Here is a 72089-nt window from a genome sequence, read left to right on the forward strand (position 1 = left end):
TCAAGGTGAAGTTGAGACGATGATGCGGTGCTTTGACGTTACCCAAGTGCACACAAATGGAGTAGCTTATTTAATTAATAGTTTTTTTAACACTCATGAGATATTTCAAATTTCCACCAGTACTAAAATATATTTTTAATAAAACAGTAGAATCATCCCAACATAAATATTTCCCTAAGTAGATAAAGGAAAGTCAGTGTGTTTTCTTTTTTCCTCAGATAAGGTAGCATCATCCTCATGTAAGAAATACTTGCAGAAAAGCCATCTCTCTCTCTCTCTCTCTCTCTCTCTGTGCAAAAACTGAACCTTGAATGCGAAACCTTGAAGGAAGAATCAATGGCGAGATGCATGCGGCATATCCTAATGCGAAATCTCTGGTATGAATGTAGTAATATCTATTTGCAGCATGTGAGCCATGCACTGCACAATGAGCAGTCCAAAGTGAAGTCCTCTCCTCCTCTCTGCCCTATCCTAGTTACAGCTCATGATCCATGCACGTCTCCAGTCGAGTCAAGATGAACGATAAACCCTAGTTCACAGCCTGTGATCAACTATAGTCACCTAACACATGCAATCATCTCGTGTTGTAGGGCAATCGATGTTCTTAGTTTTCCGGTTGAAGAGCTTGCCAGAAGGGTGATGTTCTTAGTTGGGTCCCACGGTTTCTGAAATTAATTTCGGTTGCAGGTGGGAATGAAGCTGGCTCAAGCTATTTCGCGAGATTGACTCATGCTTGACAGGTTGATTATGCGAGATTCGCTTGTTTAAATTTGATTTTAGGTCGAGCTCGCTGATTTTCAGCTAAAACGCTAGTGAACTTAGTTGAGCTTACTATATTTTTCAAAGAATATATGTTACTGATAAACTTCACCTAAACATTCTAGGAAATTTTCCAGAGACCCCCAGATTGTACATATTTTCAAAAGACCCTTAAGGAGTGGGACTTTCTAAAGAAAAAGAAAATTCCTCAAAATGTACCACCATATTCTAAAATGACCCACACCTCATCGCTGGCTGTAAAAGCAGCTTCCAATGACCCTTGGCAGTCACGTGCGTATTTTTTACAATCGGGTGAGGGCATTTTTGTCCCAAAAAATCAAAGCAATGCAAAGCAAAGAATATATTGGGGAAGAAGAAGAGAGCTAGGGTTCGAAAAAATTTACAGCAAATTCCAATCGAGAAAGGAGGTCGGGAATTGCAGATGCAAACAGGAGTCCGATCATTCCACCGCATGCGCGCTCGCTGTCAATTCCATTGGAACCTAGGGCCAGAACTTCCTCTAAGTTTAAATCGCATCGACGTTCAATTGCTCCTACCAGATTAACGATCTTTCTTGCGCCAATTTTGATAGGCTTCAAGATAACGGCGATGTTGAGGCGAGCCACCTCCTTCAAGATCACAACGATCTAGGGTTTCCATCACCTCTTGCTGATCCAGGAGATATTGAATCTCTCGGAGTCAGATGCCATAGTCCTCGCCATCCAGTTTTTTCATCCTTGTTCAAATCAACAACAATTTTTCTTTGCAGCCATTTTCAACTACATTCAAGAAATGCGCATGAGATATTAATAATTAGCACATATCACTATTTTTTTGGCATTAATCTAAATCGCCTAATAAAAATTGTATACAAGTCTCAGGATCGAAAATTTGTTGTGCTCTTTATCATCTCTTGCCCCAAGTACTCAATCATTATATGTAATTTAATATGCGTAAAAATAAATTGTAGCAGGAAACTTTAAGTCTTACCTTAACTAAAAATGTACTCCCACTTAACTAATGTTAAGCATTAAATCACAATGACCAAACTCTATATTATATGTTAAGCATTAAATCAATAACATATGTAAACACAAAGTATTATATGCTACTGACCAAACTCTAAAGTAGTGATTCTAACATTCACAATGAAAATAGCTGATAACTCGCTCAAAATGCCAATGTTGAAGAATGGGCAGCGGAGACGTAGCACAATTATTTAGCTACATATCTCTTGCAGTCTCAATATCAATTCCTCAAGAACAAGCGGACTATTTTATATTGCTAGTCAATCCACTGTCTTTATGTAATATGTCATCGGACTCACAAATAGCTCATCGGCAAACTCGTGCTACTCCAGCAAGAGTTGGGTTCCACAGCACAAGAGCTCTTGGGATCAATATAGAAAAGATAATTCTGACAGCTAATCATAATTTTTCAGTGTTTTGTATGTCCTATGTTATTAGCTTGTGAGAAGCCTTGCCTATTCATAGAAGGTGAGAGAAGCTCTCTCACTCGCACTCTGTGTCAACCCTTCCTTCTTTTTCTCACAGTCCTCTCTTCTCACAAATCAAGAGATGCCTAATGTGACAGCCTAAATTTTCAAATTTCGTTTTCGATTAAATAAATCGGGCCTTTCATCGACACGCCAATAGTGCTATTCTCTGAATTGATCACTCACGAGATAACTGGTCTATATGGGGAATCAATTAAGGAATCTAAATGCAATAGACTTGAGAATTCGATCAGGAATCGACTGCTCGACCGTGTTGATCTGCAAGGGTCATTATGGCATCAACAAAAATCGATCCGAGATCAGAAATAGGTCGATTCAATTGAGATATGTGTGGATGATTCCACCTAATTGCAAAATTCTCGTCGATCGGCATTAGACCAATTTTATGTCATTTCTGTACCTAGTGTCTGTATTTGAAACCTTGAGATTTTTACGACAACCGAAAGTCGTCAATGTGTCGAAGATATACATTGTGACTCGAGATAAATCGATCACGGGTCAATTGCACTAAAACAATTGTACTAAAAATTCCTAAAAGCTACCTAGTAGACTAGGTCACACTGAAATCGCGTCAGATGGAAATTAACCGAAAAATTGAACCCGATTTCATAAATCAAAAGTTTTGTCAAATCACGATTTATTTTAGGAACATCAACTCATCCTCCGAAGAATTTTTGGAGATTCCGAGATTTTTGCGGAAAATCGTTTAAGATGTTTTGGAAATTTATGGAAATTCGATTGGGCCGATTTGAAGGAAGATTTTGACTTCTATATTGAGCTATTTGACAAGGGGCATTTGTAGAAATTCTACAGGCTTTTTTCCACAATGAAATTGGACGTTGATTTGAGAAATTTCATGAAGAAATTGGAAGTTCAAATGTGAAATTCGGAACCAAGGGAGGGCAGCATTTTTTGTGGCTTCAAATTGGATAATTTGGTGGATATTACAAACTAGAAAGAATGGGAGACATATAGGATAAGTTGAAGGCTTTAGGGGACCAAGCATTCAAATTAGTAGATATGGTTTATTGACTTTTTCTCCCCTCTCTCTCTCTATCTTCCTCTGCTGCCGCCCTCTCCCTTCTTCTACGAACCCTCTCTCTCTGCCGGTTCACCCATCTCCTCTCTACCTCTCCACTTTCATTTTTCCTTTGATCCCTGCATTCTCTCATCCCTTCTGCCGAAGCACCACTCATCCAAAATTTCTTCTCTTCTTCAATCCCGCGCCCCTTGTCTGCTTCCCCCTCACGCTCGGTCAACTTGACCGAAGAGGCACCATCCCAACGTCTTCGATTTCTGTCCACGGAAGCCCGTCTGCTCAGCTTCTTCGGTCCACTGCAGCGCCCCACCCAGCAAGGACGTCTGCTGCTTTCCACCTTCGTCAGTCAACCCTTAGCTGCCCATCTTCGACCGACCGAGCTGCCACGTCCACGATCTCTCCATCCAGCTGCCCCAACTTCGTTGGTCTTCTTCAAACGAATTCTTCGTTGACTCCTCCAGCTGCCAGCATCCACCGAGCTCCCATCTTCACGCTCGAGCATCATCAGCCCAGCGTCTGGCCCAAGCTGCTGCCCATTCGTCCGGTCCATCTTCTTTGCAGCGAGCAGCCCAGCGTCTTCAGTCTTTCGGGCCCAGCAAAGCCCGGTTCAGCAGCCCACGGATCCAGCAGTCTTCAAGCCCAGTGAATTTCAGCCCATCTTCAATTGTTGTCCAGCTCACTTGAAGCCCATTTTCAGCAATCCAGCCGCGAAGAAGGCCCAACTGCAGCCAAGTCCAAGCCCAATAATTCTCTGTGGGCTTGCGAGGCCTTTTGGCCCACTGAGTGTCCACCGACATTCGCCGAAAATTTGAATTTTGGCGCGTCACATCTTGTTGTCGCGGTGAACCGGTTTCCTTGTAATTAAGGTGAGTTTATGCACTAAACTCTTCTTAGTAAGCTAATGACGTCTAAGGGTGTTTAGATTTATTTAAGTGCAATTAGTTTAATTATTAGTTTAGTTAGTTAAATTAGGTTAGTTAGATTATTTAATTAGGTGGTTAGAAATTATAATTAATTAAGTTAGTATGTTGTTATATAGCTAGGATGTTTAGAATAATTTATCTAGCTTAATAGGTGGTTAGATTAGAAGTATTTAGCCTAAGTTAGTATTTTTAGTATTTTAGTATTTATTTAATTAATTTCAGTAATTATTTAATTATTAAATATTTTATGGAAATTAGACCGGATAGTCGGTGACCGAATTTCGTGTTGATTGCAATGGTGTGGTTAATTTATGCAATTGAGTGTTAAATTGTGAAAATTGAGTGCGATTCGGATTTTTGGACATTTATTCCAAAATTTATAAAATTTGTTATTTATTCAGAAAATCTCGGGTGTCGGGTTTGACACCGAAAATAGATTTTAAGTAATATATCAAATAATGAGGTTTGAAAAAGATAGGTATCGGTCTTCTGATTCAAATTGACCGTGTACCCACACATGACTATTTTCGTGATGTTTTTAATACGAAGAAAATAGGCGAGGATCACCATTTTAATGGAGGCATTTGAATGCAATACACAGTGCCCTAGGCTGAAATTGAATGGTCGTGTGCTGATTAAGAGAACCCATCCCCGAATTGTATCGGATGGACGTTACCCTATATGGGAAACCCACTTAGTGGGATTTGGGTCACAATAGATTCTGGACCTATACTCCTTCGAGAATGTCGTCTAAGAGATGTAACCGTGCTCAATGGGGTGAGACGATGCCTAGCTACGCCAATAGACCGCCAAACTTCTAGTATGCTGTACCCTAGAGCGGGCGAAATTATCAATTGGAACGCATGTTGAGTGGAATAGATGCACCGGATTATGGTACAAAATTGTGTGACATAATATGGGATGCGTCATAATGATTTGACCATATAATCTGGACCCCTGTGATTTATTAAGTTGAGTAATGCGTTTAAATTGTTGTGTATATCGATTTTATACTTAATGTGTATGAATGTGCTGACCTGCAGGGTGGAATTGACGGAGGTAAGTCCTTTATGCTAATTGTGTGATTGCATAGTTGGAACGCTTATGGGTGTATTTCCCCCCTAATCGAGGTTTAAAGCATGGACTTGCTGAAACATGGTTTCATTGGTTATTGTATAACTATTTTCAAATCCTTAGAAGGTGGTCGAGTGGAGGACCCTAAGCCGAGAGGAGGCAATCTGAAGTGTAGGTCAGTTAGGACCGCTTCTTTTTGAAAAGCCAATCTATGTAGTCTTTTGGTCATAGACCTTGTATATGACTCTATGTAAATATAAAAGCATGTTTGTTTGTGAATATATTGTCCTGTTTTTTTATCTCGAAATGGTTACTGTTAGGGGATTTATTTTAGCTTCCGCATGTGCAATAAAACGAAAAGGATTGGCGACTCGTCCTGGGAAGTCACAAAATTTTATTGACTAGAGAGGGATGGGCACGCGCTCGGGATTTAGGGCGTGACACCCAAGAAGAGGAGAGGAGGGATTCTTCATCTTCTTTGCGAGACTAAGGTTTTCATCGCTCTACAATCGACAGAAGCAATCTAAAAATGGCAATAGCGGTGTTGAAGAGGCTGGACTCCAACACCCTCACTGTAACATTCATGAGTACTAGGTTCCTCCCTCTCTCTCCCCTCGCGTGATCTATATTGGGAGTGATGTAGTTCATGAAGGGATTCAACTCCAAAAAAGTTCAATCTTAGGCTTAGATTGCATTTGCGATATATGATTTTCAATTAACAGGGTACAAGCCCAAAGTATCTGATGTTTTTTTATTGAGACACATGGCAATGGGTGCTTCTCTTTTCTTCTTAGTATCAATCAATGTTTCTTCTTTCCATCTTCATTTTCTATCACACCCAAAATGCTAACAGAAAATGGAGATGACACCACCACCTTTTCACTGGTAGGATGAGCCTCAAACTAAATCCAAAAGTCCAACTTTGAAAAGTCTTCATTAATGACGCTCTTACAATAGAGTACTAACCGAGAACCTGAAAAGATTGGGAATCACAGTTTAATGAGTAGTACATATCTATCTTATGTAGATTGAACAATCACGATGTATGTATGTATGTATGTAATGTATGTATGTATGTAATGTATGTATGTATAAAGCAATGCCAGAAACTCATAATCCAACACTTCAATATACATATCAAATCATGTTTGCGTCATTTCATTTCAATAAGCTTTATACAATTAAGAAAATACTCATTTAAATCATCATAAAAATAAATGGTCAAGTCCACTAATCAATTTTATCAAAATCACACAACAATGATATGTTGCATTGATTTATTTCTATCAAAGCATAAGTTAATGGTCCATCCATCAACCAATCTTTTACCTAACATCAAATCATGGCCATGACACAATGTTTTGTCACGACCCGAACCCCGGGCACATGCACATCCCTCAATGGTCGATTTTAAATTTGCAACATCCCAGGAATTGTTGCCGACCCATTCATTTATTTTGCACATGCAGAAACGTAAAACAATCTCCATACAACAAAAACAGTGGGATAGAAACGAGGATATTATTTTTCACAAACCACAACATTATCGTATCTATGTAAATAGACCAGTTTAACACCCCAAGGTTTGATACAAAAGTGAAGCTATTCGATTAACCACTAACTAAGGTTCTATTTATAAACCTGGGTTTACTATTACAATACCATACTTCTCAATATCTCGGGGGTGAGCTGTCACCCCACATCCAGTCTTGACGGAAACCCGTCATCACTTGGAAAAGGAGATATGAGAATCTATTCCTCCTTTACTGCGACTTGAAAAATGTTAGCCACTAAGGGGTGAGATCACATCTCAGCGAGTAAATCTCCTAATTCAGATTAGGTGAAGGGTACATCCAGCATGCAATCTAATCACATTTCTTACCACTCTTTTAACACCAGCAAGTTCCTGCATATTAGCATCAAATAAAATATTCCTAACAGTGTCAAGTTCACACATCACAAGAATACTTTAACATAAGCATATGCCTAATATCCATGTAAGCATACCCATAGTCAAATGCAATGGATAACAGTCTTCCGGCAAACCCGGCATCTTATATGTCACAAATAATGTCAATGCTCAGATAACAGTCTTCTGCATAACCGGGCACGCTCACACCGTTGGAGCGCGGCAACGTCTACTGTCCCAAACGGCATTCAATTATGAGCATCGGTCCAGCCTCCACCGTGACCGGCATCCGTTGACATGAGGCATTCCCGAAGGAGCACGTTCCGGCCTCAAAGGCTCGTGGGCGAAATCTCATGTTGTGAATGCATATGACCAATGTCACATTTCAATAATCAATTATATACAGCATCCACAGCATCAATTGAGCACTTTCATAGCAAGAATTCTTCAAAACAAGTATATATTCTTATTCATCCAAATTGACAGAGAACTGCCCAATAACGCTCTCCCAATTTCGAGTCAGAAAGTCATCCATACGATCTCGAAAATTCTTAAATTCGGATACATGCTAGAAAACATATAAACAAACATTTTTCATGAAGACACCGAGATCCAGATCTCTGGATTCGGCCCAGAAATTGTTTCTATCCAGCATAAAAAATCGGGTCCAGTTCCAGAGAGCCAAACCTATCGAAATCAGTTCATTTTTGGGTCAAAATCTGCTTCGTTTGACTTGAAATTTAATTATGTTAAACTGAAAGTTATAACGAGAAACTTTCATGAAGGAACCAATTGGAAATTCGACCTCTAAATGTCATTAACAGCCCTCGGAATCATAATAGGTTATGGGTTACAATACTGTCCGATTACTGTTCCGAGGATGACGTCATTAAAATCGTCATATTTTTAATTTCTAAAAATGAAGAGAAAAATATATGTTATTATTTAAGATTTTCACAACGTTTATTCAGAATAAAATCCTTTCAAAATCGCAACACAAAGATTCACAAATTAGCAAAACATACACGTTCTAGAAACTGTTTCAATAATCATTTCTAGAATCTTCCACCACGACTTTGTTTTGCTCTCTAAACCTTATCTAAGCTTTTCTAAAATGTCTATCATAACGTCCCTAACCAACATCTATCCATTATAACATCATCTACATATTTTTAACTTGTACAAATTCCTAGTAGAGGTACTCAACCCCTAGTCCAGATTTAGAAGACAACTCACCCTAAACACAGCTAACGGCGGCTCGTTGGTGCTTGAACAGAAACACAGAGATCAGCCTGATCCTCTTGGTGATGGTGTTGAGCGAAACCCAGAAGATTGTGAAGAGTGGTATGATGGGCAACGGCAACACACAAACTTATAAATTTTTGGTAGAGGAAACTAAGTATGGAGTTTGGTCGGTTGTGCGGTTCTTGTGCGGGTGAGGGGGGGTTTTTCCTCACTGAAACTATACGACTTATATTTAAAAACCATGGTGGTAGGCGGTTGTCGTTTATATGGGTCCAAGAATTTTTGGTAATGTCACGTTCACGTCTTGGTTTGTTTTGTTTCTTAGTCTCCAGTTTGTCGTTCAAGAGGAAGCAAAAATGGAAGTAGCACGTTCAAGGGAAAAGAAAACAACGGCTTGTACGTTTAGAAAAAGACAAGGAAGAAGAATAAACTAGAGGAAGAAAGGGAAAGATGGAAGCTACCGTGTAAAAATACAGCAGACAGACTTACAGCAAACAGACTTCTATGCGTAAGAAAAGGATGGGGAAGGAGAGTGGAAATTGATGGGAAGTTTCATTGAAGTTTCCTTCAGCCTTTTGCCCTAATTTTCCATGGAAACTTTGCACAATAAATAAAAGGGTAGTAAATGCTCGATTCAATTTTATGCATCCAAAATGCCCTAAGCACAACTTTTATTTATTTTCAAAGGATTATCAAAATAATGCAATGTTTCTTTAACTCATAATATATGTCATCCTATCATTTTCAAGACATGAATAAGGAAGAGATAACACCACTCAGCTAGGAACACCGACGACCAAATAATAAATATTACTCGAATTATTGAACTTGTGATCCTATCAAATAAGTGAGAAACGAGTTAAAATTGAGGAAAACATTACCACCACTATGATTAAGCTGAACTAAGTTTAAATGTTAACAAAAAAATTAAAACACGCCCACAAATCACTTGTCCAAAGTGATTATTCAAAGCCGTTTGCAACATAGAGCTTGAAACTTACGCTACAATTCTCTCCATCGAAAGTCACTGGACGTACACTGTTCATCATACGCGGAAAGCGTCAAAATTTTGTTTTGAGAAAACTACAAACTTAAATCAAGTTATGTAAAATCCTACGGCTCTTAATCAAACTTTGAAACTTAAAATCAACTTAACCTTGAATTTATGCCCTGAGTTCAAATGTTACTTCAATTAGATGAACGAAGAGCATGATCACTCATGAATGTTGCGAATCGGAGCTAAATTTGTTTGGCGGGGGCGTGGCCTTCCTTTTTTCGTTTCCTTTTCTCTCTTTTTCTCCCTTTTCTTTCCTATTCGTGCGTCTAGGTCCCTTTTTATTAAGCTGAGCGTCGTTTTCATCACCTTTGGAAAAGCAGAATTTCTCCATCTCGTCATCATTTTTACTTTTTTCTGTGAAATCAATGCGCCAAAGCGATGGGCAGCAAAGTGAAAGCGAGACAGTCGTGGATTCTGAAGCCGCGTAAAACTATTTCGACCAAAAAAGAGAAAAAAAAAACGACATAAAACTATGAAAAAACAGAAGGACAGTTGTTTCTCTTTTTTCTTTTTCTTTCCTTTTATCAGAAAACCTACAATTGACTCTGAAATCAAAACATCCCAACATGGTGTGATTCTCCAATCGGGACGTAAAACTACAAAAATACATAGCAATCACATCTCACTTAGATTCATTTATTCAGGGAATATCCATGATTTATTGATTTAAGATTGGACTGCCCATCATCTGAATATGCTGCTAACAAGGATAATTCGACTTATGCCTTGATGTGACTAAAATCTACACCACCAGTCGTTTGCAAAGTGTTCTCTATCAGTCGTTGGCAAGTGTTCGTATTCGTTGGAAGAAGAAGAAGAAGAAGAAAGGTCCCAATCCTAAAATGTCAACGCAACAAAGCTGTAAGATGGCTTCTTGTCAAGTTGGAAGAGACCTCAGATGCCATGAGCTGGTTGAACAGTCATGTGTGCATGTAGAGCTTCTGCTGCTGGATTTGTCAAACAGCACACTAACGTTTGTGGAACGGGGTTTGTTCGATTGGGGGATTACACAGTCTTTGTCATGGAGCATCTCGACGACTCTAGACATGGGCGATCACAATTCTATGGAGGCTTGAGTGCACAGAAGGCTGATTTAGAGCACATTTGACGCCTCCAGGACAGGGAATTTACCTTGTGATGGTTTTAATTGGTGATGGGCTTAAGGCCCGTCCGCCCATGCTAGGCCCAAAAGGCCCAGCCCACGGGAATAGGGCCCATGGATGGGGGAAGGTATAAAAGGGAGGAGAGAGAGAGAGATGACACGGTTGGAAACAAAAAACGAACGTACGTCTTCTCCCGCGCGCTCTCTCTCTCTCCAAAAAGAAAAAGAAGAAACAGTAAGTATAAGGCACGTTCTTCTTCCCTTCAAGGTGTCATCGGATCGAACAGGGCCAGTTTCTCTTCCTCTATCGGCGTCGGTGTCTAATCTGTGGCTAACAAGGTACGCTCGAATCCGTGGTGTGCTTTAGGATCGGTGATACGTGTTATTCCCGAGCTTCGTCTTCCGCATTGCTTTAGGGGTTCGATTTAGTGTCGAATCCGATTTTTCGGGGATCCGTTATTCCCAACACCTTGTAAGGCCGCATCAATGCACGTAGCTAAATTATTCAAATTGTAGTGCTTCCACACACAAAAGTAGCTCAACTACTCCTTAATCGAACCTCCAAGCTTAAAATCTATTTAACCTCGAATTTGTGGCCTAACTTCAAATGTTACTTCAACTAAACGAATGAAGGGCATGATCACTTACGGACGTTGCGAATCGGAGTTAAACTGGCTTAGCAAGGGCCGTGGCGTAAAACCATCCTCTTTTCCCTTTCCTTCTCTCTCTCTCTCTCTTTTTGCTTCTCTATTTTGTGCGTCTCAGTCCCTTTTTTTTAAGCTGAGCATCTACTGTTCACTGTTCACCTTTTCTTTTTCTTTTTCTTTTTCTTTTTCTTTTTCTTTTTCTTTTTCTTTTTCTTTTTCTTTTTCTTTTTCTTTTTCTTTTTTCCTTTTTATCTCATTGACTTTTGACCTTTGACTTGTTCAAAAATTCAAATATTACATTTTCACTCTCCGGAGTTATTCTTCATCTATTTCTTCTTCTTCTTCTGAGGTTTCCGGTTCCGGGCCATCTCACCTTCATCGTCGTAGGAGAAGCTTTCTTCAAGGTCTGTGTCCCTCTCAATCATCACCTTTGGAAATGCAGATCTGCTCCTTCTCGTCATCGTTTTTTTCGTGAAATCAATGTAGAAGAGGACGTGTGACAACTCACCGAGCGATGGCCAGCAAGTGTAAGCAAGACAGTTGCGGATTTTGAAGTGAAATAATATATTTGTACCAAGAAAAAAGAAGAAAAAACAACAAAAACTATGAAAAAAAAAGAATGACATTTGTTTCTTTTTTTCTTTTTCTTTCCGTTTATCACATAGCCCACGACTGACTCCGGAATCGAAACATCCCAATCGAGATGTAAAACTGCTAAAAAAACAGAGCATTTTTATCTCACTTAGATTCAGATATTCGACGGATATCCATGATTTATCGATTTAAGATTGGACTCCTCCTCATCTGAACATGCTGCTAACCAAGTAAGGATAATTTGACTCATGCCCTGATGTCACTAAAATCTGCACTGCTAGTCATTTGCAAAGTGTTCTTTGTCACTCATTGGCAAGTGTTCGCATTCATTGGAAGAAGAAGAAGAAGAATAAAAAGGTGGCAATCCTAAAAGGTCAACGAAGCAAAGCTTCTTGTCAAGCTGGAAGATGGCTTCCTGTCTAAAAGGTCAACACAGCAAAGTTGGAAGAGACCTTGGAGGCCGTGAGCTTGTTCAATAGCCATGTGTGCATGAGGAGCTTATGCTACTGGATTTGTCGAACAGCAGGCTAGCGTTGAGGAATGGAGGTTGGTTCGGTTGGGGTACTACACAGTCTTTGTCAAGGAGCATCTCGACGACTCCAGACATGGGCGGTCGCAATTCCATGGAGGCTTGAGTGCATAGAAGGCTGATTTGGAGCACATTTGATGCCTCTAGGATAGGGAATTTACCTCGTAAGGCCGGATCAATGCACGCAGCTAAATTATTCGACTTGCAGTGCTTCCATACCTGCAAAGCAATCATGGAATTTCCATGACTCCCTTATATCTGAAGATAAATCTGCTAACAACAATGAAGAATTGTTGGGAAAATCAAAAGATTAGATAATCCTAGTGTGTCGTGGCCAGGAAAGTAAGCGTTGGTCTCAGTTCTTCCTAATCGTAGGGACGAGCAATTTTACCGACTGTAATACCGTGCTTGACCCCCGTGTGTATATGCTATTCTTCCTACCACTCAAGACTTCAAGAACCAGCACCCCAAAAGCATAAACATCAGCTTTCTCCGTTAGCTGTCCCCTCACAAGATATTCAGACGCCATGTAACCACTGCATGGTTTACCATCTATTAGATATAAACCATTCTTAGCCCAGAGAAGATGTGAAGTGAAGAGAAGGATGATACGCAAAAGCACTTTGACAGGCCAAACTTGTCAGATTGAGGAAATAGAAAGTGCCGACTATGGTTTCAAGCAGGCTACTAATGAAAATGCATTCTTACAGTGTGCCGGCAATTCCTGTGCTAAGATGAGACTTATCCACAGCAATGCGTCGGGCAAGCCTGAAATCTGAGATTTTTGCCGTGAGATTTTTGTCGAGGAGGATGTTGCTAGTTTTTATGTCCCGGTGGATGATTTTCACTCCACAGCCTCCATGAAGATATGCGAGGCCCTCAGCTGTTCCTGTGATGATGTGCAGCCTCTCCTCCCAAGTTAGGACAGGGGTCGCATTGTTAACTGCAACAATAGATTCTATTCACTTATTTTGAAAGACAAGCAGAGTGGAGTGCGACAGACATAACCAAAGAAGGCAAGAGATTTTTGAAACCTACGACTTAAAAATCATAAGATGGAAGCATTGCTTGCAATGAAAGAAGCTAGTTGCTAAGAATGCAAATTGAACCGACGCTTGTCGTAAAGGGTAGATCTCTTCTTGGCATTGAACGATGACTATAAGTGTGTTGTGTAGTTATACGAAGAACCAGCTACTTACCAAAAAGAACTTGATCAAGACTTCCATTAGGAAGATATTCATAGACGAGGAGACTCTCTGGGCCTTCGATGCTGCATCCCAAAAGCCTAAGGAGGTTCTTGTGTTGGATCCCACTAATCAGGTTCACCTCATTGAAGAAGTCATCCACCCATTGTCGCGTGTTGAACACCGACCTCTTAACTGCGACGACCTTCCCGTCAGGTAAATTCCCTTTGTACACGGAACCGCCACCCCCTTGCCCTAGCTTCCTCAAGTCATCAAAGAAGTTGGTGGCCTTCTCCAGCGTCTCGTACTTGAAATATAAGCTAAACTTGCTCTTGCTTGCCCATAATTGCATGATGTTATTTTGCACCGAACAAGGATGAATGCAAAATTCATGTCATCAAGCTTGTGTTCAAGAATTACCAAGAGATCATTTTACGCATTTGAAACGAATTGTTTACCTTGTTTCTTCTTGGAGTACTTCTTGTATCCAATGTATGCACCAATGAGAACAAGCGCAGTCGTTGCAGCAACCGATGAGGTTATTGCTATGGGTATGTGGACCCTAGATGACCCTGCAAAATGATAGACAACATCGGGTTGAGATGAGCGAGTTCATTAATCATTCCAAAAATCTGGCAAACATCGAATCATATGATCATTCAAATTAAACTTAGGGTGCATTCGTTTGGGGGAAAATTTCATAAAAAATGAAAATATTTTTTGATGATTTTCAAGAAAATGATTAATTTTCTTTTGTTTGGTGATATATGATTGAAAATTTTTTTGGTGCTTAAATTTCATTTGGAAAATGATTTCAATTTCATAAACAAAAAAAATCTTTTTTTAAATAATTTTTATCTAATTTTCTTTCTCTTTCCTTCTTCCTCCTCCACCAATCGACACCAAGCCTTGATAGGACACCACCACCATCGTCAAGGCCTAGTGAGGGCCAACATGACCAGCCTCGGGCAAGGTCGAGCTTGCTAGATTTTGGCGTTTGTTGCAACGAGGTTGGCAAGCCTTGAGCTTGCCATAAGTCGGCTTGCCCGAGGACCATTGAAGGAGGAAGAAGGAAAAGAAAAAAGAAAAGGAAAGGAAAAATATTTAAAAATTGATCTTTCAAATAAAATATTTAAAAATTCCATATGGGCAATTTTTGAAAGTGTTTTTACCTTCTTAGATTTAGGAATTCACTTTTCTAATTTTATGAATGAATATCTTCCTTGATCGGAAGGTGTTTTTGATCAATTAATCTTTTTTGGTGAACTAAACGGGCGAAAGTTTATAATCTAAATTCGAGAAAACACCTTTTGTCAAACAAACACACTATTGGGTTATGCTCATTTCGCGGATAATATTTTCCTAGAAAACACCTTTCTCATTTTTCAGCATTCGGTTCGCTTAGGAAAATGAATTAATGGAAAATATTTTTCTGGTCAATGGAAAACTATGCTTATATTCAAGAAAATGATTTCCTCTTTGAAAAAGTTGGAAAATATTGTCTAAAATATTATTAGGTATTGATGTTTGGATCTGAAACTCTACATTTGACCACAAAAACCCCAACGCCGATTCCGCTGGTTCCTAAGTCTTTAACGCTTAGTATGGGTCCATCACAGTTGGTTTCGGATCCATTGAGGTTGGGACCAAGTCTCTTGGACATGAGTCCATCAAGACGAGATATGGGTGAATTGAGGTCAAGCTCTCAACGCCTATGCCCGAATCCATCATGGCTGGGCTTGAACCCTTGGTGCTTCTGCCCTAATGCCTCAACATTTGAGCTAGCATCCATAAAGGCAAGGCCTAGGCCTCGACACTCGAGCTCTAGTCCCCTACACTCAACCTTAGGTCCTGAATTAATGAAACTTTGTTCTTATAAGAATATATCTTTTTAAATAAAAATTCAATTATTTTAAAAAATTCAAAATTTTAATTACTTTAAAAATTGAATTTTTAATTAAATTTTATTTTTTTTTTTTTTTTCTTTCTTTTTGCTTTTGCCTCGGCTGATCACTGGCCTCCGAGACAGCTAGCAATTGACCATAGGCAAGGGAAGAGCTCATTGTTCTAGTGATTCCAAGATCTTATTCACCTTTGACGAGACTCAAGTCGCTGTTCTAACTAGACTCAAGCCGAGCGACTCGAGCTCGACCTCACATGAGGTCTCGCCAATTGTCACCATGGCCAGCAATCAGCTAAAAAGGAAAAAGAATAGAAAATAACAATAATAAAAAAAAAAATCGATATTTTTAAAAATGAAAAGAAAAGAAAGTTTAAAAAAATATCATTAAAAGAAGTGCCTTAATTGACCAACATGAGGAAACCACAATTGGAAAAATCGAAATCTGACAGTAGACACAGAAGAGCGTCGGTTTTTCTTTAATGGCGAGGAAGCCATCTTTTAAGTCGATAAACCAGAGAACAGGACCCTAGTTGTTACCTCCGCTATCGGGGACGTTGTAGAACTTTGTGGTCGAGTAACGGAGGAAGCATCCCGCGTTCATGGCCCGCGCTTCTTCTCCAGGTGCGCAGCTTCTCGCCATCGAAGTTGCATTCTCCAAACAGAATCTGCAACCGCCGGCATCAAGCGCGCTCCAACACTGTGCCAAAGCATATACCCCGGCGACTCCTCCAACTTCGTCCTCCCCAGCCACCGTGAAGCCCTTGTTCTGCACTGCGCTTGCCAAGACATTCCTCAGGACACGGTCCACCCTATCCGAGAGCTCAGCCACTCTCTCCGCCGGGACTGTCAAATTGGAGCTACACTTGAGCATGCCATACGTCGGATCGACGGTCTCGTTGTAGAAGTCGTAACTCCCGTAACGGAGGAAGCAGCCATCGAGGTAGAGCCGACCGAAGTTGGGGAGGCAGGTCCAGCTCTTGATAAAGCAGAGGAGACAGTCAGACTCAGTCAAGTCGCCGTGGCACTGGGCGAGGCCGTACACTGCCGGCGGCGGCGAGGTGAGGGAGTAGTTGCCCCAGCGCTGGTTGGCGACGCTCTTAGAGATCTCCCTCATGACTGCCACAAAGTTGGGGACGATGTTTTGGGCGACGATCCCAGTGCAGTTCTCGCAGTAGAGGCCCGCTTCGGTGGGTCTAGGGTCGGAGACGGTGAGAGAGAAGAAGAACGAGGAGAGCTCGAGAAGAGCAAGGGCGATTGATGGGCTCGCTCCGTTCGACTTCATGGGCTCTGTTTGAGATATGCTCGTTTATTCCTTCTCTCTGTTATCTTCAAAGAGAGAAGAAGAAGAAGAAGAAAAGGGACAGATTGACCAAGAGCGTGAGGGGAGATCCGATTCAACCTGTTGATCTCATAAACCTTCAACCTGGCTACACGACGCGAAATCGAAGCGGCTAACTGGGGCTTAACTTTCGGGTCTCATTTCTCACGTCCCTCCTTGCTGTCTTTATGCTACATTAGAGTTTTTGGAAAGTGCCACGGTAATGACATGTCTCTCTCCACACTCTCCCCCTCTCTCTAGAAAGAGGGTGGAATGCAATGTTTGACACGGCGGGCATGATGGGTTCTGAGAGCTTTCGAGTCAGAAAAGATTTTGGGTTGAGAGCGGTCGAGACGCCAGAGAGAGACCTGCAGCAACTGATCGAGACGCCAGGGTGATGATTGGACGATATTATTTAATCTATTATGAAAATAACAATAAATTTTGGACAACCAAAAAATTATTAAAAAGTTCATTTATTCAAAAATATGTGCTTTACAACAAACTGTTATTCTTATAGTAACCTAAAAATTATCATGTTAGCAAAGTTCGAACCTAAAACCAAATAACCAGACCGGTTTTAGGTCCCAAGATATACAGAGTAGGTCTCTGATTCCAAAAATTGAGGAACCTATTTTAACAGGTATTACCCAAGTTCTAGGTAAATGAAACTTGGAACAAGTTTTATATTTTTTTTGTATTTATATCTTCATACGATTTTGTAATATTCCATGGCATTTGATGATGAATGTCTAATCTAGAATCACTAGTCTAAGCTTTTATTTTATAATTGAGACTTTTAATTTATTAATGTTTCATATTCTTCATATGTCTAAATATAAGTTATGGCCGGTGAATTATTGTGGTAATTAAAAAATGATAATTCACTATAATCATTCAATCAATAAATATATATGGAACTTGAGACAACGTAGGTTCCAAGTTTAAAAGTATGTATGGTAGGTTCTAAATTCCAAAAATGAAAAACCTATTATAACGTGTAGGTACTATGAATCCAATATTTGCATGGATGTGGTTGGGGCTAGTAAATAAGGTCCATCATTGGAAATTCATGTACGTAATTACACAAAATTCATCGACCTTAATTTGACTTTAGATGATCAAATTTGGCCTCGAGTGTTTCAGATGAGATTCCCCTTTCATTTTTCATACATGTAAATTTGACTTTTAGGAGGTGTCCAAGCTAGTATATATGCACGTGCCTACTCAAATGAGTCACCAAATGAACGATTGGGCACCATCTTTTTTTCTAGCCTGAATTTAGAAATAAGTGCATTGAAAATCTTAACATTTATCACGAAAATCTAAATTGAGTTTTAAAACTTTCAAAAAGTGTAATTAAGTCCTAAAACAATTCTCTTAAAATTTTCAAAAATTGTAATCACTAGAAGGACATAGATTGGACCAATTTGATAAGTTTTAGAACTTGATTGTGCCTTTATGATAAATTTTAGAACTTTCAATGCACTTATTTCTTAGATTTATGTATGACCTCTTCTACCTTGATTATCAACCGCTACACAGAGTTCCACCAATCAAAGACACCTAGGAACGTGGTAGTTCATACAAGACCGTCTCAATTCACATCTAAAATAGGAGGAAATCTTAGGAAAACTAAGCAAGTTCTCATATCAATAAGTTGCAAGCGTGAAGCGATTCAACAACTCTTCTGTGCTTTCCAAAGCACATGAAATAAAAGAATGACAAGCATAAAATCATTTTTAAGTCTCGTGTGATTCAACAGATCATATGCACTGAGTCCCTAAGTGCTTGAGAAGCACACGACGCAATATAAGTTCGGGGTTTGGCCGTTACCGCGCCTGAGTCGACCGCGAAATTATTTCAGTCGCCAAGATTCGACCTCCACGCATACACAGCACCAATTATAGAAAAAGGTAGATGCCCCAATTTTCATAGCCTATGCCCACACCACATAAACAATAGTGGAGGAGGAAGAAGGCCTAAAACTATGATTCCAGATTTAATATTTAAAAAATAAAGCATACATTTCTTTTTTAAAGATTTTATTTCAAGAAATATTGTATTTTACCAAATTCTAATTCACTTGCTTAGCTGGTAAACTACACGCACCAAAAGAAAATGTTAATAAACTTCCAATGAATTGATATAACACCAAAAGTTATTATATTTCAAGGTAAAAGCAATAAAGTTTATCGATAAAGTCAAATGTCAAAAAACTGGTAAAACGAAAAGAGTGCAATTAAAGTTGTGACCACGGAAAAATGAACATGAAGATCAAGTAATTCTATCATCAAGGAGAAAATGAATTATTATGGCACCAAACTTAGGTTAAAATTCCCAGCGCACCACCTAGTTTAACCTTCATAGCAAAAGGAGCTTAAACCCTTCATCCCTAGACTCGAGTTTGTCACACATCACCTCAAATTTACTAGCTTTGATCATGTGATTTATCAAACTTTTCTCCAAATGAGTAATCAACTAGTTTTGGATTCCTAACTATTATTTGAGTTAGTCACAAAGTTAATACCAAAAAATATCTCAAGTCAATAAACTAGTGTCGGTGTTACATTTATCCTAAATTAAGTTTCGTAATTTTCTTGTCATAAAAAATTATAAACTCATCTCTAATGTGATCAATCTTTCCTTTGTCAGCTTTTGTCCAATATTCTAGAGAATTATGAACATGGAAACACACTTGGAAAACAATTTGGATGATCGCTGATATGACTTAGCTCCTTGTGAAAATTCACCATAGATGGGTCTCCCAAATGACATTGTTTCTGTGAAATCACTAGTGAGAATGCAGAAATATCTATTTGTAGCATGTGAGCCATGCACTACACAATGAGCGGTCCAAGTGAAGTCCTCTCCTTTCTAAGGTTGCCCCTATCGTAGTTACAGCTCATGATCCATGCACATCTTAGGTCGAGCCGAGATGAACGATAAACCCTAGTTCATAGCTTGTGATCAACTCAGTTACCTAACACATGCTTCATCTCGTGTTGCAGGTAATTAATGTTTTCGTGGGGACTCCGCATTGACATTAAACTCCTGACCTAACTTGTTGGGTATATGCATGTTTTTTATCACGAATAAGTGAATAACCCATTTACAAATGATTGTTGATAGTGTTGGGGCATACAATAAGAGGTCATTGGCCTAATGTGATAGCTTCGATTCAAGTCATACCTAGTTAAGCAATTCTTCACTAACTTATTGTTATCATCATATGTTATATGTCTACTCAATATTCTCAAGGCCCTAATAACTAGATGGAATGGCCCTAATAATTCAAGGCCCTTTTGCCATTTATCCCAAAATGAAACTAAGAAAGAACATGAAGATTTGAGAAGAAACATTTTGGAGCGAGGGGCCAGAAAAGCTAGTGGAGAATCAGCATCGTATGGGCTTAAGTATGAGTGGACCAGGCCCGGTTGTGTTTTCTTTCTCTCTTTCATTAAAGCCAAGCCAAAATGCAAGGGTAAGAAGTATCAAAACATGATACATCTCGATGCCTTTATAACCTAGTCTACTTATCTATTTGCTTCTTGAGTATAGTGAGTCAATACAGTATTCGTTAAAAAGAATTAAGATGTCTTTACATTCTATGATGACTGGCTCACTATTTTTCAAGAGCAAAGATGAATCTTGTAGATAGCTTATCAAAATGAAATTGTTTAACTTTCGAACTAACTCCAATTCTAAACAACCTACAAAGTGATGGAGAGCATGGCGACAAGCTAGGTTTCAAGTTGAAGAGTGCTGCTAGAGTTGTGTTTTTAGTCGGATCCTACAATTTATGAAGTTAGTTTCAGTTGTAGATGGAAATGAAGTCGACTCAAGCTATTTTTTTAGATTGAGTCAGGCTAGATAGGATGATTATGCAAGATTCACTCATTTAAATTTGATTTGAGGTCAAGCTCATCAATCTTCAGCTAGATTGCTCACAAGCTTAATTGAACTTCTATCATCATCATCATATATATAAAGAAATTAATAGTTATCAATAAAATTCATGTAAACATTTGAAGAAATTTGGAAGGTTCAGATGCTCGCTTCCAAAAGCATGTTTCATCTTTCGCAAATCAAGAGACGCCCAGGAAGAGAAGAGAAGGGATTATTCATCTTCTCCACAAGACTAGGGTTTCATGGCTCTGCCAATCAACAGAAGCAATCGAAAAATGGCGAGAACATTGCTGAAGAGTCGACAAGTCCCAACACCACAAGCTTTGCCACTTGAACATTCGCAAGTTCCAAGTTACTCCCTCTCCCTCCCCTCACATGATCTATACTAGGAGTGATGTTCTTCATGAAGGGATTCGACTTCAAAAAAGTTGGATCTTAGGCTCATATTGCATTTGCAATATATGATTATGAATTAACGGCGTACATGCCCAAAGTATATGATGTTTTTGCATTTCTTGAGACTAATGGTGATGGGGGCTTTGCTTTTCTTCTTAGCATCCACCATAGTCTCTTCCTCCTCTTTGTCTCCATTTTCTGTCACACCCCAAAAGCTAACAGAAAATGGGGATGACACATTGTCTTTTGTTAATACCTAAATTTTGACTAAGTATTTAGGATTAAATTGTATAAAAGAATTAGAGATCAATCTAGCCCTAACAAAAATGATTTTCGTATCAATTAGGTCTTAATTTTTATTTGCATCTATTAAGCTTTATTTCCTTTTTTTTCTTCCTTTATTTTTCACTTTTTTTCAGATAATTTATTTAATAAAAAATAAAAAAAAAAAAAGGGTTCTTATGGGGCTGGGCGTGAAAGCCCAGCCCCGTCTTCTTGTTCTTTCCCGCACGGGCCCCAAGCCCACTCCCTTTTTTCTTCTTCTTGGCCCGGTCCCCTCCTTCTTGTCTTCTTCCTCCTTTTGCCTCTGCAACTCACGCACAGAGGAGGCCGGACGCGCGCCATGCCGGATGGAGGAGGAGACGGCTACGCACGTGGAGCGGCGCAGACGGAGGGGATGCCTCTTCAATGCGGTAGAGGAGGCGGCTTAGCTAGAGACACCTCGACAGGTGGGACGCCGGTTCGACCGGGGGAGGCCGCTCGGAGCGCGAAGGACCGGTGGTCCGAGCACCTCCGTCGACCGGCCTCCTTGCCTATAAATAGGGCGTCAGGGGGGAAGGCAACAGACACACAGAGAGAGATCGGAGGCCGCGAGCTCAGGACTTCCCCTGAGAGACTTCAGGGGAGGCCCGAGAGCAAGCAAGCCGAGATCTGAGAGAGAGAGCTCGTGGGCGGAGGGGGTTCAGATTTGGAGAGAGATCTGCGAGCGAGTTCGAGAGAGAAATCAAGGCTGAGACTCATCCCGACCACCCGTCGCCGCTGCGGCGTCACTTGCTGTTGCCCCGACGACCAGCCGCGAGCCCCGCCGTACTAAGCTCGCTGGCCCGATGCTCACTGCCCACCTCGTCGTCGCATCTTCCGATCTCTCGACGCCATCCCTATGCTGAGCCGATCCCTACCGTGCTTGCGTCGCCGCCATACCAGGTGGGGGCCATCGCTGGCTACCGCTTCCTTCCTCCCCTTTCACAATTTACTTGGCTTCTCTTTTTCTTGTTCTAGGTGTCCGGTTGCCGCCGTCGCCGTAACTCATGCGGTCAGAAACGCCGAAGGTGAGGACAGTCTCTGGAATGACAGCTCGGCCAAGGATCAAGCCTGCAACTGAGGCTAGCCAAGGCGGCGCTTGAGTGGGTGGATAGCCCGGCCGAGGCAAGCTACGCTGCCGTCTCAGCCGACCAGGTTGCGAAAATAGAGAGAGAGAGAGAGAGAGCTGGTCGAGCTGCGTTTCGGCTGACGGCGGTGGCGGGCGGGCGACGTCGTTCGTCGCGGCTGCTGAACCACGAAGAGGCAGTAGCGGCTGCAAAATCGGGTCGGGCGTGGGTCGCAATTCGGGCTAGGGTTGGGTTCTCGCGCCAAGTTCAAATAAAACCATGGGTCGGGTTTGCCCTTTTAGGATTTGGGTCTAACTTCTCTGGGTTGTGGGTTGGGCTTCATTTCCTTTTCCTTTTCCCCATTTTTTGGTCATAGACTGGGCTCACCAGAAGGGCCCAACTAGGCCGCAGCTTCAACGACCCTGGTCGGACCCAACTCGGAAATCCGACCCAGGTCGTTGATATTATATTATTATAATATAAAAATATGTTAATAAAAAAAAATTTAAAAATTTTTTTTTTTTTTACATTTTCCCAAAAAATCAGAAAAAGTCAAAAAATAATTTATATTTCAAAAAAAAGATCCAAAAGATCCAACAATACTTTTTATGTTCAAAAAGTAGTAAAAGACCAAAAATATATTTTTCTCCACAAATGCATGGAAAAATCCTTGAAAATCCAAAAAAACCTTAGGGTTTAAACAAGATTAGGTATTAGAATGGCATTAGTAATTAACTAGTCTAATCAAGTCCCTAATCCTAGTTTCTCTGATTGCACAGGAGTGAAATAATTCTCTTAGTATTTCGCTTGGGTTTCTAATCGATTCACTCCAAATTGATTAGTGGCACTCTTATTTAAAATTAAATTGCATGTTCAAAACTCATATGATAAGTCGTGAATTAGTAGGCTTGGGAGAGCTCTGACTAAGCCTAATAGACTTAGCCAGCCATTAGCCTCCGCACGCGCCCGCGCAATAGAGCGCTGAAAATGAGGTCGCAACACCTTTCACTTAGAAGATGTAGCTCCAAACTAAACCCAAAAACCCCATTTTGAAAGTGTTAGTTCATAACGCTCTCACACTAGATCATTAATAAGAATCAAAAAAAGATTGAAAAAAAAAAGAGATGTGAGCAATCACAGCTCAATAAGTAGTATATATCTCTTCTAAGTAGATCGAAAAACCACCATGCATATACTATATATAACAATACCAAAAACTCATAATTCAATACTTTAATATAAATATCAAATCATCTGTGTCATTTTATTTCAACAAGCTTTACATAATTCAGAAAATACTCATTAAAATCATCACAAATATCAATGGTCAAATCCATTGATCAATCTTATCAAAATCACATGCCAATGGTCTATTTAATTGATTCATCTCATATTAAAACACACGTCGATGATCCATCCATCGACCAATATTTTGCTTAATATCAAATTATAGTCACAATACAACGTTTGGTGACAAGGTGATCAACATTCCTCCCTGGCAAGGTCTCCACCTACAAAATCAGAAGCTTGGCCTAGAGGAATAACCTAAACCCAATATGCATACCTACAAGCCCCCCAATGGGCTCATGGTGATATTGAGCACCAAACCTACATCCTCCAATATCGACAATCAAATCTACGATCAATACTAATAATTGATTTCACAAAACAAAATGAATAATCTTTCTAAACTTTGTTCATCAAAATGAACACATTTCACAAGACATTTCTCATATCATTCCACAATTCTTCATAAATCAATTCACAAATTGATATGTAAAACCTTTCGAAACATCATTCATAAAAATTTTCTCAAAACATAGTTTTGCAAACCATTCATAACAATCAACTCAAGTTATGTTCAAAACATACTTGGCCATTTCCAATAGACAAAAGGGTAGTAAATGCTCAATTTAATTTTTACACATTCACTATGCCCTATGCACCACTTTTTTTAATGTTCAAAGGAGTATCAAATCATATAATGCTTCTTTAACTTATAATATAGATCATCCTATCATTTGTAAGACTTGGGTAAATAAGGGATAGTACTACTCACCTAGGAACATCTACGACCAAATAAGAAATGTTACTTGAATCGTCAAACTCGCGGTCCCATCAAATAAGCGAGAAACAAGTTAAAATCAAGTAAAACATTACCTCAATTATGAATCGATTAAACTAAGCTTAAACACTAACAAAATAATTCAAATGCACCCACAAATCACTTGTTTGAAGCGATTGTTCAAAGCTATTTGCAATGCAGAGCTTAAGCGCAAAATTTACTCACGCTTTAACTCTCTCCACTGAACTTCATTTCAATTGTACTTATAGTCAATAAAAAGCTCTTTCAACGTACTATAAGAACCCTAAGTTGGGCGATCCAAAATCAAGCCGAAAGCCATCAAAATATGGACCCAAAATCACTGGATGCTCACTATGCATCATGCGTGGAAAACCTAAAATTTTTACCACCATGACACCCCCACACACACACGCACGCACACAAACACAAAAGCAGCTTAATGATTCCTTAAAGCTTAAAATTTACTTAACCTTGAATTTGTGCCCTAACTTTGAATATTACTTCAATTAAACGAACGAAGGGCACGATCAATTACGAACGTGCGAATCGAAGTTAATGGCTTAGCAAGGGCCGTGGTGCAAGCGCATCTCAATCCCTTTTTATTAATCAGAGCATTCACTGTTCACCATTCACCTTTTCTTTTTCCTTTTTTATCTCATTGACTTTTGACCTTTGACTTGGTCAAAAATTCAAATATTACATTTTCACTCTCCGGGAGTTCTCCTTCTTCTTTTGAGGTTTTTGGTTCAGGGCCATCTTCACCTTGATCGATGTGGGAAGAGCTTTCTTCAGAGGCTATTTCCCTCTCAATCATCACCTTTGGAAATGCAGATGTACTCCTCATCATCATTTTTTTCGTGAAATCAGTGCAGAAAAGGGCATGCGACGATGTGCCAAAGTAATGGGCAGCAGGTGTAGGCGAGACAGTCGCGTATCTTGAAGCGACATAAAACTATTTGGACCAAAAAACAGAAGAAAAAATGACATAAAAATATGAAAAAACAGAATGACATTTGTTTCTTTTTTCTTTTTCTTTCCTTTTATCACATAACCTACAACTAATGAAATCAAAACATCTCAACATGGTGTGATTCTCCAATTGGGACGTAAAACTACGAAAAAAACAGAGCAATCGCATCTCACTTGGATTCATATATTTGGGGGATATCCATGATTTATCGAATTAAGATTGGACTCCTCGTCATCTAAACATGCTGCTAACCAAGTAACAATAATTTGACTCATGCCCTGACGTCACTAAAAGATGCACTGCCAGTTGTTTGCAAAGTGTTTTCTATCACTCGTTGGCAAGTGTTTGTATTAGTTGAAAGAAGAAGAAGAAAGGTCCCAATCCTAAAAGGTCAATGCAACTAAGCTGGAAGAGGGCTTCTTGTCAAGCTGGAAGAGACCTCGGAGGCCGTGAGCTGGTTCAACAGCTATGTGTGCATGAAGAACTTCTGCTACTAGATTTGTCGAATAGCACGCTAGCGTTGAGGAATGGGGGCTGGTTCGGTTGGGGGACTATACGGTCTTTGTCATGAAGCATCTCGACGACTCCAGGCATGGGCGGTCGCAATTCCATGGAGGCTTGAGTGCATAGAAGACAGATTTGGAGCACATTCGATGCCTCTAGGATAGGGAATTTACCTTGTAAGGCCGGATCAATACACGCAGCTAAATTATTTGACTTGTAGTGCTTCCATACCTGCAAAACAATCATGAAATTTCCATGGCTCCCTTATATCTGAAGATAAATTGCTAACACTAATGCAAAAAGCAACGATAGGGCTGTTGGGAAAATCAAAAGAAAAGTTAGATCCTAGTGTGGCGTGGCCAGGAAAGTCAATGTCGGTCTAAGTTCATCCTGATGGTAGGGACAATCAATCTTACCAACTGTAATACCGAGCTTGACCCTTGTGTGTATGCGCTGTTCTTCCTACCAGTCAAGATTTCAAGAACCAGCACCCCAAAAGCATAAACATCGGCTTTCTCTGTTAGTTGTCCTCTCACAAGATATTCAAGCGCCATGTAACCGCTACATAGTTAACCATCTTTTAGATATAAACTATACTTAGCCCAGAGAAGATGTGAAGTGAAGAGAAGGATGATATGCAAAACCACTTTGACATGCCAAACTTGTTAGATTAAGGAGGTAGAAGGTGCTGACTATGGTTTCAAGCAAGCTAGTAATGAAAATGCATTCTTACAATGTGCCGGCGATTCTTGTGCTAAGATGAGACTTATCCAAAGCAATGCATCGGACAAGCCCAAAATCTGATATTTTCGGCTTGAGATTTTCATCAAGGAGGATGTTGCTGGTTTTTATGTCTCGGTGGATGATTTTCACTCCACAACCTCCATGAAGATATGCGAGGCCCTCAGCTGTTCCTATGATGATGTGCAACCTCTCCTCCCAAGTTAGGACGGGGGTCGCATTGTTGACTGCAACAACGGATTCTATTAGCTTATCTAGAAAGACAAGCAGAGTGGAGTGGGATAGACATAATAGAAGAAGGCAAGACACCAATGGAGCAAATTTATGAAACCTACGACTTGAAAATCATAAGATCAAAGCATTGCTCGCAATACAAGAAGCCAGTTATGGAGAATGCAAACCGAACCGATGCTTGTCATAAGGGTAGATCCCTTCTTGGCATTGAACGATGACTGTGTAAGCGTGTTATGCAATTATGCGACAACCAGCTACTTACCAAAAAGAACTTTATCAAGACTTCCATTAGGAAGATATTCGTAGACGAGGAGACTCTCTGGACCTTCAATGCTGCATCCCAAAAGCCTAATGAGGTTCTTGTGTTGGATCCCACTGATCAGGTTCACCTCGTTGAAGAAGTCGTCCACCCATTGTAGCGTGTTGAACACCAACCGCTTAACTGCGATGACCTTCCCGTTGGGTAAATTCCCCTTGTACACGGAACAACCCCCACCTTGCCCCAGCTTCCTCGAGTCATCAAAGAAGTTGGTGGCCTTCTCCAGTGTCTCGTACTTGAAATATAAGCTAAACTTGCTCTTGCTCGCCCCTAATTGCATGAGGCTATTTTGCACTGAAAATGGATGAATGCAAAATTCGATCATCAAGCTTGTGTTTAAGAATTACCAAGATGATCATTATACGTATTTGAACTAGATTGATTACCTCGTTTCTCCTTGGAGTACTTTTTGCATCCAATGTATGCACCCATGAGAACAAGCGACGTCGTTGCGGCAGCCAATGAGGCTATTGCTATGGTGATGCGGATCCTAGATGACCCTACAAAATAATAAAGACAACATCAGGTTGAGATGAGCAAGTTCATTAGAAATTCTAAAATCTAGTAGCATTGAATCATTAGATCAATCAAATCATACTTAGGATGTGTTTATATGGGAAAAAATTTCATGAAAAAACAATATATTTCCTGGAAAATTATTTTTCAAGAAAATGGTAAATTTTCCTTTGTTTTGTGATATGTGACTAAAAATGTTTTATAGTATTTAAATCTCATTTGAAAAATGATTTTAATCTCATAAAAAATCATTTTTTTAAAATAATTTTATCTTTTTTTTTTTTTCTTTTAATTTCTTCCAATGGCCTTAAGTCGTTGGGCCTTGACAATGGCCATTAGTGCCATGGTGCCATCAGTTTGGCGAGGGCCAACTTGACTAGCCTTAGGCAAGGTTGAGCTTGCTAGATCCTAGGTTGTCGTAGCGAGGCTAGCAAGGCTTGAGCTTGCTTGAGGTCGGCCTACGCACTAGCTCACACTTGTGGCCAATTTTTGAAGCTCGACAACCGATGAAGGAGGAAGAAGGAAAAAAAAAGAAAAAAAAAAAATTGAAAAATTGATTTTTTAAATAAAATATTAAAAAACCCTAGATGAAAGATTTTTGAAAGTGTTTTCACCTTCTTAAATTTAAGAATTCACTTTCCTAATTTTATGTATGAATATTTTCCTGATCGGAAAGTATTTTCTGATTGATTAATTATTTTGTTGAATCAAATGGGTGAAAGTTCGGAAATTAATTTCAAGAAAACACTTTTCCTCAAACAAACGCATTCTTAGGTTCTATTTGTTTTGTGGAAAATAATTTTTAAGAAAAAATTTTCCACATTTTTTGACGTTAAGCTCATTTAGGAAAATGAGTCAATGAATTTTTTTTTCTAGTCAACAAAAAACTATGCTTATATTCAAGAAAATGATTTTCTCTTTGAAAAAGTCAAAAAATGTTTTCCAAAATAATATTAAGTATTGGCGCTTGGACCCGAAATTGTACATTTGAATACAGGAACCCCAATGCTAGTTCCTGAGTCTCCAATGCTCAAGTTGGGTCCATCAAGGTTGGGCTAGATCCATAGAGGCTAGGACCAGGTCTTTAATGCATTGGCAAAAGTCCATCGAGATCAGAACCTAGGTCAATTGAGACTAGGCTTGGGACCTTGTTCCCAACCTAGGCTTTGAGGCCAAGCTCAAACCCTTGGTGCTTGTGCCTTATGCCTCAAGCACTTGAGGCAACATCCATAAAAGACGGGCTTGGGCCTCAACACTTGAGCTCTAGTCCTCAACACAATCCTTGATTAATGAAACTTTGTTCTTATAAAAAATAATTTTTTTTAAAAATTGAATTCTCAATTATTTTTACTTTTTTTTAAAATTGAATTTTAAATTATTTTAAAAAATTTTAATTAATTAATTTTTTCTTTCCTTTGGGGGGTTCCTCAACACTTGATCACTCTAGACCAACAATCAACCATAGGGCAAGGGACAAGCTTGCTGTTCTAGCAATGCCAAGGTCTTGTCAACCTTGACAAGGCTTGAGACTCACCAATCTAGCAAAAGTCGAGCTTGACCCTACTTGAGGTTAGTTGTTGGTCATCATCATAGCTAACCGGCGATTGGCTAAAAAAGAAGAAAAAGAAAATACAATAAAATAAAAATAATTAAAAAGTCAATATTTTATGATAAAAAAAAAAAAAGAGAAAATTTGAATAAAGGCTCTAAATGGACCTTATTTTAAATAAAGGGTAAAGTGGTTATGGTTATTTTAAATAAGAGCCTAGCCTCTGGCCAATTAGGGATATTTTCGTCCCTAATCTCTGACCAATCAAGGATATTTTCATCTAAACACAAGTTAAATTTAAATTAAATTAGATTAAAGAAATTTTTAAAAAATAAAACTTATAAAAAGAAAAAGAAAAACATAGGTAGGAGGGCTCTCTCCCACTTATGGTTGTTGCCCCATTGAGTGGTGGGGCAGGCAAAGGCCAATAGTGTATTGGAACCTAGGTGAGGGCCAACAACCCTTGCCGAAGCGGAGAGGGTGGCAACCCTTTCCCGAGTGAAGGTCACTCACCCTCATCCAGCCTTCGAACCTTGCTTCAAGTTTGAGGCCTTTATCAAAAATAATATTCACTTCATATCTTTATTTAAAAAAATAATGATATTTAGTCTTTATTTGGAATTTTCCCTTTGAAAAAATGAAAAGATATCATTCAAAGAAGTGCTCAAAGGTGTAGGAGTATATTTTCTATCCCATTTTCTAGTTTCAACTGAACATAAAAAAATATTATCATTTTCTAATAAAGTGGCTTTTCAAAAAGCGTTTTTCAGAATTTTCTACGAAAGAAACGAAGCCTTAATTGACCAACATGGAGGAAACCACAATTGGAAAAATCAATATACGACGGTAGATATAGAAAGCCTTCTTGGTTTTTCTTTAATGGCGAGGAAGCCATCTCTTAAGTCGGTAAACCAGTGATCGGGAGACTAGTTGTTACCTCTGCTAACGGGGACGTTGTAGAACTTTGTGGTTGAGTAACGGAGGAAGCATCCCGCGTTCATGGCCCGCGCTTCTTCTCCAGGTGCGCAGCTTCTCGCCATCGAAGTTGCACTCTCCAAACAGACTCTGCAACCGCCGGCATCAAGCGTGCTCCAACACTGTGCCAAAGCATATGCCCCAGCGACTCCTCCGGCTCCGTCCTCCCCAGCCACTGCGAAGCCCTTGCTCAGCACCGCGCTTGCCAAGACATTCCTCAGCACCCGGTCCACCCTATCCGAGAACTCGGCCACTCTCTCTGCCGGGACCGTAGAATTGGAGCTACACTTGAGCATGTCATGCGTTGGATCAACGGTCTCGTTGTAGAAGTTGTAATTGTCGTAACGGAGGAAGCAGCCGTCGAGGTAGAGCCGGCCGACGTTGGGGAGGCAGCGGGGGATCCGGTTCCCGCTCTTGGCAAAGCAGAGAACGCAGTCGGTGTCGGTCAAGTCGCCGAGGCACTGGGCGAGGCCGTACACTGGCGGCGGCGGTGAGGGGATGGAGCATTTGCCCCAGCGCCGGTCAACGATGCTGTCGGAGATCTCCTTCATGACGGTGATGAAGTTGAAGTCCACGGTCGCAGTGGAGTTCCCGCAGAGGAGGCCCGCTTCGGCGATTCGAGGGTCGGAGGCGGCCAAAGAGAAGAAGAGCGAGGAGAGCGCGAGCAGAGGAAGAGCGATTGATGGCCTCGCTCCGTTGGACTTCATGGGCTCTGGTTGAGAAATGCTCGGTTATCAATATTCCTTCTCAGTTCTCTTCGAAGACAGAAGAAGAAGAAGAAAAGGGAAAGATTTGAGCAAGAGCGCGATGGGAGCTCCGATTCGACCTGATGATCTCATAAAGCTTCAAAGCAGCTACACGACGCGTAATGGAAGCGACAGACCGATGCTTGACTTTTCGGGTCTCGTTTCTCACATCACCCCTGCTTTCTTTACGTTACAGTAGAGCTTTCAGGAAAGTGCCATGGTGATGTGATGCCTGGTCCCAGGAACTGCCATGCTTGATGGCATGTTTAATGACATCTCTCTCTCTCCACTCTCCCCGACATCTCTTCCCCACTTCCCAACCCCAACACCCCCTGCCCCACTTTTCCTTTCCAGGTGGAGAGAGAGAGAGAGAGAGAGAGAGAGAGAAGACTTTGGGTTGACGGAGGTTGGAGAAAATGGAGTAATGTCGGAGAGAGGAAGAGGGACAGAGAGATCTGCAAGACCGACCAAGACGAGGATGGGCGTCGGATGTCGCTGTTTTGTTGTTTAGCGATATTTCTGTCGCATTGCGTTCAGGGAAGGTGCCATGAGTATCGTGGTTGGGTCGGTAGATAGAGGTCAGTTGCATGGGAAGATCCTTTTTTTTTTTTTCAAGATTTTATTTCACGAATTTTGGATTTTACCAAGTTGTAATATACGCACCAAAAGAAAAAAGTTAATAAACTTCCAATTCAAACTGACATTGATGTAGCACCAAAAGTGATTAATATTTCAAGGTAAAAGCAATAAAATTTACCAATAGACTCAAATGTTGAAAAAACCAGTAAAATGAAAAGAATGCGATTAAAGTTGCAACCACAAAAATATGGACATCAATATCAAGTAATTCTAATATCAAAGAGAAAATGAAGTACTATGGCACCACACTTAGGTTAAAATTCGTGGCGCTTGAATTTTTGCCATAATATAAATGGTTAGGTGACAGAGAAAAAAAGTAATCAAAATCATTTTTCCATAGGAAAAAGGCATAAATTTGAAATCTTGATGGTGAAACTCCAGAAGCCCAAAGGTAAACAAATCCGAAAGGAAAATGACAAGAAAAAATTTAAAAAAAGGGATTATCTTGAAAAGTGCTGATTTAACAAGAAACCAAATCACAAAAGTCTTTAATTTTTAACCATGATTTTTCACATGTTGTGTATAGTTAGATAAGATTTTTATAATAATACAAATAAAACAAGGCACACAAAACCTAGGGATGAGAAAAAAAGGTTTGCCTATTACTATCCCAAAAAGGTTGCAATTGAAGTTGTGACCACGGAAAATTGGACGTCTAGATCATGTAGTTCTTTTTAGGTTTAAATTCTTCACACTTGAAATTTTTTGCCATGAGACAAATGGTTAGGTGATAGAAGAAAAAGTAATCAAAAGCATTGTCCCATAGGAAAAACCGATGAATAAGAAATCTTGATGGCAAAAGCTCTAGAAATCCAAAGGTAAACAAATTCAAAAGGAAAATAACAGATGTCGCGACCAAATTTCGAGTGAACTACTAGGGTTTGGCTAATGGATTGTTAAACCTAGATAAAACTCTCCCAAACTCATATCAATTCGTGACTTAGGTTCAAGTTTATAAATGAAAATGATTTTTCAATTAGGAGTTGTCACTAATTTATTTTTGGTGGGTTGATTAGAAACCCAAGTAAAATAACTAAAGATTTACTTTACTTTTGCGAACGGATAGTGAAATTGTGAGTTCGGGAACTTGATTACGTTAGATTTCCCTAATGCCCTTTCGGTACCGTTTTTATTTTATTTCGAAAAAAATGTTTTGCAAACAGCTTGAATGATTTTAATTTACTTCCCTAACATGTGACATAATCATGTGGGTGTGCAAACCACTAATTTAACACCTATATAAAGTAGTGAATAAATTGCAAGACTTATCCATGACAACAAAAGCATCTGCAATGTTATGTCAGAATTCACATCATTAGTTCTAAATATGATTTCTACTTAACACGCAATCACTCAATCTTTTTTTAAAGAACTTTATTTTGTTTAATAAAATCTAACCTATATGCAATGCAATCTAAGCAAATGACTTAATTCTAATGACGGACAATCTCTAACTAAATGAACCAAGCAATAATTACTAAATGACATGCATTTCATGAACTTGATTCTATATGACGTGCACATGGCATTTTGATTTTCTTGAAAACCATGCAATTTATCCTAGAGAATGAAATGAATTTATTCTAAGATAATTTTTTTTTTTGGTATTTTTCATGAAATTCGAAATTAAGAAAAATGCAAAAAATTATCTAGCTAGATTAAGATTCTATCCAACTTATATTAAGAATTGGATTAGGTCAAATCTTAATTTAAACTGGGATATTATCTTAGCTCGGTAATCTCTAACCTAAAATGCAATCTATCTAAAATTTTTATCTAAACTTAAAATTAAACATGCAATCTTATCCTAATATGCAATGACGTGCAAAGAATGCCATAATTTTAGTTTTTTCCTTTTTCATTTCTATGAAATTTGAAACTAAAATTGCCAAATAATTGAACGTGCAATCTAAAAAAAAAAACTAGCATCCTAAGTTGATTTTTTATTTTTAAAAATTCGAAATAAAACCCTATTCTAAATATGCAAGATAACCCTAAAACAAGAAATATTCGAAAACAAACCTAATCCTAAGTCAAATATTTTTTTGGATTTTTTTTTACGAAAATAAAATTGATTCAAATAACACTACAACAAATCAAACGATATGAGATTAATATTCATAAATTGACAAATCATATCCTGCGCATGGGATCGGATTGGTCAATTTTAGATAAAACCACGAATCAAATCTCGAGCGTGAGATTGGATTGGTGATATTCTGTGCGATTGCGACTCGGATTTCGAGTGTGAAATCGGATTATCAATCATATGCACGTTGTGAGACTAAAAAGATTTCCCAATTTATAAGGCTACTCGAGATTAGGGATAGAACTATATATCATGAACTTCGATCGTGTGCATCAACGGTCTTTTTTAAATAAGGAAACAGAATATTCGGAAATCAAAGGCAAATTTTTTATCTAATCCGAATATTGACTTCCAAATTTGGGACTTTGCACAATCGGACCGGAATCACAACCGGCTCCTCAAGGCAAACAGCGAGCTACAGCATGTGGCGACGAGGACGGCAAGGCTCAGTTTGAACACGGACAGCAGCTCATCATCGGCTTTGCAGGTGATTTGGGCGGTAGCGAGCAGCGAGTAGCGTCGCTGGTCGTAAGCGGGCCCGTCTTGGTGCGCTGGAAGCGTTGGCGCGTGTGGGTAGCAACCAACGGACAGATCAGCAAAGCAGAGGTAGGCGATGTCACCACAAATCAGGGGGCGGCTCAACGTCGGGGTGGCACGTCTCGGGCAGCGGCGGCGTCACGAAGGACTCGAGTGAAGCAATGGAACCATGTCGGCAAGGGTGGCATCCGATTAGCGGGACTCGTGGGGTCTTGGTCGCGCTGCTGCGGTAGTCACGCCAAGACGCTGCAACGAAGATGAAGTCAAGGTCTTGCGGGGCAGCGTCGTGGAGAGAGAATATTTCGCTCTCTCTCCAGTGCGTGTCGATCTTCTCGCAGATTCGCCTTCAATGCTTCTTCAATGTGTAGATGTCCAACTTGCCGAAGAGGGATTCTCTCTTTTTGTCTTTTCTGATGGTGGTGGACAATTTTTCAAAGTTGAAGGACCCGGCTCCTTCTTGCATGAACGACCTCTCTATTGCCCTTATTTTCTCTCACGTGTTTCTCTCTCCTTTTGACTTTGACCCCAAAAAAACGAAAAAGAACCCTGAAAAAACGAAATCGAAAACCCCCTCTTGTATGGCCCCCCTCAACTCTCCGTATGCGGCCCCTTTTAAAGGCCAAAGATTAGGGTTTTATTTTCTTATTCAAATCAATATTCACGAAGATTTTTCCAAATGCAATATTTCCTTTTTATTTTCCACATCTCTTCTAGATTTCGTTTTTAAAAATGAGTATTCTCCATCGATTTTATCACATATTGCCAAAGATTCAAAATTGCAATAGGACTTTTCTCAAATTTGAAATCTTGCAAAGATAATCTCGCAATATCACACTTGAGGATATGGGCTTTGGCCAATTTGCTCTCTTTGTAAGCTTAGTCCAACTTGTCAAATTAAAGCTTTGAACCATCAAGTCGAACTCATCCGTCGCCAATCCAATGCAAATAAAAAAAAAAATGTTCCTAAAACTATATGCTATGCAACTTAATTCTAATATTTTTGCTTAGGGATTAAAAATTAATCTCTAATTTTTAATGCAATAAATACATGACTGGGTCGCCAAAATTTAGTTGTCAACAAACAAAAAATGAAAAAACAATTAAAGAGGGGATAATGTCCAAAGGTGCTATCTAATTATGGTATGGTTGTTTCACACGTCGTGAGTAATTAGATAAGATTTCTATAATAGCACAAATAAAATGAGGTTTTACCATCCAAAGGAGAGTTCATTGGTTTCATTATCACCAGCGCCTTTAAAACTTTTGACTATTTCCAATATGCAATCACGGACAAAATCAATATGAACCCTCCAATTAGGAAAAAAGATGAAAAAAAAAAAGGAGAAAAGGATTTGCATGCTTGCCGACTGAGAGAAGACTCCACACGGTTAACTTTTCCCCTTCCATGGAGCAACTCTTCAAAAGAGAAAAGAGAAAAGATTTTTTTTTAAAAAAAAGAAGACAAGTATGACCAAAAAAAAAAAAAAAAAAAGGCCGGTGACATGACGACATCGATCTACATCCATCTCTCCGTTGATCTTTAGCCAAAATATAGATGTCATTCACCCCTAGTTTAACTTTCATAGTAAAATGAGCTTAAACCCTTCATTTCTAAACTCGACCTCATCGCATAACATCTTCATTTTTTTTAATTTTTTTTTGAAATTACTAATTTTAATTTTATGAAATTACTAACTTTAATCGAGTGATTTATCAAACTTTTCTCCAAGTGGGTTTTCAATTAAGTTTGGATTCTTAACTGTTATTTGAGTTCGTCACCTGTCTAATACTAGAAAATCGGTGCTACATTTATCCTTAATTAAATTTTGTGTCTCAAAAACATCATAATGGTTAATCTCTAATTAGTTTTCATGTCACAAAAAATATAGACCAATGTTTCCTTCGTTGGCTTCCATTCAATATCCTAAATAATTATGAATATGGAAACACATTTGGTAAACAATTTGGATGATTGATGTATGACTCGATTCCTCATGAAAACTCACCATAGATGGGTCTTTTAAACGACATTATTTTTGGGAAGTCGGATTTGAAAAATAAACTTAGATTGAAAAATCTGCTAAAATTTACTAGTTTGTGCTAAGAGGTCCCTCACCTTTCAAAAAGTGGGGAAATGATTACAAGAGTTGATAAATTAGAAAAAAAAAACAAATAAAAGTTAGTAAGAATTTAAATGAGAAGTAACCCAAAAGAAGTTGGTTACTATAATTGGAGAAAAGTTGGTAAATAATCAAAAGAAAGACTAACAAATTCATATGGGAGTTAAGTAAATTTAGGCCAGTAGTAAGGATGATAAGTAAAAGTTAGTGAGAAAACTTGATAACTTGTAAATTGTAAAAAAATTCTAATAATTTCATAACAAATAACTTACTAGACAACAGGGTGATCGGTAACTTATCTAATCAACAGTTTTTTTTAACATGGATGAGATGTTTCAAATTTCTCCTAGCACACATTTTTTCTTTTAATGAAACAAGAGAATCATCCCAACATAGTATTCTGCTAGGTAGATAAAGGAAAGTCAGTGTGTTTTCTTTTTCCATAGACAAGGCAACATTATCCTCATGTAAGAATATACCTACGGAAACCCCCCCCTCTCTCTCTCTCTCACTCGCTCGCTCTCGTGTGAAAACTGAACCATGAATGCAAAACCTTCAAAGAAGAATCAATGGCGAGATGCATGCGGCATATCCGAATGCCAAATCTCTAGTATGGACGCAATAATATCTATTGGTAGCATGTGAGCTATGTGTTGTGGAAAGTAAGTAATCGAACAATAAAATAGACAAAATAAAAAAAGGTAGATCGAACACCAAATTTATGTGGTTTGGTTGTAGTGATCTACGTCCATGAAGTGAGCAATAATGAATTCTACTATGGATGAAATGATACAATGGAAATTATAATCATACTCGAGTCACTCAAGCATTCTTAGTATTTCCAAAGCCCCAATTATACCTAATATCTTACTTAGTGTTTTGCCTCGAAATTCCTCTTGACATAAACTTTCAATCTTGCAAAAATTAAATAGATCTTAGGCTCTATTTGTTTCATGAAAAATAATTTCGAGGAAAATGTTTTCCAAATTTTCTAGTGTTTGTTTAATGGAAAATAAATTGTTTGAGGAAAATATTTTTCATTAATGGAAAAAAAAAAGTCTTTTAAAATGGGCAAAAATGTTTTTCATTTTTCCACATCTTCTTTCACCTCGCTTTCTCTCATCAAACACATTTCCCTTTTTTTTATTTTTTATTTTTTTAAATTGAGTTTTTGATTATCTTTCCTTTTTTTTCTTCTTGCTTGGCTTTGGCTGGTCGGCAATTGGCCAAGGCCAAGGAAGAAGAAAAAAATAAAGAAAAGAAAAGAAAAGAAATAAAAAAATCAATTTAAAAATCAATTGAAAAAGATAAAATAACAACAAAAATTGAAAATGAATCTATGAAGGAAATCTCTATTTATCTTCAAATTTCAGTTGAACACCATAATATATGGTTATTTTCCAAGAAAATGACTTCTTGAAAATAATTTTCGAAAATGTTACATTTTTCACACCTTAAACTCACAAGATTTAATTGGCTTGAACACTATTGGGGATCAATGATTTAATTGGCTTGAACATTAAATCTTCTTAGATGTAATTTCACAAGTAAGAACAAAAAGTCCACTTTCAAGCACTCGATATTGGGCACTTCAAGAAAGTGCACACCTTGTCAAAAACGACTCTCCGCCGCATGAAGACTCCTAGCAAGAATATATAGGTTGGTCAACGTGGCCAACTTATAGTAGAATTTAATTTCCTTTCTGTTCTTCCTCTGCACGCTGACCGAGCCCAAGTCCAACACAAAGTCTATGTTGGGCTTTTCAGTTTGGGAACGCAGACTCCTATTCTTATACAGAATGTGCTTCAACAAACTTGTTTCCCATTCAAAGCCAACTTATCTATTATTATTCGTCGCTTCAATGCCAAATAATTTCCATATTTTTCAGCATTCTTTACTCGGATCAAGTTTCATATGATGGGCTCAAATTCGAGACATATTTTAACACAATGCACTACACAATGAGCAGTCCAAGTGAAGCCCTCTCCTCTCTAAGCTCGCCCCCATCCTAGTTGCAGCTCAAAAATCATGCATGTCTCCGATTGAGTAGAGATGAATGATAAACCTTAGTTCACAGCTTTTGATCAACTACATTCACCTAACACACAGGCGTTCATCTCGTATTGCAAGGTAACTGATGTTCTGGCGCACAGTAGATGGAACCGCAATCATGACTAAAGTGGAGAGCTGCTTCATGCAATGGCTTTTTCCACCCCTATTTTGAATCTTATATCGGCACATCTTTGGCAGGGACACCACGTTGACATTAAGCTCATAACCCAACTCGTCGAGTATGATAATTTTGTATTATTATCATGAATTGGAGAAAAACCCGTTTTCAAATGACTTTTCAATAACATTGGAGTGTATAATGAGATGTCGCCAGTCTCATCTCATAACTTCAATTCAAGTTATACCTATGCTATGCATTTACTTCACTAACCCATTGTTGGCACCGTATGCTAAACGCCTACTCAATAATCTCAAGGCCCTAATACTATGTTGTATGCCATATGGAGTGGCCATTGGGGGTGGGGGGATGAAGTGCCATTACCTTTCACGAGTAGAAGTTGTTGATCCCAAAATGAAACTAAGAAAGCATATGTAGTTTTTTTTTTTTTTTTTTTTTTTTGGGTAAGAAAGAATATGAAGATTTGAAAAGGAACACTTTGGAGCAAGGGTCCAGAAAAGCTAGTGAAGAATCCGCACCATACGGGCTTAAGTATGAGTCGACCCAGCCCGGTTGTGTTCTCTTTCTCTTTTTCAATAAAACCAAGTTGACATACAAGAGTAAGGGGCATCAAAACACGTTATATCTTGATGTCTTTATAATCTAGTCCGCCGGTCTATTTGATTCTTGAGTGTAGTGGGCCAATTCAAGATTCATAAAAAGGGCCAAAAGGTCTTTACATTCTGTGATAGGTGGCTCAATGCCCCAAGAGCGGAGAGAGGAATCTTACAAATAGCTTCCCAAAGTACAAATATCTTACTCTCGAACTAACTTTAGTTTAGGACAACCTGTAAAGTGATGGAGATTGTGGAGGTAATCTATGGTTTCAAATTGAAGAATTAATTTGGATTGTAGATGAGAATGAAGTTTTCTCAAGCAGTTTTTTGAGATCGAGATGGGCTTAATGAAATATATTCATGAAGATAATTATAAAATATCACTGGAGATATTATTAGGTATTAAGGATGTCTTTTGATATTTCATTATTCTCTTTAACAATTAATATTCTTTCATGTGCATGTCATTTGGGTATGATAACCCTCCTCTAATAACGTGTAAAGTGAAGTCAATTAAGTAAAGATTCTCTCACCCTCTCTCTCTCCAAGACCTTAGAATATTTAGAGTTAATTACACAAGACTTGTTGGGATTGTCCCCATGCTATTAGATACATTCTCTCTCCTTGAGAGAGAGAGAGAGAGAGAGAGAGAGAGAGAGAGAGAGAGAGAGAGAGAGAGAGAGAGAGAGAGAGAGAGAGAGAGAGAGAGAGAGAGAGAGAGATGGGGTTGATCCTCAGCTCATCATCGCGCAACGCAAGCAAGGAGGCGCCAATGACTGCTGCAGACAAGGCCAAGGAGATCAACTCATTGGCTCCCGTCGTCATATACGAGGTCACTCCTTCTCTCTTCCTCCCTCTCGCCGCTTCGTCGATCGAGTGATTTGCTCCTCCCGAATGGTCGAATTTCAATTACTTCGTGAAAATGCTAGTATCACCACCTAGAGGGGGTGAATAAGTGTTTAAGAAAAAAATTTAACAATTAAAATCAAAATATATTCTATTGCGAGCAAAGCCTATGAATAAGTTAAAGTACGATTAAAAGCGTCACCAGACTTTTGAAGAAAATTCAGACTCAAATAAGAAATTGATTAGAATTTTGAGAAATCTAAAAGAAAATTACAATAGATAAGTTGAAAAGAGTTAAGGGAAGATAAAATTGCACACGAGATTTATATTGGTTTGGCTTAGATCAAGCCTACGTCCACTCTTCTACACTGATAGCCTTCTAGTTGAAATTAACTAAAGTATCAATAGAGAAATGCAATGTTTCGAGCGCAAACACTCAATGGAAGATTTCTTTTTCCCTCAGTAAGTCACTCTTCTTGTGATTTTCTCTCTTGAATATAATTTGTAAGCACTGTCATTGAAGAGCAAGTGGTTGGAAATGCTTCAAATTTTGGAATTTCAATTTTTGCGCACTATCTCAAATAGACTGAATGACCTCCTTAAATACTCCTTTACGCCTTACTAGCCGTTGGCATTCTCTAGAAGAATTTCTTCCAATTAATCCATTGGACATAATCGATTAAGGAAATCTTGTAACCATTTGAAAATTGAGATGACAATCTGTTGATTTCGATTGTCCATACAATCAGAATCTAGGTTTCCATAAATAGATGCTTCCGAAAAAAGATATTGTCTTCAAGATTGATTTCATCAATTCGTGATTGATTCTATCTATGTATTTATAAAGGATAAGTGAGATTCTTCGCCAAAAAGCCAGCTATTAAAGATAAATCTCTATAACGTTCATACTGAATCCTTATCATAAGATCAATAATCCTAAGTCTGATTATATCTTCGTTCTGGACTTGGTTTCAATCTGGATTACGTCAGAGTGGAAAAGACTTATGAAATGAATAGACTTTGACAAGAGTCCGTGATATGACTTCAGAAGTCTATTATTTTTTGGAATAAGAATAAAAATAAAAACAAGAAAGTTTTGTCAGCTTCAAAACCTAGTAGGAGTTTTTTAATACCTGAATCTCATCTTGAGTCGTGTTTGCAATGATTAGTCTTTGGCTTTGGTATCGGTGTCGTTCACGATGCAATTCACTCCCGAGTCCGATCATGGGCGAAATTGTATCAGCTGATTGCTTTGAATTGTAGAATTGATGTGCAAATTTGATGCATGGGGGAGAGTATATATTAACTGAATTGAGGAGAATTGATTTTTTTTTGGGGGGGGTGTGGGCGACTAGCACTTTTTCAGTGGGTTTTTGAATTTTGACCCAAAAGGGTGTTTTGAATTAGATGCTTGCGGCTGTGGATACTGCTATCATCTCGTGGTGCTGGTTGCTGAATTGATAATGCAAGTCATTAACCTTAAACTATCATGTAAGGAGAGAAGTGCTAACAATACTAGCACTTACAATGGGTTTTGAATTTTGAGGAAAAATTGATTTTGAATTAGATTTTTGTGGCAGTGGATTTTGCGATGATTTCATGTTGGTTACTGAATTGATAATGCAAATCACTAACGCTAATCTACCACGTGTAATGAGGAAATTCCTAGCGGATTGAAGAGATTACTGTCGCCGGTATAGTATAGTTCTGTTAGAACTCGATTGTTGCAGACCCAAAGTGGCAGCAGCTCATAATGAGAGTTTTGGAGATTGCTTAAATTGCTTTGACATTTAATTGCTCCAACCGGATCAATGATCTTTCTTCCGCCAATTTTGGTAGGCTTCAAGATCACGATGACATTGAGGCGAGCCACCTGATCACAACGATCTAGGGTTTCCATCATCTCTTGCTCATCAAGGAGATATTGAATCTTTCAGAGCAAGATGTTATAGTTCTCATTGTCCAGTTTCTCATCCTTGTTCAAATCATCAAAAAAATTTCTTACAGCCATTTTCAACTACATTCAAGAAATGCGCATGAGATATTAATAATTAGCACTATCACTATTTTGCAGCATTGATCTAAATTACATAATAAAATTTTTATGCAAGTCACAAGATCAAAAATTTGCCATGCTCTTGATCATCTCCTGTGCCCAAGTACTCAATCATTATATGTAATTTAATATGCGTAGAAATAAATTGTAGGAGAAAACTAATAAGTCTCAACTTAACTAAAAACACACTCCCACTTAACTATCGCATAGACTTTCTTGATTGATGTTAAGCATTAAATCAATAACATATATAAACAAAAGTATCATATGATACTTACCAAACTCTAAATTAGTGATTCTAACATTCACAATGAATAGAGTCCATTACTCACTTTGATACCAACATTGAAGAATGGGCAGCGGAAATGTAGCACAATTATTTAACTACATATCTCTTGCGGTCTCAACATCAATTCCTCTAGAATGACGGGACTATTTTACATTGTTAGTCAAATCCATAATCTTCATGTAATATTTCTTCGAATCCGTAAACAACTCATTGGCAAACTCATACTACTCGAGTAAGAGTTGGGTTCCTTTAGAATGACAGGACTATTTTCAATGATGCACGGACCCCTAGAGTGTTATAACTTGGTACAAAGGGACACTTAAGTACCATAACTTACGAAAGTGACACTTAAGTGCCAAAATCGGAGAGAAATGGATCACTTAGGTGCGCATGACAAAATTTCTGAAATAGAAATTGATTTCTGGTTAGAAATTGATTTCTCAATTTCTATTCCCTAAACAAGTTTCTGAGTAAAGAAACCCGTTTGATAACGACTCAAAATTTCTATTTTTGGAATAGAAATCCGTTTGATAACATAATAAAGTTTCTTTTTCTAGGAATAGAAATTGATTAGATAACAACATAGAAAATCCTCAAATACAAAATAATAGTCAAAATAATACTAATAGAAAAGCAAAGAAGCTTTGATTTGGGGCATCTCATGTTTCTACATCAGATCAAATCATCATTCATAGAACTGAAGAAAAACGCTTCACACATTCCACTGATGCATTCAAGCAAAGTGAATGCTATTGGACACCACCAGAAAAGAACTTGACATTTATGTCACCATTGTCTTTTTTTCCATTAGTTAAATGAAACAAGAAAGAAGCATGGGCAAAAGGAAATCAGTTATTCTGATTGAAGGAAGTTGGATCTTAACATAATGGACTCTTGAGTGGGAACAACTGAATACAATTGAAGCAAAGGAAGATAGGTGGTTAATGGAAGCACGATGACAAGCGAGCAGAGGAGCAAATGGATCAGAAGAAAGAGGACCTAATTACATGAATGTGACAGTATGATATTTTGGTCATTGATCAATAAAATAATGAGAACACATAATATATTAAAAAGATAACTTATTATTATTGTTATTTGCTTTAGTTTGTCTTTCTTTTCTCTTTGTCCTCCGATAATTGTTATGTAACAGAATATTTTTGAATCCATTATTCATAAAAAAAAAATTCCTGCGAATTTTGAAACCCACAATTTCAACCAAACATTTTTACTTGAAAATAAAAACAACAATTTATTATCCAGAGAGAAAGCAGTGAATAAAGTTTACATAACAACAACTCGAATTTGATCAACTGCCACACTCGGACATTTTTTCCTTGCATCAAACTTGGGTTGTATACCACAAGGTTTATAAAAGTCTATATAATTAAATCCATAACGCCAACAGAGCAGCGAAGAGCAGCAATCAGTAAGTGAAGGAAAAGCGACAACTTCGACATATGAACGACCTGCGACCATAAAGGGTTTCTCTACACCTAAACAATTATGCTACATGTATCTTGAACACCTCAAGCTAGAAAATAAACCCGGGACATGCTCAGCTTAGATGACGATTCAGCAACATATTAGAAGGGGTATCTAATTTGATGAGAGCAGAGCAAACCAACGCACTAAAGGAACGAGGGTTCTTGGCCATCAAAGGATGGATCAGGAGCTACGTCGCCAGCTCAACATACCAAGCAGTAATGTACATGTAACACTACACAATTCTCAAATCAATGCTAATGTCTCTGGGGCAAATTGTCGAATAGGTGGTGAATGCGAACTTGAGAGGTTTGGTAGTTCAGTAGATAGATACATTCAATGAATCGGCATGACGTGAGATGGTTATCCAAATGAATCAACAAATTCGAAGGCAAACAAAGAACGATCCAACATTAGAGTGCTCTCAATCGAAGAGAAACAAAACATCCTAGGATGATTACTTGGGATCAGCTACAGTGACGCATTACTTGAATCGCAGGGGCGGAAGAGAGCTGTGACAAAGCGGAGAACGCACTCACTGGAAATGATGGCGCCGATCGGGGGTAGGATGGTCGTCGACGTGGAGCGGCGCAATCAATGAGGGCCTAGGGTTGAGGACATAGTTGGAGTCGACGGCAGCAAGCAAATGGAGTGGACGCTTGCGAGCGGACAAAGTGGATGCTGCCGAGAGGAGTCAATGACTGCAAGGAGGACGAAGTCAGAGTCGACGACGAGGTGAGCGATGATGTGACCGACGAGAGGATGGGGTTGGAGTCGACGGGGCTAGGGAGGATGGAGTCATAATTGATGGTGAGATGAGCAACGATCTAACCGACAAGAGGACGGTGATGGTAGGGAGGGCCGCGTGTTCCGATCTCGGAGACGAACCCAAGATGGGTTCGATGAGATCAAATCCAGCGAAGTCGTTGACTACGGGGAGGATGAAGTTAGAGTCGACGGCGAGGTGAGCGATGATGTCACCGGCGAGAGGACGAGTTGGAGTTGATGGTAAGGATGGACAGATTCGGAGTCGACGGTGCTAGGGTTTTTGGTTGAAGCGTTGAGGAGAAGGAACGCCCCCGTTTGGTGAATGAAGAAGATGTCAAAATTGGAGAAAAGAAGAAACGATTTCTATTTCTATTTCAGAAACCGAGAAGCTACAATTTCTAGCTTCGATTTTTCATTCAAATCAATTTTTGGAATAGAAATATGTTTCAAAAATAGAGAAATCAAATTGCGTTACCAAACGGATTTCTATTCCAAACCTATTCCAGGGAACAGAGAAATAGAGAAATCAAGAAACAAAAATTTTATCGTGCGCAGCCTTAAGTACCACTCGGCCAAAATGCGACCTTTCAATTTTCTGGCGAAACAAGTGCAAAATGGCGTCGTTTTGGTGCTAACATGGTAAAAAATTTAATATAAAATTTAATTTAAAACTAAATTTATTTAAAACATTTAAAAATATTTATAAAAAAAAAAAGAGAGCGGCGGCCGAGGGCTCGGGAAAGGCTAGCAACGAAGGGGGAGGGTTGACCGGGTCGCTTGGCCTTAGCCAGGGGCCAGCGACCTCGGCCAACTGGTGGCACGGGCCTGTGAGCCTTCGCCTCAATCTAGGGCGAGGGTCACAGCCCTCGCCTAGATTCAATGAGGGTCAACGACCCTTGGCCCTTGCTCGAGGCGATCCCTAGCAAGCGGCGACCTTTGGCTTGGCCGGGCGAGGGTTGGTGACCCTCGCCAAATTTGGGCGAGGGCTTGGGGGTGCACAACAATAATTCTGTTCCGAAATAGTTCCGGAACAGAAATAGATTTTTCTATTTCTATTTCTAGAAGAGTTTCTAAGTAAAAAAACCGTTTGATAATGACACAAAAATTCTACTTTAAAAATAGAAATTCGTTTGATAATGACACAAATTTTTTTCCTTTCGGATGGCGGTCAACCGGCGATTGGCAAGGATGGACGGCGGCGAGCAACCGGTGGCCTGCAATCAGTAGCGGGCGATCGGTGACGGCAATCGGCGGCGGGGTCGGCAGCCGGCGATGGGCTATCGGCGGCGGTGGGTGGTGGGCGGCGACGGGTGGGTGGCGGCGGTGGCGGCGAGCAACCGACGGACGATGGTCGGCGGCGACGAATGAATGACCGATTGACGAACGATGAGAAGAATTTTTATTTTTGATCTCTATTCCAAAAATAGAGAAGTAGAAAATTTTAGCTTCGATTTCTCTTCCAAACCTATTTCTCGGAATATAAATCTATTCCAGAAAAAAAAAAAACTTAATAGGTTTATCAAATAGATTTATCTTCCGAAACAGGTCTAGAACATAAAAACTATTTTTGGAACATAAATTTTGGTTATCATGCACCCTTGCGGGCCCTCGCCGGTTGGTCGGGTCGTTGGCCCCTAGCCAAGGCCCAAAGACCTTGGCCGACCCTCCCCTACTGTCGCCAACCTTTCCCGCCGGCGAGGAGCCCTCAACCGCCTCCCCTTTTTTTTTTTTGTTTTAATTTTTTTAATTTTTATTTTTTCAAAATATTTAATATTAAATTTTTTTATTAAATTTTTTACAAATAAATTTAATTTAATTAATTTTTATATTATTTTGTTACCACGTCAATACCAAAACGACATCATTTTTGCATTGTCTGGCCACGTCAATGTGCAAAACGACACCATTTTGCACTCGCTTCGTCGGAAAATTGACATGTTAGCATTTTTGCCGGATTTTGGCCGGAGTGGCACTTAAGTGATCCATTTATCTTTGATTTTGACACTTAAGTGTCATTTTTGTAAGTTATGGCACTTAAGTATCTCTTTTTGCCAAGTTATGGCACTTGAAGCGCTTTTGCCATTTTTCAGTGTTTTACAAGTCCTATGTTATTTGCTTGAGAGAAGCCCTACCTCTTCATAGAAGGCGAAAGAAGACCCTTAATTTTCCTCTATAACTCTCCATTACTCCACCGTTTTATCATATGATCGTGGAAGAATTATTATTTGTAACTCCCACATAATTAGAGGAGTTATTCTTTTGTAACCTTCACAATAGCAATGGAATAAAGAAGAGAAGGAGAAAGAGACAAGCGAAGGATGAGGCTGTTGACCAAGCTTGTCTCCATGCCACGACAAAAGAGTAGTTCTCGGGCCATCGGACAAAACATTGTTGGAAGATATGCGGCGATATCTCATGATTTGATATGATCCGATTATGATTGTGTACAAATCAATTAAAGATTAGATTTAGATTAGATTTATTCATAGAATCTCTAACTCCCATTCATTATGTACATCTTCTATTATATCTACAAGGAACTGTACACTAGACATTATTGAAGACAGAATACACAAAAAATTTCTCCAAGCTCTTCATCTCCAATCATGTTGATTGGTATCAGAGCAGTAAAGCTTTTGATCCTGCTTCTGCTCTCTTCTTCTTGTTTACTGCCAAGGTCTTTCAACCTTGTGTACAAGAATCAACAAGAAAGCAATTTCCTCTTTTTTTAACCATGAATCAAAATTGACCTTCAGCTTCTGGCGAACGTCCACAGGAAACGAATCTAGTGCAACCTCTAGAAAACTTTCCTTCTTGAAAATTGATTTTGAATCTAGTGTCGCACAATTGGTTAATGCCGAGCAAATTATAATTAAGTACTCTTACCAAGGAGACATTGTTGATTGTGAGACTTTCAATTTTTACAGTTCCATACCCAACAATTCTTTCATTGTTGTTTCCACCAAAAGAGACTTTTCCACCATTTATTTGCATAAGTTTTATTAAACAACTTAAATCTCCAGTTATACGCCTTGAACAGCCACTATCCAAATACCATTTAACATTTTTCTTGATATTAACTTGCAATTAAAAAGAAACTCAAGCTTTCTTTAGTACTCACATTTTCTTGAGTCTAGAGGAGTTAGTGCAATAAGCAATCTTTGCCCATTCCTTCTTAACAGATCTCCAAACCATAGGACATTCTTTCTCAAAGTGTTCTGAGCTGTTGCACTTAGAACATTTGAGAGCACTTCGCCCAATAGGTTTTACAAAGACTTTTTGAAAATGATTTATGTAAATTTTTTTTGTAGGCCTTTGTTTGATTCTTTCCTTTACTTTTGGAAAATCAATTAGAGGAATAGTTTCAGAAGTCATTCCCAAGCCTAATTTGTTAAAGTAAGGTCTTTGTACTAAAAGAATCTTTTCAACTTCTCGATCCTATTGAAAATATTTTGAAATATTTGAAATATCTTTTTCAAAAATGTATTTTCTTTTGAAAGAGAGTCTAGATTTTCTTTTAAAGTAACAAAACATTTATCTAAATTTTCAAACTTTTTTTTTCCAAAAAATTTCCTATTGCTTCAGTGTAGAATTCTCTCTTTTTAAATGTATCAGAAATCTTGAAATTTATCATGAAACTCCAAATTGAGTCCTAAAACATTTTTAAAATGTAATCAAGTCCTAAAATTTATCTCTTTAAACTTTCAAGAATTGTAATCATTGGAAGGATTTATACTCGACCAATTTGATAAGTTTTAGGACTCAATTATAATTTTGTGACAAATTTTAGAACTTCCAATATACTTATTCCTTAGATTTATTTATGACCTCTTCTACCTTGACTATCAACCACTACATAGAATTCCACAAATCAAAAACGCCTAGGAGTGTGGTAGTTCACACATGACCATCTCAATTCACATCTAAAGTAGGAGGAAATCTTAGGAAAACTGGGCAAGTTCTCATATCAATATGTTTCAAGCGTGAAGCGATTAAACAACCCTTTTGTGCTTTCCAAAGTGTAAAGAAAAACATGGCTTCGAATTGGGTAGAACAATGAAATCGGATCATTTAGTTGGATAGAACAATCTAGTCAGATTTTGAAGTGTGATATCACTTTCTTTAAGGATTTATTTGCCTCACAACGTTGTTAATGGTCCCTGGAAAATTTATATTCTAGTATTTCTAGTATTTCTCAAATGAAAATACTAGATATCAATTCTAAGATTTCTCCAGAGTCTCTTAAAGGAAACAATTAGAAATAATGGCTGTATATTCTTTCGAAAGAAAACGAAAAATGAAAGAAAAACAGTATGATCGAACATACACGTTCAGTAATTTATAGCAAAAACAAGTAGTTATATCCAAGCAAACACAACCTTCTAAGGATTAAGAAATTATGCTTGAACAGGTACGAAGTTTGAGTAACCATTGGACGAAACAATAAAAATTCAAAATTAAATAAATAATAAACAAAAAAATAACCGTACTTCTTCATGAACAGTTGCAAAGTTTCAACAAGACTTATGGTTAATTTTTTATAAAAATAAATCCTAATATTTCAATTAATAAAAAATAATGATCATTGATCGTGTTAAATCTCTTCTACATGCACACTCACATTTTTTCAACGTGGGACATGGAATAAAAAGAATGACAAGCATAGAATCATTAGCAAGTCTCAAGTGATTCAATAGATCATATGCACCAAGTCCCTAACTTCACTAACCATTATTAGCATCGTATGCTAAACGCCTACTCAATTATCTCAAGGCCTTAACATTATTTTATATGCCATATGGAATGGTCATTGTTTTTTTTTTTTTTATTATTCTTTTGGGGGGGAGGGGGAGGAGCAACGATGAATTGCCATTACATTTCAAGAGTAGTTGTTGATCCCAAAATAACACTAGGAAAGAATATGAAGACTTGAAAAGGAACACTTTGGACCGAGGGTCCAGAAAAGGTGGTGAAGAATCCGCACCATATGGGCTTGAGTGGAACTAGCCTGATTATGTTTTTTCTTTTTCAAAAAGCCGAGTCGAAATACAAGAGCAAGGGCAATGAAACATGTTAAAGAGGGGACAATGTCCAAAGGTTGCAATTGAAGTCGTGGCCACTGAAAATTAGACGTCTAGATCACGTAGTTCTTTTTAGGTTTAAATTCTTCGCACTTCAATTTTTTTTTGCCGAGAGACAAATGGTTAGGTGATAGAAGAAAAAGTAATCAAAAGCATTGTCCCATAGGAAAAACCAATGAATAAGAAATCTTGATGGCAAAAGCTCTAGAAATTCAAAGGTAAACAAATTCAAAAGGAAAATGACAGAAAAAGGAAAAACAATTAAAGAGGGGATAATGTCCAAAGGTGCTGTCTAATCATGGTATGATTCTTTCACACTCGTGAGTAATTAGATAAGATTTCTATAATAATACAAATAAAATGAGGTTTGCCAATTACCATCCAAAGGAGAGTTCATTGGTTTCATTATCACCAACACCTCTAAAACTTTTGATTATTTCCAATATGCAATCACGGGCAAAATCAATATGAACCTTCCAATTAGGAAAATGATGGAAAAAAGAGAGGAGAAAAGCATTTGCGAGCTTGCCGACTGAGGGAAGACTCCATACGGTCAACTTTTCCCCTTCCATGGGGCAATTCTTCAAAAGAGAAAAGAGAACGATTTTTTTTTCAAAAAAAAAGAAGAGTATGACCAAAAAAAAAAGTTTGCTAGTGACATGACGACATCGATCCACATCCATCTCTCTCTTGAACTTAGCCAAAATATAGTTGCCATTCACCCCTAGTTTAACTTTCATAGTAAAAGGGGGAGAAGTACACTATCGGTGCCATAAGTTGTGTACGGTGCTCACTTTGGTGCCAAAAGTTTCAATTGGATCACTTAAGTGCCAAATCAGAGGAAAAACTATCACTTTGGTGCCACCGGCAAGAGATTCCGGCCAAAATGATGATGTGGCTTTTATATTTAATAAAAAAAAAATTGATATGGCTTGAGAAGCGACATCGTTTTCCGTCCTCCTTAAGAAAACAAAGTCGTTTTGCCATCTTAAGTGGATAGCCTCACAAAAACGACGCCGCACAACTCATTTTGGGATTTTTTTTTTTTTAATTTGGAGATTGATATTAGGTTCCGATCCTCATCGGCCGTTGACCTAGCTCACTCGGCCGTTGTCACTCGGCCATCAACCTAGCTTGCTCGCCCGCCATCGCTTGGCGGCGTGAGGTTCGCACTTGAGCGAGATCATGGCCTTCAACTTGGCTGTCGAGTGGCCAAGTTGGGGTTGGGGTCGAGGTCAAAGCTATAGCCTCTAAGTGTGGGGGCCGTCAAGGACAGTGACTAGCCCATCACCAACAGAGGCAGAGGTGAGGGATGTTGGTGGTTGAAGGGGGAGGAGGAGGGAAAACCAATGTAATTTTTAAAACAACACAAGGGAGTGGCCGAGATTATCCGGCAGTCGAATCAAAACCGGTTGTCGTTGATGAAAATGGCGTCTAGATCCTTGTCAAAGAGCTCGTGGGACTGACCCGTCGAACTCATTGAACTAGAAGTCCAAGAACTTGAGTGCCGGGAGCTCCAACACGACCTCGGGAACTTCTTGGCGAACCGGTTGTTGCTTAGATCTAGCTCAAAAAGTCACTTTAGGTTCTGAAACTTCTACGGCACGCTGCCATAGAAGCGGTTGGAGTTGAGGTGGAAGAACGTGAAGTTGGTGAGCAGGCCGAGCTCCTTGGGGAGGTACCTGGTGATGTCGTTGTGGTTGAGGTCGACACCGGGGTCATCAGGGGCGAGGGAGCAGAAGACGTTGGAGTAGCCACAAACGTCGGGGCCGACCCAATTGGTGGTGAAGTTGTTGGGGTCAAAGAGGATGGCCTGCTTCAAGGCTTGGAGGGCGATGTAGGCATTGCGGAGGCGTGGATTCTCGAAGGAGGTGGAGGAGTTGATGGTGACTTGCTCACCATGGTTGCTAAACTCGTCAAGGTAGTGGAGGAGGCGGTGGTGCTTGACGGCGCCATGGGCGAGAGCGAGTGGACAACAAGGGAGGAGAAGAGGACGAAGAGGGCGGCGGTGGTCGAGATTATCCGGCAGATTTAGGGTTTAGGGTTTTGAATTGGGGGAGAGAAACCAAATGACGTCATTTTGTAGTTTACATGTTGATTGTACTCTCCGGCTTGCCACATCAGCGTAAAAAATTAATAAAAAAGTGCCATGTTGGATTTCCAGTCAATCTTATCGAAGTTGGCATCAAAATGATTATTTTTCAAACTTTTTGGCACTTAACTGATCCGACGGAAACTTTTGACACCAAAGTGAGCGCCATACACAACTTATGGCATTGATAGTGTACTTCTTCCTCTTGAGTATGACAAAAAAAAAAGACGAGTATGACCAAAAAAAAAAGTTTGCCGGTGACGTGATGACATCAATCCACATCCATCTCTCTCTTGAGCTTAGCCAAAATATAGTTGCCATTCAACCCTAGTTTAACTTTCATAGTAAAAGGAGCTTAAACCCTTCATTTCTAAACTCGAGCTCATCGCACAACATCTTAATTTTTTTTTAAATTCTTATATGAAATTACTAACTTTAATCAAGCGATTTATCAAACTTTTCTCCAAGTGAGTTATCAATTAAGTTTGGATTCTTAATTGTTATTTGAGTTAGTCACCAGTCTAATATTAGAAAATTGGTGTTTCATTTATCCTTAATTAAATTTTGTGTCTCAAAAAAATCATAATGGTTGATCTCTAATTAGTTTTCATGTCGTAAAAAATATCGACCAATGTTTCCTTCGTCGGCTTCTATTAACTATTCTAAATAATTACAAACATGGAAACACATTTGGTAAACAATTTGGATGATCGATGTATGACTTGATTCCTCATGAAAATTCACCATAGATGGGTTTTTTAAACGACATTATTTTTGAGAAGTCGGATCTAAAAAATAAACTTAGATTGAAAAATCTGCTAAAATTTACTAATTTGTGCTAAGAGCTCCCTCACCTTTCAAAAAGTGGGGAAATGATCACAAGAGTTGATAAATTAGGAAAAAAAAGCCAAATAAAAGTTAGTAAGAATTTAAATGAGAAGTAACCCAAAAGAAGTTGGTTATTCTAATTGGAGAAAAGTTGGTAAATAATCAAAAGAAAGACTAAGAAATTCATATGGGAGTTAAGTAAATTTAGGCTAGCAGTAAGGATGATAAGTAAAAGTTAGTGAGAAAATTTGATAACTTGTAAATTGCAAAAAAAAAATTCTAATAATTTCATAACAAATAAGTTACCGAGACAAAAGGGTGATTGGTAACTTATCTAATCAATAGTTTTTTAACACGGATGAGATGTTTCAAATTTCTACCAGCACAAATTTTTTTCTTTTAATGAGACAAGAGAATCATCCTAACATAGTATTTTGCTAGGTAGATAAAGGAAAGTCAATGTGTCTTCTTTTTCCATAGACAAGGTAACATTATCCTCATGTCAAAATATACCTATGGAAAACTCTCTCTCTCTCTCTCTCTCTCTCTCTCTCTCTATCTCTCGCATGAAAATTGAACCATGAATGCAAAACCTTCAAAGAAGAATCAATGGCGAGATGCATGCGGCATATCCGAATGCCAAATCTCTAGTATGGACACAATAATATCTATTGGCAGCATGTGAGTCATGTGTTGTGGAAAGTAAGTAATTGAACAATAAAATAGACAAAAAAAAAAAAGTAGATTGAACACCAAATTTATTTATGTTGTTCGAGTAATAATGAATTCTACTATGGATAAACGATACAATGGAGATTATAATCATACTTGAGTCACTCAAATATTTTAAGTATTTCTAAAGCCCCAATTACACTTAATATCTTACTTAGTGTTTTGCCTCGAAATTCCTCCCGACATAAACTTTCATCCTTGCAAAAATTAAATAGATCTTAGGCTCTATTTGTTTCATCTAAAATAATTTACAGGAAAAAAAAGTGTTTGTTTTGGAAATAAATTGATTAAGGAAAATATTTTTCATTAATGGAAAAAAATTTTTTAAAATGGGGAAAATGTTTTTCATTTTTCCATATCTTTCACCTCTCTTTCTCTCATCAAACACATTTTCTATTTATTTATTTCTATTTATTTATTTTTTATATTTTTAAAATTGAGTTTTTAATTTTTTTCCTTTTTTTTTTTTTTTTTTCTTCTTGCTTGGCTTTGGCTAGTTGGTGATCGGCTAAGGCCAAGGAAGAAAAAAAAAAATAAAGAAAAGAAAAGAAAAAATAATCAATTTAAAAATCAATTGAAAAAGATAAAATAACAAAAAAAAAATTGAAAATGAGCCTACTAAGGAAATCTCTATTCATCTTCAAATTTCAATCGAACACCATAATATATGGTTATTTTTCCAAGAAAATGACTTCTTGAAAAACAATTTTCGAAAATATCACATTTTTCACATGGCAAATGGAGCCTTAAACTCACGAGATTTAATTGGCTTGAACACTATCGGGGACCAACAAAAGCCAAGGAAGATGACAAAAAAAAAAAAAAAAAAAAGAGAAAAAAAAGATTTAATTGGCTTGAATATTAAATCTTTTTTCCTTTATTAAAAAAAAAACATTAAATCTTCTTGGACGTAATTTTACGAATAAGAAAAAAAGTCCACTTTCAAGCACTCGATATTGGGCGCTTCAAGAAAGTGCACACCTTGTCAAAAACGACTCTCCACCGCAAGAAGACTCGCAGCATGAATATATAGGTTGGTCAACGTGGCCAACTTATAGTAGAATTTAATTTCCCCCTGTTCTTTCTCTGCACGCTGACCGAGCCCAAGTCCAACACAAAGTCCATGTTGGACTTTTCAGTTTGAGAACACACTCCTATTCTTTTACAGAATGTGCTTCAACAAACTTGCGTCTCATTCAAAGCACTTATCCATTATTAATCGTCCCTTCAACGCCAAATAATTTCCGTATTTTTCAGCATTCTTTGTTCGGATCAAGTTTCGTAGGATGGGCTCACATCCGAGACATATTCTAACACCATGCACTGCAAAATAAGGGTGCGCATGACAAAATTTCTATTTCAAGAATTGAGAAGTTAAAAATTTTAGCTTTTGATTTATTCTTCAAATCAATTTATGGAATAAAAATCTGTTCTAGAAATAGAAAAATTAAATTGTGTTACCAAATGGATTCTTGTTCTAAACCTGTTTTAAAGAATAGAGAAACAAAAAAAATAGAGAAATATAAATTTTATCATGCGCAGCCTAAGAGGTTCAAGTGAAGTCCTCTCCTCTCTAAGCTCGCCCCCATCCTAGTTATAGCTCAAAAATCATGCGTGTCTCTGATTGAGTTGAGATGAACAATAAATCTAAGTTCATAGCCGTTGATCAACTACAATCACCTAACACACATGCGTTCATCTCGTATTGCAAGGTAACTGATGTTTTGGTGTATAGTAGATGGAACTGCAATCATGACTAAAGTGGAGAGCTGCTTCATGCGATGGCTTTTTCCAACCCTATTTTGAGTCTTATGATGGCACATCTTTGGCAAGGACACCACGTTGATATTAAGCTCGCAACCTAACTCGTCGAGCATAATAAGTTATTTTTGTATCATGAATTGGTGAAGAACCCGTTTTCAAATGACTTTTCAATAACATTGGAGTATATAATGAGATGTTACCAGTCTCATCTCATAACTTCAATTCAAGTTATACCTACACTATGCATTTACTTCACTAACCCATTGTCCACACCGTATTCTAGATGTCTACTCAATTATCTCAAGGCCCTAATACTATGTTGTATGCCAGCCTAGTTGTGTTTCCTTTCTCTTTTTCAATAAAACCAAGTTGACATACAAGAGTAAGGGGCATCAAAACACGTTACATCTTGATACTTTTATAATCTAGTCCTCCAGTATTTGATTCTCGAGTGTAATGGGCCAATTCAGGATTCATAAAAAAGGCCAAGAGGTCTTTACATTTTGTGATAGGTGGCTAAACGCCCCAAGAGTGAAGAGAAGAATCTCACAAATAGCTTATCAAAGTACACTTATCTTACTCTTGAACTAACTTCAATTCAAAACGACCTGTAAAGTGATGGAGAATGTGGAGGTAAGTTATGTTTCAAATTGAAGAATTAATTTTGACTGTAGACGGGAATGAAGTTGTCTCAAGCTGTTTTTTGAGATCAACACGGACTTGATGAAATATATTCATGAAGATTATAGATTTCTTAATTAGAAAATATTACCGGAGATATTATTAAATATTAAGGATATTATTCTATATTTCATTATTCTCTTCAACAATTAATGTCCTTTCCTATGCATGTTGCTTGGGTATGATAACCCTCCTCAAATAACGTGTAAAGTGAAGTCAATTAAGTAAAGCTTCTCTCATCCTCTCTCATCAAGATCTTAGAATATTGACGAGTTAATTACACAGTACTTGTTTGGATTTGATTTGGGATTTTCCCCACGCTATTACACACATTTTCTCTCTTCGATAGAGAGAGAAATTCGAAGGAGAGATGGGGTCGATCCTCAGCTCGTCATCGCGCGGTGCGAGCAAGGAGGCACTCGTGCCCACCACGGACAAGGCCAAGGAGATTGCCTCGTTGGCTCCCGTCGTCGTATTCAGGTTGCTCCTTCCCTCCTCCTCCCTCCTGCGGCTCGTCGATCGAGCGATCTGCTTCTCCGGAACGGTCAAATTTTGATTTACCTGGGTTCCCATCCCAAGTCTTGTTCTTGAATGATCGGCTGTTGACTAGCTATCGGTGTCGTTCGCCATGCGATTCGCTGCTGAGTCCGATCGCGGGCGAAATTGCATCATCCAATGGCCTTGAACGGTAGAATTGATGTGCTAATTTGATGCATGGAAGGGAGTATATATTAGCTGAATTGGAGAGAATTGATTTTTGAGGGGGAAAGACCAGCACTTTTTTAGTGGGTTTTCGAATTTTGACCCAAAAAAGAAAAGGGTTTTGAATTAGATGCTTGTGGCTGTGGATTTTGCTATCATCTCGTGGTGCTGGTTGCTGAATTGATAGTGCAAGTCATTAACCTTAAACTATCATGTGTAAGGAGAGAAGTGCTAACAAGACTTGCACTTACAATGGGTTTTGAATTTTGAGGGAAAAAATGATTTTGAATTAGATTTTTGTGGCAGTGGATTTTGCTATGATTTCATGCCGGTTACTGAATTGATAATGCAAGTCACTAATGCTAATCTACCACGTGTAATGAGGAAATTGCTAGTGGATTGAAGAGATCACTGTCGCCGGCATAGTATAGTTCTGTTAAAACTCGATTGTTGCAGACCCAAAGTGGCAGCAGCTCAAAATGAGAGTTTTGGAGATTGCTTAAATTGCTTTGACATTTAATTGCTCCAACCGGATCAATGATCTTTCTTCCTCCAATTTTGGTAGGCTTCAAGATCACAGCGACATTGAGGCGAGCCACCTCCTTCAAGATCACAACGATCTAGGGTTTCCATCACCTCTTGCTCATCAAGGAGATATTGAATCTTTCAAAGCAAGATGTTATAGTTCTCACCGTCGAGTTTCTCATCCTTGTTCAAATCATCAAAAAAATTTCTTGCAGCTATTTTCAACTCCATTCAAGAAATGCACAAGATATTAATAATATGTATATATCACTCTTTTGCAGCATTAATCTAAATTACATAATAAAAATTTTATGCAAGTCACAAGATCAAAAATTTGCCATGCTCCTGATCATCTCTTGCGCCCAAGTACTCAATCATTATATGTAATTTAATATGCGTAGAAATAAATTGCAGGAGGAAACTAATAAGTCTCAACTTGACTAAAAACACACTCCCACTTAACAGGGAGACTATTTACAGTAATAAAATATTATATTATCAATTATAATAAATTATAAAAATATCCAGAATATTAAATATATCAAGAATATTATAGATGCCAGGATATGGGAAGGATATTTAGAATATTAAAGATCTCCAGAATATCCAGAATATTGTAAAGATAATCTCATTGTATCTTACAGTTTTGCCGATCGACGGAAGCAATCTCAAAATCGCGAGAGTGTTGCTGAAGAAGCTGGATTCCAACACCCTGATGGTGGCCCTTTCTCTCCCCTCGCGTGATCTATAATGGGAGTGATGTTGTTCATGAAGGGCATTTGCAATATACGATTATGAATTAACGGTATACGTGCCCAAAGTATTTGATGTTTTTTGCATTTGTTGGGGTGGGGCGATGGGTGCTTTGCTTTTCTTCTTAGCGTCCATCAAAGTCTCTTCTCTCTGCAAGTTCTTCTTTCGAGGTTTCTGGTTCAGGCACATCGTCACCTTCATCGTCGTCGGAGGAGCTTTCTTAGAGTCTGTCCCTCTCAATCATCACCATTGGGAATGCAGAATTTCTCTTTCTTGTCATCAGGAAATCAATGCAGAAGAGGATGTGCGACAATGCGCCGAAGCTATGGGCAGCAAAGGGTAAGCGAGACAGTCGCGGATTTTGAAGCAACGTAAAATTATTTCAACCAAAAAAGAGAAGAAAAAATGACATAAAACTATGAAAAAAACAGAACGACTTTTGTTTCTTTTTCTTTCCTTTTATTACATAACCTATGATTGACTCTGGAGCCGAAACATCCCAACATGGTATGACTCACCAATCAAGATGTAAAACTACGAAAAAACAGAGCAATCGCATCTCACTTAGATTCATATATTTGTGGGATATTTGTGATTTATCGATTTAAGATTGGACTCATTGTCATCTAAACATGCTGGTAACCAAGTAAGGATAATCCGACTCATGCCGTGATGTCACTAAAATCTGCACTGCTTGTCGTTTGCAAAGTGTTCGTATTCGTTGGAAGAAGAAGAAAAAGAAAGGTCCCAATCCTAAAGGGTTAATGCTGTTGGGGTTTCATGAATCATGTATAGGTAAAATTAACATAAAGAACGCAGCGGAAACAAAGATATATTTTATACATGATTCTTCTAAGGCGTTGTTTGTGCGTTTTAATCAAAAATTTGAACATAAAAGGGAGTTAAACGAATTACCTCTCGAAGCACACTTGAAACAAGTCGTTTGGATGTTCTACAGTTCAAGTCCCACAAGCGTTAGACCTCTAGTTTAGACACACCAACAACGAACGTCGAACGGAAGAGAGAACTTTTGGATATTCACCACTTCGATCGTGCTAGCAATCACGTGGAAACAATCCGTTGTATTCTTGATGTATAATAGTCACGGCCCGAAGGAAATAATTGTTTTTCTTCCTCCTGTCTCGAAGACACAAGAACACACGCACACTTTTACTCAATATTCAGCAACTAGCAGAACTTCAAGTTTTTGTTCATGGTGAAGAGCCGATCCGGAACAAGAAAACAAAACACTCGAAGTCTCCTTTTATTTTTCCAGCAGCACTTTAACTCTCGTCCCTCAATTGCTTTTATAATAAAATTGACCAGCAACGGTTGCTAATCGATGGACGATCGTGCATGAGCAACCGCTCATGCACGATTTGACATGATGGTCAGCGGTTGACCATCCATGCTTCGTGCATAATGGTCAGCAACCGCTGACCATTACGCTTCGTGCATGTGCACGAATCGTGCACATGCATGAAGCTTTAATTAATTTTTAATTAGTTAATTAATTAATTAATTAATTAAATGAATAATAATTAATTAATTAATCAATTCCCTTTTTAAAAATAAAAAGAACATAATTTTATGTGTACAATTGGAATACATTAACATGTATCCACTTTGAGAATGCGTGTGCATCATATGTAAATAGGCTCGTGACTATAATACAAATTAAATTAAATTTCATTTAATTTAATTTCAAATCGACACAATTCGATTGCAATAATTGCAAACACATTTGCAATTATATTTCTCTCTTGTTCCATGTTATCCTAATTGTTTATGGTGTGTGACATCCCTAGGTTCATCACTAAACTGGTAGTAAGACTTGTACTAACACATTAGTACTCCCACAAGAATTAATTGTCCCGATTAATCTTTGGGTCTTACAAGTCATGATTGACATCTAGCAATATGTCATGGCTACCCAGATAGTGTGAATATTTTAATAACATAATGAACCTATCAGCTTTGGCTACAGTGTAATTTAATCCCTCTGTCTTACTATGTCCCGATCAAACAAAGACCATGGAATATTAGTCAAGTCATTAATTCGATCATATGCACAAATCTAATTGACATGCATTTTATTCGAGACATAAACAATTTATTCTCGGTTACAACCCCGGCCGAGGATTTCAATGTATTGTCACAATTAGATTGCATAGGACATCATTATTATACCTTGCATATAACAAGGAGACAGATTCCATATTCCGCACACGTGTAACTTCATATATGAACAAACTATGACCATCAGGTATAAAGACGGATCAACAACCCGGCATTATGTGCACCCGTGAACCATAGTTGTTCAATACACAAGTTAACACTGTGCCTCAGGTCTATGAATTATTTATACAAGACCAAATGATGAACAATTAGACATTGACCACGCTAAAAGCTTCCATGTCGCTAATCGTTCCATATGTGTCACATTCAGTGAATTTGTCTAATACAAACACATGTGTTCTAACTCATGCATCATAATACCCAATGACATGTGACTCATCATACCCTTAAGTATCCAATACTTAATGGCGAAGTTAAGAACACACCGGTCTCAATAGGATTATTAATATCCACTCAATAATCCATCGACCGGGAACGATTTAAAGATTCAGTCTAACTATGAACCCGTCACATATATTCTTGACGTCTCAAGAATAGGTCTAGTTGCAACTGATCTTATGGAATCATTCATCAATATAAAATAATTGGACAAATGAATGAATACGTCATTGCCATTAATTAAATAATGAAAGTACAACCGAAATCCCTAATTTGTAACCATTACATAGTAGCTTTAGGGCATACATTCAACAAATGCAGCAAAGCTGGAAGAGGGCTTCTTGTCAAGCTGGAAGAGACCTCGGATGCCGTGAGTTGGTTCAACAGCCATGTGTTCATGTAGAGCTTCTGCTGCTAGATTTGTCGAACAGCACGCTAGCGTTGAGGAACGGGGGTTGGCTCGGTTGGGGGAGTACACAATTTTTGTCGTGGAGCATCTCGACGACCCTAGACATGGGTGGTCGCAATTCCATGCAGGCTTGAGTGCACAAAAGGCTGATTTGGAGCACATTCGATGCCTCCAGGATGGGGAATTTACCTTGTAAGGCCGGATCAATGCATGCGGCTAAATTATTTGACTTGTAATGCTTCCATACCTGCAAAGCAATCATGAATTTCCATGGCTTCCTTATATCTAAAGACAAATCTACTAGCACTAACGTAGAAACCAACAATAGATTTTGTTGGGAAAATCAAAAGAAAAATTAGATAATCCTAGTGGAGTGTGGCCAGGAAAGTAAATGTCAGTCTAAGTTCTCATGATCGTAGGGACAAGCAACCTTACCGACTGTAATATCGAGCTCGACCCCCGTGTGTATACACTATTCTTCCTACCACTCAAGATTTCAAGAACCAGCACCCCAAAAGCATAAACATCAGCTTTCTCCGTTAGCTGTCCCCTCATCAAATATTCAGGTGCCATGTAACCGCTACATAGTCAATCGTCTTTTAGATATAAACCATACTTAGCCCAAAGAAGATGTGAAGTGCAAGGGAAGGATGATATGCGAAACCCCTCTGAGGGGCCAAACTTGTCAGATCAAGGAAATAGAAAGTGCCGACTATGGTTTCGAGCAAGTTGGTAATGAAAAGGCATTCTTACAATGTGCCGGCGATTCCTGTGCTAAGATGAGACTTATCCAGAGCAATGCATCGAGCAAGCCCAAAATCTGAGATTTTCGCTGTGAGATTTTCGTCGAGGAGGATGTTGCTGGTTTTTATGTCCCGATGGATGATTTTCACTCCACAACCTCCATGAAGATATGCAAGGCCCTCAGCTGTTCCTATGATGATGTGCAGCCTCTCCTCCCAAGTTAGGACCGGGGTCGCATTGTTGACTGCAACAATAGATTCTATTCGCTTATTTAGAAAGACAAGCAGAGCGGAGTGGGACATGCATAACCAAAGAAGGCAAGACACTAATGGAGCAGATTTTTGAAACCTTCGACTCGAAAATCATTAGATTGAAGCATTGCATGCAATACAAGAAGCCAGTTACTAAGAATGCAAACTGAACCGATGCTCATCATGAAGGGTGGATCTCTTATTGGCATCAAACAATGACTGTGTAAGTGTGTTATGCAGTCGTAAGTGTGTTATGCGGTTATGCAACAACCAGCTACTTACCAAAAAGAACTAGATCAAGACTTCTTTTAGGAAGATATTCGTAGACGAGGAGGCTCTCTGGGCCTTCAATGCTACATCCCAAAACCCTCATGAGGTTCTTATGTCGGATCCCACTAATCAGGTTCACCTCATTGAAGAAGTCATCCACCCATTGGCATGTGTTGAATACCAACCGCTTAACCGCGACGACCTTCCCGTCGGGTAAAATCCCCTTGTACACGGAACCGCCGCCCCCTTGGCCTAGCTTCCTTGAGTCATCAAAGAAGTTGGTGGCCTTCTCCAGTGTCTTGTACTTGAAATATAAGCTAAACTTGCTCTTGCTTGCTCGTAATTGCATGAGGTTATTTTGCACTGAATAAGGATGAATGCGAAATTCGTGTCATCAAGCTTGTGATCAAGAATTACTAAGAGATCATTTTAAGCATTTGAATCGTATTGCTTACTTTGTTTCTTCTTGGAGTACTTTTTGTATCCAATGTATGCACCAATGAGAACAAGCAAAGTCACTACAGTAGCCGATGAGGTTATTGCTATGGTGATGCGAACCATAGATGAACCTGCAAAATGATAAAGGCATCATCAGGTTGAGATGAGTGAATTCATTAATAATTCCAAAAATCTGGCAAGCATCGAATCATAAGATGAATCAAATTAAATTTAGGGTGTGTTCATTTGGGGAAAAATTTCAAGAAAAAGGAAAATGTTTTACGGAAAATTATTTTTTTTTTTTAAATGATTAATTTTCCTTTATTTGGTGATGTATGAGTAAAAATGTTTTTAGTATTTAAATCTCGTTTGGAAAATGATTTCAATCTCATGCAAAAAAAAAAAAAAGAGTTTCTTTAAATTAATTTTTATTTGATTTTCTTTCTCTTCCTTCTTCCTCCTCCACTAGTTGTTGGGCCTTGACAAGCCACTAGCATTGTCGTCAAGGCCAAACAAGGGCTAACCTGACCAGCCTCGGGCAAGTTTGAACTCGCTAGATCCTGGGGTTTGTTGCAATGAGGCTGGCGAGGCTTGAGCTTGCACTGGCGATTGGGAAGGGAGGAAAAAGGAAAAGAAAAAGATAAGGAAAAGAAAAGAAAACTTTGAAAATCGATTTTTAAAATAAAATAATTAAAAAAATCCACATGAGCAATTTTTGAAAGTGTATTCACCTTCTTAGATTGAGAATTCACTTTTCTAATTTTATGCGTGTATATTTTCCTTGATTAGAAAGTGTATTCGATTGATCAATCATTTTTGGCAAACTAAACGAATGAAAGTTTAGAAATTAATTTTGAGAAAACACTTTTCATCAAACAAATGCACTCTTAGGTTATGTTTGTTTTGTGGATCATATTTTTCTACAAAACATTTTCCCTGGCATTCAATTCGCTTAGGAAAATGAGTCAATGAAAATTATCTTTCTGGTCAACATAAAACTATGATTTCATCTTTGAAAAAGTTGGAAAACATTTTCCAAAATATTATTAGGTATTGGCGCTTGGATATAAAACTCTACGTTTGGATACGAGAATCTCAACACTAGTTCCTGAGTCTCTAACGCTCAGGCTGGATCCATCAAGGTTGGCCCCGGATCCATTGAGGTCAGGACCTGGTCTCTTGGGCACGAGTCCATTGAGACTAGACCTAGGTCAATTGAGGCCGGGCTCTCGATGCCGATACCCAAGTCCATCGAGGCCGAGCTCGAACCCCTAGTGCTTGTGCCCTATACTTCAACACTTGAGCCATAAAGGACAGGCTTGGGCCCTGAAACGCAAGCTTTAGTCCCCAACACTTAGGCTCAAGTCTTGAATTAATGAAACTTCGTTCTTATAAGAATATTTAAAAAAAAAAATAAAATTTCAATTATTTTTTTTCTTTCCTTTTTTTCTTCTTTCTTTTTATATTTTGCTTCTGCCTCGGCTAATCACAAGCCTCAATGACGGCTAGCAATTGACCACAGGCAAGGGATGAGCTTGTTGTTCTAGCAATGCCGAGGTCTTGTTGACCTTTGACAAGGCTTGAGCCTAGCCGATCTAAATCACCGATTGTCATCGTGGCCAGCGATTAGCTGAAAAAGAAAAATAAAATAAACTAAAAATAATAATATTTGATATTCAAAAAATGAAAAGAGAAAAAAATTTAAAAATATCATTAAAAGAAGTGCCTTAATCGACCAACATGAGGAAACCACAATTGGAAAAATCGAAATCTGACAGCAGACATAGAAGAGCGTCGGTTTTTCTTTAATGGCGAGGAAGCCATCTTTTAAGTCGGTAAACCAGAGATCAGGACACCAGTTGTTACCTCCGCTATGAGGGACGTCGTAGAACCTTGTGGTCGAGTAACGGAGGAAGCATCCCGCGTTCATGGCCCGCGCTTCTTCTCTGGGAGCGCAGCTTCTTGCCCTCGAAGTTGCATTCTCCAAACAGACTCTGCAACCGCCGGCATCAAGCGTGCTCCAACACTGTGCCAAAGCATATACCCCGGCGACTCCTCCAATTCCGTCCTCCCCAGCCACCGCGAAGCCCTTGTTCTGCACTGCGCTGGTCGAGACATTCCTCAGGACCCGGTCCACCCTATCTGAGAACTCGGCCACTCTCTCTGCCGGGACTGTCAAATTGGAACTACACTTGAGCATGTCGTGCGTCGGATCGACGGTCTCGTTGTAGAAGTCGTAACTGCTGTAACGGACGAAGCAGCCGTCGAGGTAGAGCCGACCAAAGTTGGGGAGGCAGCGGGCGATCCGGATCCAGCTCTCGGTAAAGCAGAGGCGGCACTCGGTTTCAGTCAAGTCACCATGGCACTGGAAGAGGCCGTACACTGCTGGCGGCGGCGAGGCGAGGGAGTACTTCCACCAGCGCTGGGCGGCGACGCTGTCGGAGAGCTCGTTCACGGTGGCGATGAGGTCAGAGACGACGTTTCCAGCGACAATCCAAGTGGATTCCTCGCAGATGAGGCCCGCTTCGGTGATTCCAGGATCGGAGACGGCGAGAGAGAAGAAGAACGAGGAGAGCGCGAGCAGAGGAAGGGCGATTGATGGGCTCGCTCCGTTCGACTTCATGGGCTCTGCTTGAGATACGCTCGGTTATCAAATTATCCTTTTCTCTCAGTTCTCTTCAAAGAGAGAAGAAGAAGAATAAGAAGAAAACGGGAATATTTGAGCAAGAGCGCGATGGGAGCTCCGATTCAACCTGATGATCTCATAAAAAGCTTCAACCAGCTACGCAACGTGGAATCGGAGCGACAGACTGATGCTTGACTTTTGGGGTCTCGTTTTTCACACCACCCCTTGCTTTCTTTATGCTACAGTAGAGCTTTCTGGAAAGTGCCATGGTGATGCCAGGTCCCAGGAACTGCCGCGAGGGTGGGTGTCGGATGTCGCTGTCTCGTTGTTTAGCGATATTTCTGTCGCATTGCGTTCAGGGAAGGTGCCATGAATATTGTGGTTGGCGGTAGATAGGAGAAAATATCAGGTGTGTTTAACATGACATAAATGATGGTGCAATAAACCATACACTGAACGAAACGTGGCAAATTCAGGCCCACCTGAATGTCTCCACTACTCCGTTAACACTCCGTCTCTCTCCCCTTTACTCTCTTTCCTCGCCTCCGTTTCTGCCCGTGACCCTCTCTCTCCCTCTTCTCTCTCTACTTCTCTTTTCTTTCCTCTTGCGTCTGCCATGGTTCGAGCTCGAGTTGGCTCATGGATGACCTGCTCACAAGCATGCTGACGCTCATATATGGCTGTCACCGCCTGTGCGGGGGCGCGGAACACAGGGACTCGCTCGAGAAGATTAGACCCATCTACCAAATGGTCTTTGGGACGACAACCAAATGGGTAGACGGACAAGGAGATATGAAATGAAAATAAAAACCCAAACTTTCTTGAAGAGTCTCAGCGGGCGGGGTCGGATGCGGAGCTGGGAGGAGGAAATGAGCAAATGGGTTTTGTAAACGGACGCGTTGGCGTATCGGGTCGGCTTCGGTTTCCTAATTTAATGCGATTTTATCACGTGGATCGTCCTCGCCTGTTCCTGTGTATTGTTTTTTCCCATCCATCATCGACGACACTCGCTCGACCTCAAACTCGGAGCTTTGGTTAGCACTCGAGTTTTGAGCTCAGCCTCAAGCCATCTCACCACAAATGAAGCTCGATGCAGTCTTCATTTGGCGGCGCGCTGTCCCTCCTTGACCTGAAGTGACCATGAGCCAACTCGAGCTCGAGCCATGGCAGACTTAAGAGGAAAGAAAAGAGAAGTAGAGACAGAAGAAGGGGAGAGAGAGTTGTGGGCAGAAATGAAGGGAAGGAGAGAGAGACGTAATTAATGGAGAGAGTGGGGGGCTAACAGGTGGGCCCAAATTTGCCATTAGTGTATGGTTTACTGCACCATCCTACGTGGCATATTAAGCACGCCTAATATTTTCTTCCGTAGATAGAGGTCAGTCGCATGGGAAGATTCTTTTGTTAAAAGATTTTATGTCACGAAATTTTGGATTTTACCAAGTTGTAATATACGCACCAAAAGAAAAAGTTAATAAACTTCCAACTCAAACTGATACTAATATAGCACCAAAAGTTCCTTACCAAAAAAAAATATAGCACCAAAAGTTATTATGTTTCAAGGTAAAAGCAATAAAATTTACCAGTAGAGTTAAATATCAAAAAAACCGTTAAAATGAAAAAAAAAATGCAATTAAAGTTGCAATCACAGAAAAATAGACATCAATATCAAGTAATTCTAATATCAAAGATAAAATGAAGTACTATGGCACCACACTTAGGTTAAAATTCGTGGCGCTTGAACTTTTTGCCATAATATAAATGGTTAGGTGACGGAGAAAAAGTAACCAAAATCATTTTTCCTATGGAAAAAGCCATAAATTTGAAATCTTGATGGTGAAAATCCAGAAACCTAAAGGTAAACAAATTCAAAAGGAAAATGATGAAAAAAATTAAAAAGAGGATTATGTTGAAAAGTGTCGATTTAACCATTTATTAGGAAATCAAAGAACGAAAGTCTTCAATTTTTAACCATGATTTTTCACATTTTATGTGTAATTAGATAAGATTTTTATAATAATACAAATAAAACGAGGCACACAAAACCTAGGGACGAGAAAAAAACGGTTTGCCTACTACTATCCCAAAAAAGTTGCAATTGAAGTCATGACCATGGAAAATTGGACGTTTAGATCACGTAGTTCTTTTTAGGTTTTAAATTCTTCGCAGTTGAAATTTTTTGCCATGAGACAAATGGTTAGGTGATGGAAGAAAAAGTAATCAAAAGCATTTTCTCATGGGAAAAACCGATGAATAAGAAATTTTGATGGCAAAAGCTCTAGAAATTCAAAGGTAAACAAATTCAAAAGGAAAATGACAGAAAAAGGAAAAACAATTAAAGAGGGGATTATGTCCAAAGGTGCTGTCTAATCAAGGTATGGTTCTTTCACATGATGTGAGTAATTTGATAAGATTTCTATAACATTACAAATAAAATGAGGTTTGCCAATTACCATCCACAACAGAGTTCATTGGTTTCATTATCACTAACACCTTTAAAACTTTTGACTATTTCCAATATGCAATCACAGAGAAAATCAATACGAACCGTCCAATTAGGAAAATGATAAAAAAAAAAAAAGAGAAAAGGATTTGCGTGCTTGTCGACCAAGGGAAGACTTCATACAATCAATGTGACATCCTGATTTTCGAATCTGATTTCGATAAGATGAAATGAGCTTTTCATCGATGCGCCTATAGCATTTTTCTTTGAGTTGACCATTTACGAGTTAACTAGTCTATCAAGTAAAGCCGTTAAGAAATATAGCGCAATAACCTTGAGAATTTGACTTGAAATTGATTTTTCGAGTGTGCTAGTCTGCAATGGTCATTACGGCACCATTAAAATCGATCAGAGATCGGAGATAGGTCGATTCGATAGAGGTATGTGATTAGTGTATGGGTGATTACACCTAATTGCAAAAATTCTGTCAAACGGCACTAAACCAATTTTTCTAGTCATTTTCGTACCCTATGTCCGTATTTGAAACCTCGAGATTTTCATAACAACCGAGAGTCACCAATGTATTGAAGATGTACGTTGTAGCTCAAAAATAATCGACCACGGGTCAATTACATTAAAAATTCTTAGAAGCTACATGATAGATTAGGATGCGCTAAAATTGCGTCAGATTAAAATTAACCGTGAAATTTTCGATGACCTATGTTGTGTTGAAGGGATATCTATATGATCCAATCGATTTCAAAAATTGAAAGTTCTGTCGTGTCACGATTCATTTTAGGAACATCAACTCATCTTCTGAAGAATTTTCAAAAATTCCGGGATTTTTACGGAAAATCGATTAAGACGATTTGGAAAACGAATAAAAATTCAAATGGGCTAAATTGAAGGGAATTTTGACTTCTAGATCGAGCTACTTGGTGACAGGAAAGTGTGGAAATTGTACGGGCTTTTTCTTCAACGAAATTGGACCTCAAATTGGAGAATTCATGAAGAAATTGAAGCCCCAAAGTTGTGAAATTCGAAATTAGGTATGAGGCTGCAAAATGGGACTTCAAATTGGATTATTTATGGAAATTCTAAGCGAGAAAGTATTCGGAGACATTGTGATATGCATGAAGACTAGGGGACCAAGTATTTATGGAATTGGATGAGCTTGTTGACCTTGGCCTCCCTTTTCCCCATCTTCACTTTCAAGCCAGCTGCGCCGAACTCCCTCTCCACGGCTCTCTTTCATTTTCCCTTTTTGTTTCTGCCTTCCCTCATTCTTCCTTCGGCGCAGCCCATCCCCACGATCGTCTCTCACTCCCTCACGCCTGCAACTTCAGCTTCTTTCATTTGTTGTTTTTCATCTCCATCGAATTCCCCTCTGCATGCCACACCTCCACTCAGTCAACCAAAGAAGTCCTCCCCACCAACGTTGACTCCTCCTGCCAGCAACGCCCACGCGTCTTCAGCCTCCACCGAATCCATTTTCCCTGCTCCGCTCACGCTGCCACTTCACCCAACGTTTCAGACCCAGCAAACTTCCGTGGACGTCAGCAGCTTATCTTCCCCTTCGCACGCCCGAGTCAACCTTCGCCCGTGAAGCCCCTGCCGTTGACGCCTGTTGCTCCCTCTCCGTTGCTCTTCACGTTCGGCCCACAGCCCACCAAAGCAACGCCACTCGAAGCCCTACTACAGCAGCCTAGTCCAATGGATTTCAGCCCGCGAGATCAACCCATCATTTCAGCCCAGTCCAGTGTTCTCTGCCAGCAGCCCGTGAACTTCAGCCCACCGAAGTCAGTCCAGCAACCCACTCATTTTCTATTCCAGCCCATCTTCAGCCTTTGGTCCAGCCCACTTGAAGCCCACACAGCCAAGCCCAACCACAGTTCAACGCAGACCAAGCCCAGCTATTTGCTATTGTGACAGCCTGAATTTTCAGAATTTGTTTTCGATTAAATAAATCGAGCATTTCGTCAACACGTCATAGTCTTTATTCTCTGCCCGATCACTCATGAGATAACTAGACTATTTTTGGAAATCATTAAGAGATTTTAACGTAATAAACTTGAGAATTTCGACTAGGAATTAACTGCTCGACCGTGTTGGTCTGTAAGGGTCATTACGGCACTATCAGAAATCGATCAGAGATCGGAGATAGATAGATAGATTTGACTGAGATATGTGATCAGGATGTGGGTGATTCCATTTGACTGCAAAATTCTCATCGAACGGCATTAGAACGATTTTTCTATCATTTATGTACCCGATGTTTGTAATTGAAATCTTGAGATTTTCACGACAATCAAGGGTCGCCAATGTATCAAAGATATACATTGTGACTCGAGATAAATCGATCACGGGTCAATTGCACAAAAATTCCTAAAAATTACCCGGTAAACTAGGTCACGCTAAAAGCGCACTAGAGTGAAATTAACCGCAAATTTGAACTTGTTTTTAGAAATTGAAAGTTCTATCATGTCATGATCTATTTTAGGAACGTCGATTCACTCTTTGAAGAATTTTTGGAGATTTCAAGATTTTCACGGAAAATCAATTCGGATGTTGTGGAAAATTAGCGAAAATTCTGATATGCCAAATTAAATGAAATTTGGACTTCCAAGCCGAGCTTTTGAGTGTTGGGGACTTGCAGAAAAGTGTACGGGATTTTTCTTCATCAAAATTGGATGCTGATTTGGAAAATTTCGCGAAGAAATTGGAGCTGAAATTTAGTGAAATTCGGAGCTTCAAGGGGGTGGGGTGCAACATTTGATTTTAAGTTGGATTATTTGTGGATATTAAGGCAAGAAAGTAAAAGCGGGGGACATGCCATAAATGGAGGGATTAAAATTGTTGATTTCTTGTCCTGGCTTCTCCCGCACGGCTCCCCCTTCCCATCTCCTCGACCCCTCTTCGTTTGCTTTCATTTTCAACCACGGAAGCAAGCTGTCTCTCTCCACTGAATTTCTCTCTCTCTGCACGCGTATTTGCTTTTTTTTTTTTTCCCAAAGTCATTGCCTTCTTTGCCGAGCTTGCTGCTCCACGTTTAGGCTGCAGCTGCCAGCTCACGCCATCCACCAACTTGAGTCCTCTTCGGTCAAGATTTCCCCGGCTGAAGACCACCGAAGTTGACCGGCCTCTTCTCCACGCGGCCATCCCCACTTCTCTCTGTCCCCTGGCCTTGCAGCTCCTCCACGCGTGGTCAACAGCCAGCAACTTTGGCCATCGAGGACTCGCGGATACCTGCTCCACCGTTGACCGCAAGCCAACGAAGCTGCTGCACGTTCGTCCGTGTCTCTCGCACGAAGCAGCCCCATTCCTCGTGCTTCAGCCCATAGCTCGGCAATTTCAGCAAGCCCAGTCCGCATCTTCACGGCCCATCTCCTTCAGCCCGCGAAATTTGCAGCTCCAATCCAGCCCACAGGTTCAGTTCAGCCCATCTTCAGCCCAGCGAAATTTTAAAGTGCAGCAGTCCAGCCCGCAGCCCAAAACTTCAGCAGCTCCTTTGGGCTTTCTTGTTCAGCCCGAGCAAAGTCCAGCAAGACCAGCAAGCCCACGCCTTTTGAAGCCCCAATTTGGCCCAAGAGTTCAATAGTCCAGCCCATCTTGGGCCCGCGAAATCAGCCTGCTTCAGGCCTAGCCCAATTTAGCAATAAATCTCAATTTGGGCTAAGATTTGTTGGGCAAGTTCTAGGCCCGGTCCGAGCCCAAGTTCAATCGCCGTCGTGCCATCGTCACAGTAAACTAGCTTCCGCAATAAACCAGTGAGTTTATGCACTAAACTCTTCTTAGTAGGTTCATGACGTCTAAGGGGTGTTTAGTTTAATTTAATTAGGAATTAGGTGGTTAGATTAAATTAGTGATGTAATTAGTTAATTTGGCATGTTAGGTGGTTAGATTAAATTAATTAAGGCCTAGATAGGATGTGCTATTTATCTAGGAGGGTTTGAGAATTTTCCGAGCCTCGTATCGAATTTAATTTAGTGATTCTGGGGCCTGTGATAGTATTTTTAGAATCTAAATTGATTTATTTTATTAATTTTAGTAATTAATTATTAGTTATTTTTCCGGAAATTAGACCGGGATAGCTGGTAACCGGAATTTTGTGCCGATTACAATGGTGTGGTTAATTTCTGCAATTGAGTATTAAATTTTGCAAATTGGGTGCTGATTGTAAATTTGAGTATCTAATTCCAAAAATTATGAATTTCCAATATTTGTTTAGAAAATCCTGGGTGTTGGATTTTGACACTGAAAATAATTTTAAGTACTATATAAAATAGTGGGATTTTAAAAGAACGAATATCGGATTTTCTAGGGTGAATTGACTGTATACCCACACACGACTATTTTACTATGTATTTCTAATACGAAGAAAAAGGCCAGGTTCACCATTTTAATTGAGCCATTTGAGTGTAATGCACGGTACCCTAGGCCATACTTGAGTGATCGTGTTGGTTAAGAGAAACCGTCCTAGGCTATTAAGCTGGACGTTACCCCTATATG

At 39.1% G+C, this 72089-nt stretch overlaps 3 protein-coding genes across 6 annotated transcripts; all 3 read right to left on the bottom strand.

Moving 5' to 3' along the window:
* Positions 1–12337: 12337 nt before the first annotated feature.
* LOC104434267 (cysteine-rich receptor-like protein kinase 42) lies at positions 12338–16763 on the bottom strand. The gene is made up of 6 exons (XM_039306027.1): positions 16019–16763; positions 14015–14150; positions 13594–13898; positions 13103–13337; positions 12786–12930; positions 12338–12613 (listed from the first exon to the last, which is right to left on the bottom strand). The coding sequence occupies exons 1-6, from the start codon at positions 16761–16763 to the stop codon at positions 12338–12340; spliced, it is 1842 nt and encodes a 613-aa protein (XP_039161961.1).
* Positions 16764–25986: 9223 nt separating this feature from the next.
* LOC104434260 (cysteine-rich receptor-like protein kinase 42) lies at positions 25987–31072 on the bottom strand. The gene is made up of 6 exons (XM_039306029.1): positions 30328–31072; positions 27712–27825; positions 27269–27619; positions 26765–26999; positions 26448–26592; positions 25987–26262 (listed from the first exon to the last, which is right to left on the bottom strand). Exons 1-6 carry the CDS (start codon positions 31070–31072, stop codon positions 25987–25989), a joined length of 1866 nt encoding a protein of 621 aa, XP_039161963.1.
* A 29595-nt stretch (positions 31073–60667) lies between these two features.
* On the bottom strand, positions 60668–66355 carry LOC104434262 (cysteine-rich receptor-like protein kinase 1). Of its 4 annotated transcripts, none has more exons than XM_018861934.2 (7): positions 65268–66355; positions 64381–65142; positions 62532–62645; positions 62089–62439; positions 61565–61799; positions 61247–61391; positions 60668–61058 (listed from the first exon to the last, which is right to left on the bottom strand). In XM_018861934.2, the coding sequence occupies exons 1-7, from the start codon at positions 65278–65280 to the stop codon at positions 60798–60800; spliced, it is 1881 nt and encodes a 626-aa protein (XP_018717479.2). In that variant the 5' UTR covers positions 65281–66355; the 3' UTR covers positions 60668–60797. The 4 variants fall into 4 exon arrangements, with proteins under 4 accessions (XP_018717479.2, XP_039162019.1, XP_039162020.1 ...); XM_039306085.1 differs by having other exon boundaries at positions 61565–61814; XM_039306086.1 differs by having other exon boundaries at positions 61565–61814; positions 64381–66355.
* Positions 66356–72089: the final 5734 nt, after the last annotated feature.

Source organism: Eucalyptus grandis, chromosome 2, assembly GCF_016545825.1.
Source record: "Eucalyptus grandis isolate ANBG69807.140 chromosome 2, ASM1654582v1, whole genome shotgun sequence".
Classification (NCBI taxonomy): Eukaryota; Viridiplantae; Streptophyta; class Magnoliopsida; order Myrtales; family Myrtaceae; genus Eucalyptus; species Eucalyptus grandis.

Bases quoted from the DNA above. Each gene is read 5' to 3' on its own strand.
- LOC104434267 (XM_039306027.1), bottom strand. From the start codon at position 16,763: ATGAAGTCGAACGGAGCGAGCCCATCAATCGCCCTTGCTCTTCTCGAG. The intron at 13,899-14,014 runs GTAAAATGATCT...GAGCAAGTTTAG, and splicing joins AAACAATTCGTTTCAAATGC to CTTATATTTCAAGTACGAGA. The intron at 12,614-12,785 runs GTAAAATTGCTC...ATTGCTTTGCAG, and splicing joins CAAGCACGGTATTACAGTCG to GTATGGAAGCACTGCAAGTC.
- LOC104434262 (XM_039306085.1), bottom strand. The intron at 62,646-64,380 runs GTAACAACTGGT...ATCATTTTGCAG, and splicing joins CGACGTCCCTCATAGCGGAG to GTTCATCTATGGTTCGCATC. The intron at 61,059-61,246 runs GTAAGGTTGCTT...ATTGCTTTGCAG, and splicing joins CGAGCTCGATATTACAGTCG to GTATGGAAGCATTACAAGTC.
- LOC104434260 (XM_039306029.1), bottom strand. From the start codon at position 31,072: ATGAAGTCCAACGGAGCGAGGCCATCAATCGCTCTTCCTCTGCTCGCG. The intron at 27,000-27,268 runs GTAAGTAGCTGG...CCGTTGTTGCAG, and splicing joins TCTTGATAAAGTTCTTTTTG to TCAACAATGCGACCCCCGTC. The intron at 26,593-26,764 runs GTAAGAATGCAT...TTAACTATGTAG, and splicing joins ACAAGAATCGCCGGCACATT to CGGTTACATGGCGCTTGAAT.